Genomic DNA, 60,948 nt, shown 5'->3' on the forward strand with positions numbered 1-60,948 from the left:
AGCAGTAAACACACCCCCATTTTAGTAACCATGGATTTTTTGAATAATGAACAGGGGATCTCAGTCACTGTCACTGCGAATCGTTACGTGGAGATGTTACAATCCTTCGTTACACCTGAATTGAACAATTTTCCACACATTCAAGAAACCTGGTTTCAACAGGATGGAGCAACATCACACACTGCTCGGCAATCACTGGAGGCTGTGCGAGAATTGTTTGGTAACCGTGTGATCTCAAGATTCGGTAACGTTCCCTGGCCCCCTAGATCGCCAGATTTGTCCGTTTGTGATTTTTTCTTGCGGGGCTATCTCAAGAGTAAAGTGTACACGACTCGACCAAGAACTCTGGATGAGTTAAAACAGAGAATTCAGGATGAAATTCACAGTATCCCAGCTGAGATGTTGCAGCGGTCAATGAGGAATCTCAACAGCAGATTTCAAGAATGCATTCGTACAGGAGGACGCCATCTACAGGAAGTAATTTTTAAAAAATGAAAATTCCATCAGTTTCTTAAATGGCATGTTTTAAGGTTTCAATTACTATGAATAAAATATTTTTCTTCCATCACTCTTGGTTTTATTGGATTGTTAAAAAGTTCCCGTTTTTTTGTGTCACCCTGTATATATAATAATGAATATATCTGTAAATCAAAACCATATTTACATTCGTCTCCGGGTTTATGGAGTGACTTCTTGTGTCATGTCGTGATAATAAATAAACAAATCATTGCATTTGTGATTTCATGGAAAAACCGACATTACGCACTTCTGTTTTTTCAACATGTAGTAAATATCGGTAAAGTTTTGTGCAGATGTCCAATGGAAAAGCAAGTAGTGTAATTGTTGCACTTTGCAAATTGATTCCACGGGCCGGATTGAAACCTTTGGTGGGCCGGTTTTGGCCCACGGGCCGCATGTTTGACACCCTGTAGTTGGGTTTTACACTAACAATAAAAATGAATGAAGGCTTACATTGAAAATATTCCACTTCTTTGCATAGAGGGCATCTTAAAACCTTTAATAAACCAAAACTAATACAAATATGGAACAAATTTCCTGTAGTACAAAGATTTTACTAACACACAAGTTACTATGCACACAATGTAGCAGAGAGAACAACAACAAGATTGCAGTTTGATGTCATTGCTACAGATGAAAGCTCTTCATCTTAATCTCAACGTGGGCTTTAGAGGAGTCATCAACAGAGAAATAGATATGTAAATAAATCCAACAGTGTTTGAAATACACACATCACATTGACATATTGTTTATTCTGTTGCAATAACAGTTGAGGCAGTGTGGCGTTTCCTACGAGTGTCGCTGATACAGCATAACTTGAACTGGCTCGAATGTGAAATCGCTCCCCAGTTGGAGTCGAGTTGGTTCTGTCCGATCCATTACGCGGGGTTCAAACTACAGCAAGGAGGAACAAACTGCATGTAACGTTTAGCAGATGGAAATGAAATGCGAAGCCCTTTTGTTATGTTTAGCAGATATGAATCATCCCCAAATCCCACTTCACATCAGGTAACACATTTTACAAGAAAAAAAGAAGAAAAGAAAAGAGAAAAAAAAAAAGCACACCCACACCCATCACCATCCAGTGCTGCCAGGCTGAGCAAAAACCAGCACATAGGTCAAACAAATCAAATACAGCAGCTCATTTATTTGGGGCCGCAGCCATACATGCAAAATATATATAATGTGCAACAATATCAGTTTTTAATAAACTGCAATGAGTTTATATAACAGCAAGAAAGGCAAAAAAAAAAAGACTGAAATGTGGTTAAACGGGCTGAAGTTTGCAGTTTAATATTCTCATTTTGGTCAAATCCAATCAAACCGAGCATGCTTTTAAACCATCTCAACGTACAAAATATGTCTTTAATAAATACAATCTATGTATTATTTAGATATGTTTTCAGCAGCACACACCTCATCACACGTCTTAGTAAAACTACAGTACAGCACACACTGATAAAAAGGCTCATATAGTGATAATAAAATGAGGAATAAGTGAATAAATGAAATGCTGGTCTATTATACATCGACCAGTGTTATATATGTGTTTTTTTTCTACTGAAATATCTCATGCACAGAGACGTTTCAGTACGTGTTGAGAGGTTTATAAGAACGCTGGGTGTGTTTGGACGGGGGAAAATTGGGTGTTAATGCTGATTTTGTTGAGTAATGCCTTGTAACATTCAATAGTTTTATGAGTGGAAACATTCTTAGTCATTTAGATTTCAGCGCATTGAAATGTTTAGTAAAGGGGCTCATAAAGAAGAAGAATTTAAAAAATAATAATAATTTAGATACACTGCACAAAAAAAAAAGAATATTCACATTTGAGAGGAAAGCATTTCCACAGTCAGTGGGCTCATGAAACATTAAAAAAAGAAAAAAGAAAAGGTACAGGCACTTCATTTTCTGTAAAAAGTAGGTCAATTTGAGCTGTAAGGAAATCTAAAAATAGCAAAATATTACAATAACGTCAACCAATTCCTCTTTTAGTACCTCAGCTCTGCTTCTATTCCGAGGCCTTCTCATCGTAGTTTCAGCCTCCGTGTGTCTAAGCAAGACTGAAGGCGACACCCATATGGAAATATAACGTCAGCGTCTTCACAAAGCATCCAGAAACACTCCTGTTTTAAGTGTTTGGTCGTGTTACTGCATCGGGTTTAATAATCCAATCATCAAACACATTCATATACTCTGAAGGGCAGAATGGGTTTTAAAACGTACAGGAAATGTTATTCAATAGCAGGAATCTATGAGAGAATTGGTTAAACCAGGGGTGTCAAACTCATTGTAGTTCAGGGGCCACATTCAGGCTAATTTAACCTCAAGTGGGCCGGACCAAAAACAATAATAGCATAATAACTTATAAATAATGACAACTCCTATTTTTTTCTCTTTGTTTTAGCGCAAAAGAAACAAAACAAAAAAAATCAAAAACATTAAATTTTGAAAATATTTACATTTACAACCTATCCAAACAAAAAAAGATGTGAATTACCTGAAAAAAATGAAATTTCTTAAGAAAATTAAGTGCAATTTTAACAATATTATGTCTCAACTTATACATGTGCATTATGGATCAGTTCTATAAAGGCACAAAACACTTAGTAACAACCAGAATATTGTTAAAATTGCACTTAATTTTCTTGAGACATTTCAGGTTATTCTCATTTTATTGTTAAAGGAAAATTTGTTCATGTAAATATTTTCATAATTGTTTTTTTTATGTTATTTTCTGCAGTATAACAAGGAGAAAATTTTGAAGTTGTCATTATTCATCAGCATAACGTGTTTTTTGATTTCTACATTAAACCAAGAAGAAAATTCGGAGTCATTATTTATAGGTGATCATGTTATTATTTTCCTTGAGATCACAATGATCTGTATGTGGAACCTGAACTAAAACTAGTTTAACACTCTTGGTTGATTATATCTTCAGTGTAATTTTTTTTTACACTATCCCAGTTCATCCCGCGGGCCGGATTGGACCCGCAGGCCGCATGTTTGACACCCCTGGGGTAAACTATAAGCAGATAGTTAAGTCCTGGGGCATAAAAACATTTAGTTCTCGTACATTCAGCTCCAAAGCCACATCCCAGTTTACCAGGGAATTTGCTTAACAGATGTATGACATAAATCAGCCTTTTTTTTTTTTTAATTTGTTTTTATAATCATTATGTCAAATATTTGAGGTTTCCAACCTGTTTTACATCACGTTTGACTGTTTGAGGTTCTGTTTTGTTACCCCCAAAAAATATGTGAAATGTGATTTGTTATTAAATTTCTTTCGAAGCTATACTTCTAATTGTTCTTCAATATCCTCCCGAGACCCAGGAAAAGAAAAGTTTTGGCTTTTTTACATTTAATAATTGTCTTGATTGGAAACAGCATGATGCAACAGTTTTTTCAGATAGATTTTTATTTTTTATTTTTTTATGGAATGTCCTTCGCATTGGACAGCATTTAGTTTTTTTTTGTTTTTTTTTGTTTTTTTAAATAAAGCTGTAAAACTCTTGTACCCTACAGAGGACAAAAATGCATTGCTGGGTCTCAGGAGGATATTCCTCAGAAACGTGGAAATTAAAAGAAAAAAAAAGAAAACTGGCAGTAAATTTCACAAAAACAAAACTTGCCTCATTCCCAAAACCTTTGAGTGTTTGATACTGCACAAGCTGTTTTTAAGTTTAACCAATGAGAGTATTTATTTTTAGATACTAATTTTTACATATTAATTACAAATGACTGTTATTGTCTGCTTTTATACTGCTTATGTCTTATGACTTTTATTCTGATTGTATCTTTTAATGTTTCATACTTGTTCTCTGAGAGACCTCTGCATAATAATTCCATAATGTGTACAAATGTTTAATAAACTATCTTGTGGCATCAAAAAATGCACACCCCCTTGGATAAGTATCTTACTGGATAATAAAACAAAAGCGCAACACTGACAAATGTCAGTCTGAAGAGCAAAACATTATGGCTGGAAAACATTTTTGCACTACAGCTACTAGTGTGCAAATTTTTTTCTTGTTCTACTTAAAGTTTAACCAACAAAACAATTAACTGAGAAAATAATCAATAAAATGTCATAATAAAAAGTATATATGTGTATTTGATCAGAAGGCGACTGTCATGCCACTGCTGTTTTTGTTCTTTTCACTAATGCAGTGACAGAAATTTAAATAAAACCAACAAAAAGTAGATTACTGAGCCTCTTCTTGTTCCTTTGTGAAGACACTGAAGGAAACATATTTTAGATATACCTCCAACGTAGGTACATATATGCAACATTCTTGCACAAGTATATTTAATATTGAATTTTGGCCATTTTAATGTTTGTAAATATACATACAATCAGCTGCTTAAGTGAAACTTTGTAAATGTTTAAATACAGACAGCAAATACTGTAAAATAGCCAAAGTCTAATGTCAAAAAGATATTTTTAGAATGTATCCAAAACTTGTATGCAAATATATGTTTTATTTCTTACAAAATATGTCATATTTCCATTTGGGCAAATCAGCTTGACTGCCACTGCTGTTGAGGTTTAATGAAGTAAACCTCGACAGCTGGGAAACTGCTGCGAGCTACGGTGCATCTTCCACAGATCCAACATGCAAACCAACAGCAAAGAAATGAAACCGAAACACAAACACACACGCACTTAAACGCACACGACAACATTCACAACTGAAATACTGCACTCAGAATTCATGGAATTCAAGCAATGTCCACCACCACGAATGATTACCAATGAACACAGGACTTTAGAGTTGGAGGCATAGATGTTAAGAAACGGTAAACAACTTTGAAATTTCTACTGCACTACAAACTGTGTGCAAAGCTCAGCAATACTCTGAAGGCTACATGGGCATCACACTATTATTGGAACTCCACATTTTTAAATGCTCAAACTGCAATTAAAAAACAAGAAAATAATAAGATCAGGCAGTACACGCAAACGGTGAGCACAGGCGCCTAGACCTGCTTGATCGGTCGCCGTGTTAGTAGCATGTTTATCCTACATAGCTACGGTGTCAGTGGTCTAAGGCTCATTATTTTCAGTTTCCAAAAAGAAAACAACCGATGCTTGAAAAATACAAAAATATATTACAAAACCTGGGTGAAAAAATTGCATAACAAAATAACATTTGCATCGCAAAACACTTCAATCTGACAGATTCTTGTTTTGTTTTTTTAAGCTGCACTAATGAGTATAAGATTAAGTCAAATATGGCACGTAATATGAATATGGGTCAACTGATGTGATGATCCACCCTGACTGCAGATTCCTTTAACTTTTCAGAGAATTTTAGATTTGTTGTAAGGCCACTAAACGTACAGTCGAGCCTCCAGCTTGTTTGTGGCATGAGTTGCTATTTTCAGTAAAAAATAAAGCTGTGATAATTCAGTGTACGCCACCTGCAGACTAATAAACAGCAGGATAATGAATTAGCCACAAGCTGGAAACGTGACAGCTACAAGGTCTAATTCTTGTATAGGGAGGGTGAAAACAGATGCAGGGTTTCAAGAGGTGACTATTTCCTTCTCCACATGAACACTATGGCTTTTCTACTTCACTTTAAAAAGCCAGAATATGTCAAATCTGTATATTTTTTCAAGTTAAAGCATTCTCCAACCTGCAGCAGGAGGTAAACTTTAATTCAAGGGGACATAAAGCCATGTGAAAACCTGCTAAATTTCTTAAAAAAACTAATAAAAACACAATTTATCTGTGCAAAACTGAACATGATGAGCCTCGTCTAAGGTAGAGGGATGATCACTGGAGTTCAGAGACAATGTCATGTTATTTGTCTAAATTTCTACTTGGCTCTTGGAATGATACTGGTGTATATTTTATTAACTCTCCCAGTCACTTTGGTAGGTAATCAATGGTTTTCTTGGATAAAAACTTGATGGTTAATAGTTACAGTGGTACAGTTTGTTTCCTGCTCTGGTCTTCCATGTTGCCACCACCGGTCCATCTGGAAACAAACACAACTAGACCGACCCAAAGAGAAATGCCGTTAACTGGTGATATGGAAATCCTGTTGATTCACACAGGTTGGTAGCAACAAAAGGCAGACTCAGATTTACGCCTGTCATTCACCTAAAGGCCGGTGAGGTCTACGATGGCCTTGATAAAGATGGTGTCGTCGCGGATGTAGGAGTTTTTCGAGTCCAGCTTGGAGAGCGGGCAGAAGAGCGGGCAGCCGCTGGCGATGTTCATGTCGCTGACGGGCCTCTGGAAGGACGAGGAGGAGATGTCGGGCCGGAAGGCATCGATTATGTGCTCCCTGTTGTTCTGGTCAAGCAGCATTAGGGTGACCTGGGTACAGACGTTGGGAGTCTAGCCTTACATCTACTCTGACTGAAAACATGGAGCTAATTCTGAAATACTGAAAGACTAAAGAAAATGTAAAATAAACGAATAATATAAATCAAAAGTGGCTAAAAGAAACCTGGTTTCAGCAACTTAAAAAAAAGAGTTTATTATCCCATACCAGTAGGAAAATTGTGCATGTTATGCCCTTATGGGGAGTGGGATGAGAAGATATCAGGACAGGGCTGAACGCATGCAAATTAGCTTAGCTTTATGAACATAAAGACTAAAGTTAGAGGAAACTACCTTGCCTCTTGCTCTTATTGAGTGAAAAATAAAGCAAGTAGGGCTTCTAACGGGATTTCTGCAGGTTTCAACCAGTTAAATTTTAAATACAGATTAATACTGGGTGATGGCAGATGTTTTTTCTGGCTTCTGATGCAAATCTAATACTTTCATACTCAAAGATCAAAGAAGAGTTTTCTTGCACAAGGCATAACAGGTTTAAACCAAGCGCTGAGCTAAATCTCACTGAACTTGCCCTCAATCTAATATGGGTAAAGTAATATTTACATAAACTATTTTGATGCATTACTTCCAAAAGTAGGTATATTCTAATGAGAGGAGACACTATGGCCCAATCTCAATTCACCCCTTACCCCTACGCCTCCATTTTGCGCATGAAGGGGTAGGGGTGTCACGATTCTCGATGAGTCGGAGGGGCAGGGCTAAGGGGGAGGACTGTTTGACCCTCGACATGGAGATTTTTCAGGACCACACTACAGACGGAGGGCTATGAGAAATCTCCCATAATTCTGTTCGAATCATCGGCAAGATGGAGGTAAACACAGCCAAAAAGTGCAGCAGTGTGATGAAAGAAACACACAAATGTACGCATTTTCTACATAAACAACTTAATCGTTTGATCAACCGTTTGATGCTGTTTCAATGTATTACAGACCACATTTCTGCAGTTTATAGTTGATAGTCGCAAAAAGATGACCAAAACCCATGCAACAGAGACGGTTACAGCTGCTGACGGCATGGGGAATTCTTTCGGAAACAAAGTTGTCGCATTTGTTTACAGCAGCATCAATGACTGCTGATGATGGAACAGGTCTCGAGGGGTTGTCTCATTTCATAGGGGAATGTTTCAACCCTAGTAGTGCCAAGTCCAAAGGCCAAGGGGGAGGGGAAAGGGGGAGGACCAAGGGGTGAATTGGGATTGGTCCTAACATTTTCATACCCAAAGATCCTACAGTTTTCTTGCACAAGGCATAACAGGTTTAAACCAAGCGCTGAGCTAAATCTCACTGAACTTGCCCTTAATCTAATATGGGTAAAGTAATATTTACATAAACTATTTTGATGTATTACTTCCAAAAGTAGGTATATTCTAATGAGAGGAGACACTACATTAGCTACTGTAGGTGTGATCCTCTAAATTTTCATCTTTTGCGTTAGCACCATCCGGTTAGGTGTTGGTTTCTTTTGCAAATACAAAGACGGTACCATTTCTGTTGTTTCTCTTTCCATAGGATTTCTTGACAAAGGTACAGAAGAGGTAGTGTTTGCATCTTATGAACTACAAATATTTAACTAATTTGCTGAAAACATGAATCTTGTCCAGTTCATTGAAACCAAGGACCTATTTTCAGATCAATGTTCAACTCCCACTCTCATGGAAAAATGCAAACAGAAGTGAACTAATCCTTTCACTTACTGAATAATTACAAACTACTGAAGAAATATTACAAGCATTTAACTTGATAATAAAATGAATGAGAAATAGCATATCCAGCATTCATTTTACTGTATGTATGTGTTTGTTTTATACATAATGTGAGCACAGTGGTGTTATGTATCTGTGGTGTACAGTGCTGTGCAAAAGTCTTACGGTACCATTATGATGTTGATGTGTGGTAGTTCTAATGACCACACCTATGCATTTGTCAGTCTGTGTATCAACATACAGTATATACAACTGGAATATAAAGGAAATGTGAGCAGCATTAAAAACAAAACTACATTTCTGAAAAAATATGAGTATTATTATAGAAGATAATTTGGAACAACTGTACAGGGAAAAATGTAAAAGATACTCAAGTGTAAAGAAAAACTCTATTGGGGATATTCTGAAGGAAACTTGGAATTAATATACCACAAGGCTATTTAAGAAAACATCCAGCCAATTGACAGTTGACAACTGAAACTTCAAGAAAATCCAAATCCAATCCAAATCATATTTTGCACATATAGTCACGGAAAAAAATATTAGACTTCCCTTGTTTTCTTCAATTTCTTGTTCATTTTAATGCCTGGTATGACTAAAGGTACATTTGTTTGGACAAAAATAATGATAACAACAAAAATAGCTCATAAGAGTTTCATTTCAGAGCTGATATCTATCCATTTTCCATGTTTTCTTGATAATAACCAAAATCACTTCAGTCCTTACATTAATATCTGTGGCATTGTACTGACAAAAACAGTGCTTTTAGGCATTCCATGTTTCCTTTTCTGTCTGTTTTAGTCATATGATACACACAGGAGTTAGTACTTGATTGCATAACCATTGTTTTGATGACTTTTGATGGTCTAATAGTTTTTTTTTGTGACTGTATGTCATGCATTTTTTTTGTTGTATGTTAACACAGGGACGCATGCTTCTTAAAATCCTGCAGAAACAACCAAGCTAAAGGCAGTGTATGACTTCTGCACAGCACTGTATGTTAGAAAAGGCTTTAAAGGACTGTTACCTTCTGATTAAAAGGCCACTTGAGGAGCGCATCGCTGTGTCCTCTCATTACCACAAAGAACAGCGATAAGTGGGTGCCACGTCCCGTCCCGTCACCATTCAAGTAGATCCGCAAGCACATCTTGTAGCCATATTTACTGGTATAAAAGGCTGAAATCACAGTACACAAACATAATATGTGTTATTCACTGTTAGATGTGTGAATCCTGCAGACAGATGGCTTCTCAATGTGTGGATTTGAACTCAGGTGAAGCCGTTACCAGGTGAGAACATAGCGGGGGCTCGACCAGCCACAGCGTCCTGCCGCTTCTTGGTGAAATCAGAAATCTTCCAGACAAATATGCCGTCGTATGTGGCTGCGGACATTTCTCTCATTTTGCCCTCCATCTCCACGATGGACAGGTCCCTCAGGCTCACCGTCCTCTCCAGCTGACGAACCTGAAGAACGGCATAAAGTGAACGCCAGTAAAACACTGGAAAACATCTGTTCATGCTACCAACAGTGATTCTAAGCAGTTAAAAATAAAATACGCAGGTACCAGACTTACTTTTACTACTGAACCTCATGAATGACTGACACAGACTGATCTTTTACATTTCTGTTTGACAGGCTTTATTGTTATTTCTGTTTTCTGTTCCCATACCAGCAACAGTTTCTGCATCACATGAAGATTTCACTGTTTTCATCTTAAATGCAGTGGATTCTGCATCTTCACCCATAACATAGAACATAAGCCCCTTTTCCACCAACATTCTCAGGAACTTGTATTACCAGGAATTTATTTACTTGGGCAAAAAAAAAAAAATCCTTGTAATCTGCATGGTTGTGCTTCTACCCATCCTCAAAGATCTGGGAAATTTTGTTCATATCATGCTCGTTTGATCAAGTGTCATTGACTGATTTTCTTTTGAGCATATTCAGCAAATACAATCGAATTGGTCAAGGCTCTTTTAAGCATATTCACAAGACAGATGATTGCAATGACCATGTAGGAGTAGCAGTAGGATTACAAGAGCTTATTCGGCAAATGGACCTCGTCGTCCATCCACTTCTCGTAGCTTCTCTTCTTTTGCTTCATTTTCCAAATGACCAAAACACAAATGAAAAGAAGCTAGTAGAAATGGAATAAACAAGTTTGCAGCCGCATATTGGCTAAAACATTGGGGGTAAATGTAAATGTGGAACTCTGCAAGTCTGTTCCACCAATCAGCATTCTTCAGTCCCTCAAGAATTCTGGAGAATCTGAAAAGTCCTATCCCCCTACTAGGAACTTTTTTCAAAGAGTCTGGGGTTGTGGGAAAGTTTTTTACCTGGGTAATTTCGGTAGAAAGATGATAAGGTTGTTCAAAGTTCCAGGTAAAGTTAAAGTTCTTGGGTGGAAAGGGGGCGATGGTCACCTTGATTTACCAGGAAACCAGTTCTACCGACAGTGAACGTGACCTTCAATAACAGATAGGTTAAAGGTTATGCATTACTTTCTCACCTTATTGTTAAGGATCTCAATCTTGTCCTGATCAAGGCGGTGTTGGCGGTTGTAGGCCTCCATGGTGGTGCAGGATCGCTCCATCTCTCGGTTGAGGACGCAGACGATGTTCTCAAACGTGCTGACTTTGAGCTCCAGGTCCTGGCAGCGGCGGCTCAGCTCGGCCACCTTGGTCTTCTCACTCTGCAGCTGCAGCTCCAGGGCAGCACCCATAGCGCTGGGCAGCGGAGTGAAGGAGGTGGCTAGAGTCGGGGCGCATGCACCCTGCACGGGAGCTGCACCACCCCCACCCAACTGACTCATCTTCATCTCCAGATCCCTGAGGGACTGGTGGAGCTCCTGCAGCTTGTGGCTGGCCACCTCCAGGCTCTGAGGCTGCAGACTCTCCAAACTCACTTTGATGCCCATGATGAAATGCAGGAGCAGGTTCAGGTGCTCATAGGAACACTGACGCTCGTGGTCGTGGATCTTCTCCTTCTCCACCTTTTTGTGAGAAACAGAAGACACAAGCAACAAAGTCAATAAGAACACATACAGTACATACAGTATAATATACAATATAGAACATTTATAATATAAAACAAAACAACACAACACAAAACAAAACAATGACGTGTCACATTAGCAAACAGCAAAGTAATAATGAAGCTAATAATAACTTATGTTTATTGTATGGATATGTACACTATATATACAAGTATTCAACCTAGGGACTTCTTTAAATGCAAAAAAAAAAAACTTTCCAAATAAAGTACAGCCATGGACAAATGTTTTGTCTCTTTGCATAAATGTGATTTATTTGCTAATTAAGCCTTGAAACTTCTAAAAAGATTACAATTGTTGTTCAGTGTAACTCAGAACCCATGATAAATGATCTACTTCATTTAAGCAGCAAAGCTTGTGAAAACTAAATCTGTGTGACTGACAAAACTTTTGGTCACGATGGTCCAATATTAAATCTTAAGTATTCATTCAATTTACACAACATAAATCTCTGAATTATAATGAGGATGACCTATATTTACATTTACATTCAAAGTGTGGGATTAATCTTAGTCTCAACACATCAGTAAAACCTCCTCACATTTTGACCTGCAGGTGTCTGGAGCTGTGTGTAATGTAATGTCTTATCTGTAAGGAAATGAAAATATAGAAGGCATCAGAGTACAGGAGGAGACAGAGATGCAGTGATCTGGGATTTTCAAAGGAACGGTTCTAACAATGTGTAGTCTAGACCAGTTAGACAAAGATACATACTGTGAAAAAGACACATGTTCTGCATTTTTAATCCAGACTCTTCACATTTTTCTTCTACACCTTTCTGCTGTTTTAGTTAATTATTGTGTGTTGAAAGTTTCTTCATCTGTACCTTTGTGTCTGACTCTAAACCTGATAGTGCTGCCTTTCCAAAACTGAAGGTCAGAACCCAGCATGTGTTACAGGCCTATTTTACACTCTAAAAGGTAATAGTATTGAAATCATATTAGCATACTTTACTTATTTCTAACCATCTTAATTTAACTCATGTACTTTGAGTATTTACTCATTTTCTCCTAAAGAAGTATAAAACTAAGTTCATCTGGGAAAACTGGACTTGAAACTTTAGGTTCATATATTGAACACCCTCTCGAGTCATACGCCAGTCAAGTTGGTGGCATTAATTTACTTCTTTAAGCACCTTTAAGGAGGTTTGCAAACTGTCAAAAATGTCACAGAAGAAGAAGACACGAGGCGCTTAGAGACTGTCGATGGGCAGGATAGGAGCACTGAAGTTTTCTAAGGCAACGTGGAAGGTAATTTTAGACAGAAAGAAGCATTAGGATTCTCGGAAACCCCAGAAATCAACAAACACATGCTACAGTAGTCGCTTTTCCATTGGACATCTGCGCAAAACTTTACTGATATTTATTAAATGTCAAAAAAACAGAAGTGCGTAATGTCGGTTTTTCCATTAAATCATAAATGCAATGATATGTTTACTTATTATTGCGAGATGACATGAGAAGTCATTCGATAAACATGGAGACGAACGTAAAATTGTGTTGACTTACAAATGTATTCATTATTGTTACATATTACCCCTCTATCTTGTACTAAATAAAAAATTATTCGGTTTCCTGGTGTCTCCACATATACCACAACATGTTTCTTTAAAACTCTTCTTCTTTGCTTGTTGTAGCATCTGTCAACATCCATTTTTTTCCTTTTATGTATATTCACGTGACTGTCGTTGCGGAAAAAGGTCTTTCCATTGCAGTTTTGCCTGACATACCAATTGTGCTACACCCGACAAACCACCTCATGCTAGCACAAAAAATTTTAATTGGAAAATGAGAGTTTTGGCGAAACTGTCCTTTTTCCATTAGGCAAATTTTTATGTGCAAGTTATATTCATGCAATTTGAGCATCAGTGGAAAAGCAACTAGTGTTGTGCTGTGATGTGCACGAACACACTGATTTGAACCACTGCTTACATGTCAAGGTTCCTTACTTTGAGTTTCCCAGAGCAATCATGCTCCACAGGTGTGCTTAAGCTCTTTTACCAATGTGGTTGAAGGTGTAATCAGCCAGAACACCTGTTTCTGGAGCGGCCATTTTGAAACACCATGAGTCATGTGGCCTTACTCATTCTAGTCTGGAAATCCAATTTATTCTCAACCTTTTGGCCTCTCCCTTGGGGAAGGCCTTCCTCTCTCATCTCTCATGATGAGAGCCTTTTGTGAAAAAGAAAAACCCAAAACTAAATAGAGATCCTCTCCAAGTTAGATTAAAATTATTTAAATGTCCGGTTCTCTTCACTTCCTTTTCTACCTCTGTTCTTGCCAAACTGTATAAAATTACTCATGTACTGTTTACATGTATGTGTGTTGCTGTTACAGTATTTTGTTTGAATAAAAAATAACCCTGCAAATGAATTCTTTGTTGTGCTTTCTTCAGTTATTTAAGTTGTGTACACTTAAATAGATCAATTTAATTATACTTGATATTTTTAAGCAAATTAAATAAACTTAACTAGTAGATATGAAGTAAACTGAACTTAAGACTAATGGTCATGTTTACTTGCCTTTTTTGAGTGCATCTGGTTTCCTAAATTTAATGAAGTAAGATCAACTTGTCATATTTTTCAGTGTACTGGGTCTCTAACTGGTAGAGTGAAATGAAAAACAATGCTATGAAACATCTGTTCATTTTGATTGTGATCGATTTCTAGCTGAGGTTACACTGACAAGAATATGTGCAATTCGCTCGCTGTGTGAAACGTTGAAATGAAAACTGGTGAGACTCAGCATCTAAACCACAATTTTGTTACATTACTTGTGAGTTTTAGGGGCGTTTCACATTGATATTTCCTTCTTGATTCATTTCTAATATCAATTAAGTAGCAGAAGGATGTAAAAATGTAGACATTAAGGAAATTCATCATGCATTTTTGTATGTTTGGGTCTCCATCTGAAAAAGTTTGAAACACCTATGATTGTGGAAGACTGATCAATAAAATAGATGGAAAACCCGCATTAAACATTGAACTAAACAACATCTGTAAATGTGTGTAAAATTAATGTGTATGAGACAAAAAAGTTTATATGTTGAAGGTATGTTTGTAGAAAGAGCTTTCTACTTCCAAATGGTAGAGTATGGGAACAGGTGAATCTACACGGTTCTTGACAAAGTTGACAAAGCAATCTGTGATCTGTTATTACCATTTTTGATGTAAATTTCTGTGCAGAACCTCTGCTTAAAATAACATTAATCTGTAGTCAAATTAATTAAGAGTCTAATGAAAGAAACTATGACTTCAGCAATGTCAAACATATGTTACACAGGAAACATGTTTGCAATGTTATGTGTAATGTAATGATAATGTCTTAGAGTGGACTGAATATGTAAAAAGTACTTTCACCAAATCAGCTTTTCTTATTGACAATAACATATAAACGTTGGTGAATACTTGTATAGATACTCTGTACATATAATACATATACAAACATATGGGCGGTAAAGGGGGTCTATGTAGTATTTCTACTTTCAAGGATTAAAAAAAGCCAACAATTAGCAGTAGAGGGTTTAGAATAAGAGCTGTAAAGTTCTGCCAAAAATGCCAACACACTGGATTGTAGAGATATGAACCGATTTAATTTCCAGTGACAAACTAGGGGAATAACGTGACCACTAGAGGGAGTAGTGAGTCCCTTTGCCAGTTTCCCGTGGTGAAGAAAAGTAACACCACAGACTGTAAATGAAAAGACTGGAGTTTGATGCTGAAATGGCAGCGTTTCTTCAACACTGGTGAGTTTAATTATGAGGTTTATGAAGGTATAAAGTTATTATGTGATGTCATTATCATTGCTAAGTTGCCATTTATTGACCCACGATTCAAACTAAACTGTGACAGTTGTGACCTTGTTTGTTTGATTCCAAATGGATCTTTAGTTCAGTTACTGACAACACAAACTGTACAGAAAATAGATGTGATTTGTGGCTTTACTGTGGCAGTTTTCTGTCTAAAAACAGAGCTATAATGTAAACTATTAGCTGATGCAGCACGTGAAGATTTTAAGACACAGTAGTCACTTTTCCATTGACCCTCAAACTGCACGAATATAACTTGCGCATAAAAATTTGCCTAATGGAAAAACGACAATTTCACCAAAACTCTCGCTTTTCGATTAAAAGTTTTTGCGTTGGCAAGAGGTGGTTTTTGGGCATAGCGCAATTGGTATATCACGCAAAACTACAATGGAAAGACCCTTTTCTGCAACTAGAGTCACATGAATAAAAAAAAAAAAATGGAAGTTGACGGATGTTACAACAAGCGAAGAAGAAGAGTTTTAAAAGAAACATGTCGCGGTATGTGTGGACACACCACAAAACCGAATCATTTTTTAATTTAGTACGGGATAGAAAGGTAATATATAATAATAATAATAATGAATATATCTGTAAATCGACATGATATTTACGTTCGTCGCCATGTTTATGAAATTACTTCTTGTGTCATCTCACGATAATAAATAAAGAAATAATCGCATTTGTGATTTAATGGAAAAACTGACATTACGCACTTCTGTGTTTTTTGACATTTAGTAAATATCGGTAAAGTTTTGCGCATATGTCCAATGGAAAAGAGACTAGTGTTATTTTAACCAACTGTCAAAATAAGCATCTATGAGTTTTAATTTGAAGAAGAAAACTTGATGATACCATAATACATAAATGTGTAAACAATGCGCTTTATACTTTATAACTGACACAGTCTGTGGATACAGTGTTGATTTGTTGGTTTAGCTATGAGACTTCCCCCTGCTGTTGACAGTCAATACTACATAGAACCCCTTTAGCAGGAAACACAGGATCTCTAAACAGGCAAGGACTTTGTAATAACTGTTGAACTAAATAATACCTTGGCAAAGTACAGAAACTACCCTTAAAATGGGTTAAACTGTAGTGAAATCCCTCTTTATTTCACCATATATTTTTATACATTAGTGTATTAAACCATTCAGACCTTTTTGTAAACAATCTATAAATCTGTCCATCAGTTTTGCCAAGTTATCCAATTCTCCAATAGTTATTACATTATGTTAATACACATTCAGCAAATTATGACAAAAATGTCTACTTACAGACGTATCGCAGCCAACAACATGAAATCTGCATGGTGCTTTAAATTTACTGCAGAACTTAATATGGTCCACATACTGCAAAAAAAAAAAATGAAAGAAGCTAATGATCTGCAGAATAGTTTGAAGACGTTTGCTAAGAAAATGGTAAATGAGATCTAACAGAATTATGAACAGTCACTTCTGAATTTGATGGCACACCTTTTCTCTGGGAATCTTTTTCTTTGCACAGCCTTCACAAATCATGGGGTACTTTGGGCAGATTTCGTCATGAGCCTAGAAAACAAAAAGTAAAGGGAGTTCAGCTGTCATTTTCATCTAATAATGACATATTTTATTTATGCAACACTTTTCACAGGACTTAAAGACACATTACAGCAAAATGCCAAAAGACGTATTTATCATTGCATTAAATGACTGATATTTTGCTTTTTTAAAATGGAATTATGCATTTTCAAACATTTCCCTGTGCTCTACATAAACTGTAAATGCTCTGCTTGGGTCTGAATTCTTCATTAATTCAATTCCACAGGTCCATCTTCAACCCTATTACTGAGTAATGACACCAGAAAGGTGGTTTTGAGCACTGGCCCTTTAAATGCAAATGAGCCACTTCACGCCCCGCCCCCTCCTGGTTGTTGGCTGTGCTGCTCTGTCCCGTTCAACCAACAACTGAACATTTTAGGTAACTGGCTCAAAGTTTGGACATATTTTCAGTATGGACTACAACCGCTGCTGCTGACAATTATGTTGTACTCAGAGAAATGTTCGTCGGAAGTCTTGACCTTATATGTGCGTATGTCATGATATAACTAGTTATAGACGTAACAAATAAAGAAGGAATTCAAACGGGTTATAGAAATCAACTCCGTTTTTGCTGAAATGAATATAAAGATAGGTTTGCAGCACATGGAGAGTTCAAATTCAAACTTTATGAACTATTAGGGTCCAAATACACAAATAAATGAACCTAAGACTAATAAAAGTGGGTTCAGCAAATTATGACCCCTTTAAATCAAATGACTGTTGGGTGTGTGTGGTGATGATAAGCCAGTCGACTCACCTTGATGTTCTTCAACAAGAAGGGTTCTTTGCAGTATTTGCAGTTGAGCGTCCTCTCGGGACATTCTCTCTCGTTATGGCGTTCCTGTTCGTTGGCCCTCATCAGCTCTTTACATGAAGGACACAAGATGATCATGAAGTCACAGTTCCCCTCATGGCTCGCCTGAAACAGAACAACAAAACTGGTCAGGTTGTCGACCAGGGTTTCCATGAGTTGCAATCAAGACATTTTAAGTCCTTTTTAAGATCGAAATCAATTAAATTTAAGACTTATTTAAAGGTGCCCGGCCACACAAAACTGTTTTTAGTTGTATTTTTTAAAAATATGTTAGGTCCATAGGTGTTTGTGTTATGTTGTGAATTTGTAAATGAACCACTACCTCCTCTGTCTGCTATTGCCACTGAAAAGAAATAAGCGGAAAAAAACAGGTCAATTAGAAAAGCTGGTCAGTGTGACGTGTTAATGCCTGAGCTCATTACTATTCATGAGCTCGCCCGGGTGAGACCACGCCCATAGAAATCGTCTAGCTCAGTGACAGTTTTGGTATACAGCAAACTGGGACACTGTAAAGGGGGGGTAAACGTGACAAATTCATGGGGCCCAGCGTTCCCAGGGGGAACGCCCATAGAGCAGTGGAGGGGGCCCAGTGGACACAGGTTAGAAGTTGTAAGGTCCACCGTACCAGAGAGGCATAGAAGCTGCGAGTCGGATGTTCAAAGCACGTTAAGTTTCATTTTTGGTTTCCACCAGTTCCTCTACTTGTTGCACAGGGTAAAAGTTACTGCAAACCCAGGCTTTCATTGGCTAGCTGTTAGCCAATCAGAGTCAAGTAGATTAGCATGTTGAATATTCATGAGAACTGGCGCAAATTGAGCTGAGTCTTTCAGCAAGCTTTCTATACCACGTTAGAATGGCTTGAAACTGGGTAACCAAAGCATTTTTCCATAAAAAATGTTAGTCTATGGTAGAACTTCAGACATTACCAGAAAAGTAATGAAATATGTGCGGCAGGGCAACTTTAAAGTTCAAGAACCCATGATTTTATGACTCTACCAAAAGCTCATACTGTAATCTGATTTCTGCTTTTCCGCATTTTGCTTTATTTAACACATTTTAAAGCCCTAAATTCAGATGATTGGACTTTACAGTTTTGAAGACCCAGCGCAATTTCTATTTAAATATGGACAGATCATTCAATTTCTTTCATAATACTTGTTGGCTGTTAAAGGGGAAATCAATATTGTACTTTTCAATCTCAACTATTCAGATGAGACGCTCTATTTGCAAAGTAATTAATTAATATATGTATTTAAAATCCAAGGGACAGTGGCGGAAAGTAATTAAGAACATCCCCACATGTAAAGTACTTAAGAAAAAATGTGAAGCACTTGTACTTAACTTTACTTGAAGCTACCAGAGCTATAATGAGGCTGGCCAAGTGCTAACAGATGGACAGCCTTACTATATTTTTGTTTGCCCTTTCACAACTATATATATATATATAATAGAAATATGAATGAGACCTCATTTTGGAGGGAGTAATGAGCACTTTTAGATGAGTGACTGAAAAAAATGTTTTAACCAAAGTTTCTGGCTTAAAAATAGTAAAAACCCCTCGGTAACAGATGAACAGAACATTAACATCTGTTTTTGACCACTTTATAAAACCTGCCTTAAAGTACGGTTCCAATTCTCATAAAACTGCAAAATCTTTACTGTTGGTCCTCTAGGGTGTTTATTCTGCAAAACAGTAAACAGTCTGTATTCTTTCTTTATATAAGGGCATAAAATAGCTAGAATTTTGCTGTTTCAGTAACGGATGGACAAGAGAGAATAATAACAAGTTTCAATTGTTTGTTCATCAAATTTATTAGTATCTACTACATTGCATATATAATATCTACAAAGTCAAATACCTTAATAAACTAATGTAATACATTTTAACATATATCTGTCTCAGTTTATCAGATATTTGTAACCACTGTAAAAAGAGTAGTAAAAAGTATTTAAATTGACCTAAGAACTTATCAAAAGTATAATACAGGTCCCATTGACCTTTTTCACACTTGCCAGAAATACGTAATCGTCGTGGAAAAGGACTTCTTGCCAAGCATCAACACAGTGAGACAAAATGAATAAGAGTGTGTACACAACCTGTCTGACTGATTTGCCAAATATTACATTTGCAGATGTTGCAAAGTTCATGGAAGGAAACTCCGTAACCATAAAGAACAAAATCAATAAAGAATACAAATTTTTCTACAAGGAATTTGTCCATAAATATCAAGGTAAGTAGACAGCGGTCAGGCTGTTACTGAATTGTTGGCTAGAATGACCAGTCATTAGCATGTTTACACAGACATAATTTATGTCTAATGTACAGTTGACCTTACTAAATCATCATAGTCTGCTTTGAATGAAACATTATGGCATCAGTTTGTTCTGTTTAGGGTTGTCCAAGTGGACGTCTTCTATATAGCCACAGTAATGTTAGCCCAATGCTATCATCAGTTAACCTTTTTTCTGGGTAACGGTTGTGTTAATGTAGTTTTCTGAACAGAAATGAAGCTGCTCCATGAGAAAAGACTAGGAACAGCCCCAGGTTTCAGGTGGCGAACAGTGATACCCAGATCGTAATCTTCAGGCGTGAAATGCCTGTTGCAGACATACATACTACCCTTTTTATTCACAGACTTTGGTCCCTCACCCCGCTGGATCAACTGAATCCATTCCCATATTTTTCTAAAAAATTAAATTTGTGCTGGACACTAGAAGTAATGTACGTTCAAAATACATAAGTCTTCAAAAGGTGATTTTAAATGTATTTTTGGATCTAGATGTTAACCTTCCCTCAGCCAGCCCCTAATGTAAACTATCAGCTGATGCAGCATGTGAAGATTAAAAGGCACAAAGTTACTCAGACAGACAATAAGGGGATATAAGTTTTAGTTTGAAGAAGAAAATTATTTGATGATACTATAATATAGATGTGTGTAAATTATGAACTCTATACTTTATTCAGTGAGTGATACAGTCTGTGGAAACTGGACCAAAGTATTTGGACACATTGAATTCAGGTTTTTCTTTTCTAACAGGACTCTGGGCTACAAAACAATAATGACAAATGTCATAATATTGACTGATCTCAAATCATCATCAACAGGACATCTTACGACTGTAACCATGATGTGTCCCAATATTTTTGCCAATATTAGGGCTGTCACAATTAACATATTAACGCAGATTAATCCATCATCAGGATTAATCTGATTAAAAATGTTAACTCCATTAACCCATCTGCAGCTCAGAATGACATCTCTGCCAACACATTTGGGCAGTTTGTTCAAGCAGAGTTAGCGTCGCACATGAACAAATGGTCAGTTGATCCGGTAGTGACAGGCAGCAGAACCAACCCATAAAGGTGGAAGACACTAAACAGCACAGTGGTCCTCTGGATGGAAATATGAGTACAAAAAAAAACAAGACAGAACAGTCGACCAATATAAAGCATTATACACACTCTGCAGGCAGGAGTTTTCTTTTTCCCGAAGCACTTCCAGCTTAAAATACCACAATAATGTGAAGCATACGTTAGTCGAGGATTCTGCTAACACTTCAGCTAACGCGTCGCCCAGTTTACGACAAGCATGTTAAGTGTGTATATATTTCCTTCTTTCTTTAGCGTGTTTGCTCATATGCAAAATGAAACGCGATTCATATAGATTAATAATGAATGGTATTTAATTGCGATTAATCAAAAGTAATTAATATGATTAAAATTTTAATCGTTGGACAGCACTAGTCAATATAGTTTATAAACATCAATATTTCCTAAAAGTTTAATGGGAGATTTTTCTTCCTAAGTAGATGGTTAGTTGTGGCAGAAAATGATCATTTACACTCAGAGCACGAAACATACTTTTAAAATCTAGAGACAGAACATTTAAAATCATAGTCATGGATAAAAAATTTTAAAAATCATTGTTGAGAGAAATTAAGTCAAAACCATTTTGGAAACAAAGATAACAATTTAAATCAAACTAACCAATGCAATGATATTTATCACAATATAAAACTATATTATGACATTTGTTATTATTGCTTTGTATCCCAGACCCCTGTTAGAAAAGAAACACCTGAATTTCACATGTCCATATACTTTTGTCCATATAGTGTAGCACTGATTAGTGTGTGGTTTTGGTCCTAAGTATGTTCTGGTATGGGACTTCTCCCTGCATGGAGCCACTTTAAGTAGCAAAGCAAGTAATCAAGCACAAAGAGCCTGTGGCCATGTTCATTTCCCATCATGCTTTGCGTTAGTGTGCACCTCAAACTCCTTGATGGTTCCTGTCCACGTGCAGCCTTCGTTGGGACAGACAGCCGCCAACGCCTCCACCTCTCGGCGAGCTGCGTTGTCTGGAAAAGCCTGCGTGGAGAAGCAGAGGCTGTCAGTGTCTTCAGTTACAGTCGGGGGGGCTGAGTTACACCGTTTGTGCGTCGGTTTACTGTAGAGCAGGCTACTTGGAGCTCACTCGTCAATCCTGGCTCTGCTCTTTCCTGCACATATGGTCATTCCAGGGACGCAGAGCTATATTTGCTCCATCTGTTGTCTGAGCTGCCAGGAATTATAGCGCAAGAATAAAGTTGTGTTGGCTCGGAGCTCCAGTTTATTGGATGGGAAAAATCAAACAACGGCGATGAGGTCACAGGGCTGACTCTATGGATTATTTTGAGGACTTTTACGTTCATACCAATCTGTGCATCTCCAGGATTTCGTCAGATCAAAGTTGGAAAAATGACTTGGAGCATCTGAATTGTAAACTCCTGTGAGGCTGATAAAAGTTAGGTTCATGATAATTTAAGACCATTATGGACAAGATTCCAGACCTATTTCATATCCTGTCGTGCTGTGGCTGGACGTTGGTCATGTTCATAATGTGAATACAGAGCAACAATGGCCGATAGGAAACATTTACTGGATCCTTTTTACGGTGGTTTTCTATAACATGCAATTGTAAATCCTTTATATCCAAAGTAATAATGTGAATCAAAAAACAAGCACTAAATCATCATCACTAAAATCCATTTTGGCCTGACAAAATCATATTTAGGAGCTTTTAAGACATTTCTGGGCCTAAAATTCTGATTATCTTTCAAAGACCTGCAGAAACCCTGTGAGGCGTTCAAGGACACTGAAATTAGGTCTATTTATAGTCAGCTGCATCGGAGATTTGGGCAAATTAATGAGAACTAACTTTCAAAAACATATCTGAAAGTCACCAGACTGCCTGCTGACTAAATGAAATGAGGCCGTAACACCAGAAATTACAGACTACACCACTTTTACTAAAAGCATCTTGAACCATTCCAGAATACTACATATCTCATACTGTCAGAATTATTAATAGAATCTGTCTGTCTGTCTGTCTGTTCTTATCTTTGTTACAGTCAGTAACATAAACTGACCGATATGGATGAGTGATACCATGTTTATTTAATTCAATATACTGATGCTTTTTGTTCGTGTTGCGCAAATCACCACAAGTGTCAGTCATTAATAAAAATGTCTGTCTGATTAATACAAACACGTTTGCTACTGAAAATTAAAAAAAAATTGTTTAGTATTTGAAAGAAGTACTACCATCAGTGAATTACAAAGCGTGGTTTGAGTTAGAATCAAAATCCAATCCAATCCACTTTATTTACATAGTACATTTAAACAACAAGAATGTTTCCAAAGTGGTGTTCATCATAAAAAAAAAAAAACAATTAAAAGGAATACTAAAAAACAACAAGTAAGTACATAAAACTACGTCAATGCTCTAAATCAGGGGTGCCAAATCCTGGTCCTTGAGAGCTACTATCCTGCATGTTTTAGTTGAATTCCTCTTCCAACACACCTGATTCAAAGGATACGTCTATCATCAAGCTCTGCAGAAGTCTGATAATGACCGTCAAGTGTGCTGGAAGAGGGAAACATCTAAAACATGCAGGATAGTAGCTCTCAACGACCTGGATTGGGCACCCCTGATCTTAATAAACAATAAAATCAAATAGTTAAAAGTAACAAAATCAAGAAAGAAAGAAAGAAATCAAGAAAGAAAGAAAGAAAGAAATCAAAAAATCAAGAAAGAAAGAAATCAAGAAAGATAGACAGACGGACCGACTAGATAGATAGATAGATAGATAGATAGATAGATAGATAGATAGATAGATAGATAGATAGATAGATAGATAGATAGATAGATAGATAGATAGATAGATAGATAGATAGAAGGCACAGAGGACCACACAACTCCCGTGGGGTTAAAAGCAAAAGAATAAAAGTGGGTCTTAAGATGAGACTTAAAACGCTCCACCATGAAGGCTGTTCAGACATGGGGGGTGGGGGTGGGGGGGCAGGGCGTTCCAGAGTCTGGGGCCGACCACAGAGAAAGCCCCGTGTTTCCTGGTTTTAAGTCTCGTCTTTGGCATTACAAGCTGGAGCTGGCCCTCGTATAAATAAAATATATACCATAAATACTGACATTTGAGAAACAACTCAGACTTAAACTGTAAAACTCATGCCCAAAGTCTGGGTCAGGACCCACAGAAGAGTTTATTAAATAAATGAACAAGTTTCCATTTCACGCATTTCAAAAAAACATTAAATGTCGAATGTTTTCAGTAATAATGAATTTTCATACTAATGAAATACTACATGTGGGTTCTCTCCAGGTACTCCGGCTTCCTCCCACCATTCAAACACATGAACTGATAGGTTAATTGGTTAATCTAAACTGCTCATAGGTGTGAATGTGAGTGATTGTTTGTCTCTATATGTCAGCCCTGTGATGAACTGGTGACATGTCCAGGGTGTACCCCGCCTTCACTCATAATTAGCTGGGATAGGCTCCAGTGACCCCCGTGACCCCAGTGAGGATAAAGCGGGTTCAGATAATGAATAAATGAATGAAATACTTCACATACTTTGTGTTGGTTCACTGAGAGAAAGAGGAAAAAACATCTCATGCATAAAGGATTAAAAAATTTTCAAACTGATTTTCTGATTAGAGGAAATCAAATCAATAAGATATACCCTGCCTAAATACAGCTACCAATGACTTTCAGTTTGGACTTATGTGTAGATTTTATTTCCTGTCAATCGAGTAATCATTGTAACTCCATGTGTGGCTGTGTGTGGATTCGAATTAAAGCTAAACATGATAGACCTGCAGCACCAAGGCCAACATTTTCCATTTCATTTATCAATTATCAATTTTACTATTAATATGTTTTAAAGAAATAACCCCCAATAACTACTAAATAATTAATAGGTTTGACCATTAAAGTATTGAGGTTCCCATTCCTGCCAACCAATGGCTGATTGATGTCTTTATTTCGAATATGAACAAGGACAACCAACCTTTATTCTCTTATTTCCTGTTATCTAGATAGATAGATATAACTATTTTTTTCATTACTTTCCTATTTCCTGCCTCGTATTCTTTTATGTCTTGTGTTGTTAGTTTCTAATCATGCTGCTACTGTAATATAACAATTTCTCTAATGGGATAAGTTAAGTATATCTATCTATAGGACTGCATTCACAGATTTATACATTCCAAGAATTTAAGCACAAAAAACATAGAATAGAATAGAATAGAATAGAATAGAATAGAATAGAATAGAATAGAATAGAATAGAATAGGTCTTTATCATCACTGTTACAGGGACAATGTAATTTTGTTTAGCACCTCTGTTCTGTTTAGCAGGAAACACTTAAAGGGCAAAAAGACTATATAAAAATAACACACAAAATACTGAAAAATATAGGCAACTTACAAAAAGTACTAGATAAAATATTAAACATATACATATATACACTACTAAAATACTACTAAATACTACTAAAATATATAAAAAAGCAAACTCGACACTACAGATAGAAGAACTATATAAAACAAGTAAGGAAAATAAGGATATATATATATATATATATATATATATATATATATATATATATATATATACATACACACACACACACACACACACACACACACACACATTTATACAAACAGGCAGTACAGGATATGTACAAGGTAAAATTAAAAAAACAAGGTGCATGGGTGTGATTATTGCACTGAGGTAGGGTGATATAATACACTATGGAATATATAATTTATATATAGATTATATGGTGCAATGTGTATTAAAAAGGCACTGACTACAGAAGGAGCTTCAGTCTCTCGTGGATAAATAGTGCAGGAAATGAGCTGTTCAGAATATTCCTAAAATAAGGTGATTATAGTCTGAGCTGTTATTATTTCTTTCAAATATTTGGTTAATGGTAGAAAAATGACTTAGACAATCAATAACATGCCAGAATTTAGATAAAATCTTCATGTCTAAGCTAAGTTTAGGATCACTGTTATATTTTACGGTCCTGAAACCGAGGCACTACTTTGTATAAAACTGACAATAGTTTGTCTAGTTCCCTCAGTATCAACGTCAACACCAAGTCATTGTTTCATGAGAGTCCAGTTTGAGAACGGAGCCAAAACAATGACACATCGCTGTTCTGATCCAACCTGACTACAATGAAATTCATCGGAATCAAACAGAGAAAACCCTGAGTTTTGGCTCATTTCAGCTGAAACCTAAAAATACCAACATTGGACTGAAGTCACAGAGACAGAAGGTGGAAGGCGATCTTAAACCGATGCTGCATTTACTGTAATGGTGATAAAAGGTGAAAGGTTCATGTTAAAAATGTACTTACACCACCCTGTTTGAGAATGGATGTGGGTTCTTCAAACAGGTCTTCTTTGATGCAAGCGCTGCAGTTTTGAGGTCCGGAGCTTAAACACAGAAAAAACAAGACCTCACCATTAATATCTTCTTCATGATAAATACATTTATTGAAATATAGATTTGTCTTTTGGGTTTACTTTGGCTAGATCACGATGGGCTCAAAGAGTTAGAAATATCTCAACATCATTCATTTAACTTCATTTTGCTTTTAATAACGTTCTGGTTTTTGGTGCTCATTATGTTCAAGAGTTTAAAACCTCAGATAAACACCAACTACATGGTTTTTGTCTTGTCAAATAACTAAGATTGTGCACATTTTTTTTATTTTAACATTAAAATCAAGAAAAGAAAATTAACAAAAATTGAGTATTTACGACACAGATAACATATAACAAATGTGTTATTGTCTTGATACGTATTGTTTCATGTTTTACATCATTTTCGTCTTATTACATCTTTTACAAATAGTGTAAAAGCACAAATAAGTGTCTGGTTTCTTAAATTACAGCCAAACACCAGTCTTTAACCTGCGACAAAATTATGATTTGACATTTATTGTGATAACGATCTCCTATGTTTTAACTGTTATGAACGTTTGTTTTTTAATCATGATTCAAATTTGAAAAAATAAATTATAATACTATCCTCAGAATGAGCTGACTAGAAGGAAAAGTTCGAGTGATCTATCAGTGTTAATGTACTAAAATATTCCTACATTGAAAAAATAAGTCTTACTAAAAGTTCTTTGTGACTGTTTGTGATAGTTTGACTGAACACAAGATGCCCACACAAGCACTTATTACTGATATTACACATATTTTATAATAAGACCCATTGTTGTGAAGTAAAAGAACTATGTCTCTGTCTTTCACTATATCAAAAATTATTAATAGATCCTACAGTTCTACCCATAGTACATTTGAAGTGCTGATGAAGAGCTGAAGCCCCACCCCTTCCTGTTGTGTCCCATGGGACAATTTTCATTCAACAAGTCACATGTGAATAATTCATCATTTACACATCTGATGTTTGTCAGTTTTACAAGTGAAGAAAGTGTCAGTTTGTGGTAAAACTGCTGAAGTATCAGACTGTGAAAATATGTAAAAATTCAATTCAGTTTTATTTATAGAGCCAAGTGTCACGACAAAATCACCTCACAGGGCTTTACAGGAATTGTTGAATTGATAGAAAAAAAAATGACAATGAAAAAACAGTCAAGTAAAAATAAAGACTACACCTAAAACTCTGTGAGGTGACGTCATTGTAACTGTCTGTCCAACATCTGTTCAGAGTCACTAAAGAAGTCTCTGCAGCTTCAGTGTGACCAGACTTTTTTTTTGCCTCTTTTCACAGTCTTTCTCACCTAGATCTCAAAGATTGAAATTAAATGTGCCATGGAACTGGGTGTTTTGGAATTTGTGTATCATGTGTGATGAAATGCAGTCTATTCAGCTGTTTAACATAAAACTAGATGTTTCTTTACCACCTACAGTATACAAACCATGACTTTTTGGTCTTGTTAAATTATCTTTTAACCCATAAAGACCCAGTGTTACATTTCTGGCAATTCCCAAATGAAATTTTCTCTGTATTTAACCTTTCTCAAGCAATTTATCACCATTTATTAAAATATTATCCTCTGTATTTTGTGTTTCTTCAATAAAAATCTGGTATTTTCCCATATTTAATTCACTGATCATGTAGATGTTCATAAAAGCTCAGATTAAAGTTAATTGTCATAATATCAGAAAAATGAGAAAACTGAGGAAAATGTGACTTTTTCAATAAAATACATTATTAACTGAACATAAACCCAGTGTGTCCAACATAAACCCAGTGTGTCCATCCACTGTCACTGATCCGACTCCATGGGTTTTACTGATGAATCAATGTTGTAGAAGATGACGGTGTTTCTACAGTAACTACAGAGCCTCTAAACGTCCAAACGGGTCATATCTGATGACCATGAAAAGATGAATAGCTGTATTTTACACCAATTATTCACATGTATTGATAGGATTAATTGATCAGAAGTTATTGCATATTTTATATTGGTAGATGATTTTGGTCACCAGTGGTTGTTTGGGTCTTTATGGGTTAAACTGACAAAACATATGTGAACATGGTGACACAGTTCTCTCACCATTGACCATAATTCATATTTTTTCAGAAATGAGGCTCCATGGGACCCAGCTGAAGGGGTGGGACTTCACTTCTATGTAAAATAAATAGTTTCTATGATGATAGCCAATAATATTTATTGCATAAAAAATATTAACACTGCTGGAGGTTAACTCTTTTGTATTGTGTGTTAGAATCTAGATCACCGCTGAACTACCTGAGTCAAAGTAATAAATACTTACATTTTACTGAACAGTAAACTCGAAGCTTTGTTTTAGCTATTATATTCCTATTATTTTTAAGTATGATCTAGTACCTAGTATGATCTTTTGGCCACTATCAACACCAAATTCTGCAGAAACCACTACTTATTAATGCCAATTTCTCAGCCAGACTGACATATACATGCAGTACATATTGTGTATACTATAATTATGTAAGTAAGTGCTTTGTTAACAACATTTGTCAAGTCCCTGGAGGGTTTTAAACAATTCACCTTCACATTACCTCCTAAATTATGCACTGTTATTAAAGAAGTGACCTGAAATCAGTGAGACGTATACAGGTGACAGGTAAAATCTGTCATGGCTGTAGTCATCAGGTAGTTGCATCCAATGTTATTAAATCAAAGTAAATAAGAATAACACGATACATTCTGGGGGGAAATGACACACAAAGCTCTATAGAAAAAAAATTAATCAGTGTCACTTCCAAGCCTGTGTTTAAATACACTCAGTATTATTAACATCATTCTTGTCTTTCATGGTTATTGTTTCAGAAATATATATATATATATATATATATATATATATATATATATATATATATACACATTATGTCATATTCAGGTTCACATTGCTGTCATTTTATTGTATTGCAACTATTCAATAGTTAATTGCTGGCGCATGAATGCATCACGTCACGTTATGTACAATGTACATAAAGGTCACCCACAACTCCGCGCAAAAACTGCTCTATTTAAGAATGACTCTCTAGCAACAAAGACAAATGTGAATTGAATAAATGCCTGAAGGTTTCAGAGTTTACATCCATGTGTGCTAGTAATTTCGGCATATGTCTCGACCTGAAATGTTTTTGGTAAAAGGCACTATGATGCTGAAGTTGTGCGGATGGAGGGCGCTTGCTCCAGGCCAGTCTCAGCAGAGGTTAGGGGTGCCAGACCGTAAGGACACCTGAAAGCATCACACAACTGACGGGATAACGTCCCCGTAGGTGAACCAACCTCCAGCCGAATTTTACATCCCTTCTTTACAACACATACGGTAACTTATTTGCGTTCGAGTGCGGCTTAACCAGTGTCAAACCAGAGAACGGCACTGATTTAGAGATTTTTGAAGGGACGTTGGAGCCCACAGCTCGTTAGCTAGCGTTAGCCCGTTAGCATCCGCGCCTGTACTCACCTCACAATTTTGTTGAAACAGAACGAACAAAAACGGTGACCGCATTGGGCTTGCAGGGGCCTTCTCAGGATTTTCTGGCACGAATTACACAAGTGCTTGTCTTCGTGGCTGTTGGCCAAAATTTTCTTTGGGAAGCCCGGTTTGTTGCCTTCCAGGGAAGATGGTGGAGACGGCTCCTGTGCAGCCATTATTCCCCTTGAACAATATCGGGGTACTCAGCGGGGTGTGTTCAAGACAGCAAACACAGCTGAACGGGGTTTTAGCAACAACTGAACACTGGTACAACTCATCGCTCCTGCTACAATCTGAACTCCTGACTATGTTTACATCGTATTGGGATATTATTTTTTACACGCTTAGAGAAATAGGACAGAGCATCCGTTTTCATGTGATAAAACTGACAGCTGAGGATGCTGCGTTCAGGTGCACGGTACTACGTCTACCACTAGGCGCCGCACACCCCAGAGGAGAGAATCCCGTTAGTGTCATCAGGAGGCTGGGTGTGCTGGATTGGACAATATGGATTGAACCACAGCTGCAGCAAGTGAGCTGCACTTTGACAGCAGCATATTTAGGAAGTGTTGTCAATTTGCCTTCAGAATAAAGTCATTACCAGATTGTGTACACAAGTTCCTGTGTGTAAATTTACTGCACAAAAAGCACAAAAAGGGTTAAAATGAGATGTATTTCTGTTGATGGGGTTAAATAATATCCTTTACCACTTGTACTTAAATGTATTTGTTCCCACATGATTAGCGTCCCATGATGAACTGAGTACATGTCTTTTGTACTTTTGCCCAGATAGATAGATAGATAGACAGATCAATCGATCGATTGATCGATCGATCAGGGGTGCCAAACTCATTTTAGTTCAGGGGCCACATTCAGCCCAAATTGATCTCAAGTGGGCCGGATCAGTAAAACAATAGCATAATAACCTGTAAATAATGACGACTCCAAATTTTTCTCTTTGTTTTAGTGCAATCAAAATTAAATTATAAAAATATGTACATTTGCAAACTATCCAAACAAAAATGATGTGAACAACCTGAAAAAAAAAAACAGAAATTTCTTGAGAAAAATAAGTGTAATTTTAACAATAGTACACCTCAACTTACCATTTGGACATGCATGCTACAGATTGGATCTACAAAGGCACAAAATATTTAATAACAATGTAATATTATGTTTTTCATATTAAACTAAGAAAATTTGGAGTCATTATTTATAGGTTATTATGCTATTATTTTAGTTGAGATCACATTGGTCTGTATGTGGAACCTGAACAAAAACAACTACAACATCCTTGATTGTTAATATCTTAAGTGTAATTTTTGTTGATTCATCTCGCAGGCCAGATTGGACCCTTTGGCGGGCCACATTTGGCCCCCAAGCCGCATGTTTGACACCCCTGAGGTAGATAGATAGATAGATAGATAGATAGATAGATAGATAGATAGATAGATAGACATTCATTCGTTCATTTTCTGAACCCGCTGTATCCTCACTAGGGTCACGGGGGTCACTTGGAGCCTATCCCAGCTACATAGGGGCGAAGGCGGGGTACACCCTGGACAAGTCACCAGTTCATCGCAGGGCTGACATATAGAGACAAACAATCACTCTCACACCTATGGGCAATTTAGATTAACCAATTAACCTATTAGTGCATGTCTTTGGATGGTGGGAGGAAGCCGGAGTACCTTGAGAGAACCCACGCAGACACAGGGAGAACATGCAAATTCCACACAGAAAGGTCCCACGCCCCGTCGACTGGTGTTGGAATCGAACCCAGGACCTTCTTGCTGTGAGGCACGAGTGCTAACCACTGCACCACCGTGTCGCCCTGCATATAAGGGTCCCATGGGACCCTTATGCATATAAGGGTCCCATGTGGGTTTGTCCACAGTTTCCATGGTGGCCCCACATGTGTTTGCCCATATCAGAATCAGAGATCTGAATATCTTATATTATTTATTCTTCACACTGTTTATCCCGTGATATTTATCTTTCATGTCATTTGCACTACTTCTCATGTTATTTGCACTACTTAAATTCTATGTTTTACAAATGTCTTAGTTTGCAATACTTTTTATTTTTTAATTTAAATAACTGTGCCTTTTACTGATATGTGTTGTTGTTGTTTTACTGATATTTGTTGTCTGTCTGTAAATTTTTGACACTGAACCTGAGAGCTTTACCTCAGTTTCGTTGTACTTGGTATAGTGACAATAAAGAGATTCTGATTCTGATTCTTATTTTGATATGGGCAAACACATGTGGGGGCACCATGAAAACTGCGAACAAACCCACATGGGACCCTTATATGCAGCCCAATTGTAACCCTTCTGGGGCCCACATGGACATGCTGGCTGGAGACAAATGTCTTGTGCAATGAAATTCTTGCTTTGCTGTCCACAGAAATCTCTATATGTAAAACATGTAGTAGCAGCTTTTATGTAGTAGTAATTTATTCAGTCGTTAATTATTTTAAACAACAAACAAAAACAGCATATCCATTTTTCCATATATAATGCAACCGAAAGGGTTTAGGCTGAAGTTAAGACTTATTTTGCCTAACCTTATTTACAATTAATACAATGTTTCCACATGAAAACAAACAAAAACATTTTCAATGTAATCATTGCTAAATATACAACAGAGGAGAATACATATTTAATTTAATTCAGGTAAATCATGTCCTTATTTCAACTACGAATATTGATTCTAGTCTTTCACAAGTATAAATAGATTGAAAGATAAAAAAAAAGGAAAGAAAGATAAAATAACAGATAAATTGTGCCAAAATACATAGTGCAAATGTAAATGGTGCATTTCTATCTGTGCAAGTTTACATGTAAATATACACAGACTCATCAGTAATCAACCTTTGACCACCTGCAATGATTACATACTTAGTCCCAGTTACACTTAATCTATCAAGAATAAATCACATTGTCACAATCATTTCATATTAATAGGTAAACATATTTTATTCCAGCTCTATGGGAAACAGTGTGTTATGCCCTGATGAAGATTTTGTGTAGTCGATGGTGTCATATTGATAATAAAACACTTTCACTTTGGTATCATACATGTTTCAGGTATCTTATTTCTTTAATATTGGTTCATGATTTTTTTTTTTACATTTATTTATCGTGTATGCCATGTATGTGAGTATGTGTTCCCATATAATCTCAGAGGGTTTATTTGCAATCTAATACTGCATTAATTCTACCATTTAACCCCCCTTTTTATTGATCATCTTAATTCTTTTACGATTTTGTTTTATTAATGAAGATTTTTAAGGTGTAGATAAAATAAAATGAAATTTCCTGGTTTTATTTTGAAAGTGTGGGCGGAAGTTGTGTATTTTAGTGTGTGGTTTGACGTTTGGTCGCTGTGTAGCTGTCTGCTTTCTTTGCAAAGGAATGTCGCTGCTATATCTCTGTCGAGATGGAGGGTTGACAGATGTTTCTTTGAGACAAAGATGCCGGTCCTGCTGTACATTATGTCAGTAAATCACCGTGAGTATTTAGAGCTGATAGGTCTGAGAGGCAGACATCAGAGCTAGCTGCTGTCTAATGTCATTGAACGTAGAATGGGAAAAGCTAGGCTAATATTGTCTTGCTAGCTAGCCAGAGGATAACGTTACCTTTTAGTCAGGGTAGGTAACAAACTGAGCTGCCGCATCACTGTTTAAAGCCCGTGGTGACCTTGATAGACCCATAACAACATTTCGCTTTACATTTTAACACACAATGAATTAAAAACACACTGTCAAAGCCCTGTTTTATCCGAGCCACAAGCCTGGTCAGCTAAAGCTAGCAGGGTAACGTTAAAGAGAGAATTCACTACTATTAGAGCACTTATCATGTTATTACTATAATATTTGATAAGTAATCTTTGAGTACGAGCTTTTTTCAGCTCTGGGTGAACATCAACACAGATTTTCCTGTTCAGAGTGAAAAATGGTTAAGCTTGATTCGATAGTGTAACTGATGCAACTTGTGGGACTCTGACACCTACCATTGCTGTTTTAAGTGGGGTTATGCACTAAGCTGCAAGTCCCACATTCATGTGTTATCATGTGGCTCTAGTATTTCACTATCAGTAGAGCAGCCACAGTGTAATTTGCAGTGTTGGGAAAACACATTTTGAAAGCATAGATTTGTAAACCACTCAAAACTGGAGGTAAATGAAGTGCAGCAAAGCTATATTTAACTAAAAAGAGGTAGAGGAAGTAGTTAAAACATAATAATTGGTCAAACTATCAAAATGTACACTGTTTAAAATATCTATATATATAACAAGAAATAATACAATAAAGGAACATGGCAGCTAAAAGACACTAGAACAACAATTTATGTTGCAGAAGTTTGTTAGTCAAGGAGACATCTCCTCAGCATCAGTGAACACAGCACTCAAAAAGTTCTTTTACTCATTTAAATTAATTTAATTGTACTATATTGTCAAATGGAGGTACAAAGTATTGCATATTGCAAAGCATTGCATCATTCATGTCAAGGTTTTTGTATCAATATTGAATATTTTAAACAATACCCGGGCATAGTTGCTAACTATGGAATAAAGTATTTACCTAGTAGCAGAACTACCAGCTGGTGATGTAATTCACTGTTCTGCAGAACTGCTTGTAGCCGCTTTGCAGAAAGTGTCACCCAATTACACTACTACATGTAGTTTTAGCATTGTGATTTACGTGTTGTTATTGTGGGAAATAATCAGCCTTTGACTGTTATGTCTCTCTTTCGCCAGATGATGCACAAGACAGCATGGTAGTTACCTCCACTCCTGACTGGCGAGCAAGAACATCTGGTTAGATTTGAGTGCTGCTCAATAACAGGTCAATATTTTTAGGAATTTTTCATCATTGCTGCTCGACAGCATGGACTGTTAACTTCATCAGGACACAGGACTACACTTTCCTTCAGTTGCTGGGTGATATATTGTCAGTGGATTTCCACTGTACTACCGGGTACTACTGTACAAGTTGGTGAAGCCGCGTCAAGATGTTTTCAGCATTAAAGAAGCTGGTGGGGTCAGAGCCAGGGCAGCTCAGGGAGAAGAATATTCCTGCTGGCCTGCAGTCCATGAACCAAAGTTTGCAGAGACGCTTCGCCAAAGGAGTCCAGTATAACAGTAAGTAGTACAGGCATCTGCACTTGGTTTGGTCACTTTATGATGAAAATCTAAGGCAGTTTTGGGGGTTTTCTTTATCTGGAATCTCATAATACAGCTGGAGTCATTCTTAGATGGGTAGCTCTGCAGAGTGATCCATCTTTTTAGTCTTTACAGGGTAATTATCGAATGTGGAGTGCTTTATTTGCAGAAGAAAAATCTATTAAGTGCAAACAAAAGAAGGGAATTTTGGGGGGTATCCACTTTCCATTTCTTCCAAGTTTCCTCCGATTTAATTTCCCAAACCCTCATAGAGAAGAGGGTTTGTATATGTATATCTAGATGTTGAATTTTGAAGCCCAAAAAATAGTTTGTCCTAATCAAAGGAATTTTTGTCCAGATGTAGTCACCAATTTTGGATGAATCGTATGTTGATGCATTTATTAAGATTCTTCTTTTCGCATGAAGTTGACCTTGATATCCTCCAGTGAAATTCACAATATTTTAATCAGATTTCCTTTGGAATGCAATTACTGAATCTGCCCTACAAGGTTTGAATACATGTATGTTTATTCATGGTGAGCCTAATGTAATATATGTATTTTTTTCTACTCAGTGAAAATAGTTATCCGGGGAGATAGAAATACTGGAAAAAGTACTTTATGGTATCGACTGCAGGGCAAGAAATTTGTGGAGGAGTACATACCTACTCAGGAGATCCAAGCCACTAGTATCCATTGGAATTATAAAAGTAAGTCACTTCAACTCTGCACATCAAAGCTAATTTCATGTCATCATTGATGCTTTGGTTTCTATTTTGGTAAACATTTGACTTGTGCTGTTTATTCCAGTGGCTCCATATCAAGGTAAAACTGACGCTGTGTAGTAAATCTAGCACCCGCTAACCTATTTTAGAATAGGTGTGTCGTAATCCCATTCAAAGCAAACCTTCGTGTCATAGTTTTAAAAGACACAGTCATTTAGTTACTGCTTGAATGTCGCATAATGTGATTGTAAGCGTTATTATGTTCTGTTGCTCAATATAATAGACTTCTTCTGTTTCTCTCAGCTACTGATGATGTGGTCAAAGTGGAGGTGTGGGATGTGGTAGACAAAGGTAGGTGGACACAAATGCCCGTCAAAGAGAAAGACATGTATCGTGGTTGATCTATTTAAGATTATATCCCTTTTTCTGCCACTCTATTTGTCAGCCTGCTGCAGTAATTTTTGACAACAAACGGACACACAGTTGCTTGTTTCTGTCCTCAGCGTCTTTTTTTGTACCTCTCTTGCACTCATCTCAGGCCAAAAATATCCTCTTCCTGAAGGTGTAGGTGAGCGTCACCATAGTGTGTAGACATTAACCGCCTTGTGTGCTGTGGGTTTGCCCCGCCTTATCTTATTCACACTTATCTGAATGTAAATATTCTCAAGGTTTGGCTATTCCCAGGTTTGCTGCGTGGCAACATTACAAGTTTGGCTGATTTTCCTGCTGTGTGTAGATAAATCCTGAGTGCCTGCATTCTGTGAGCCCTTAGTTAATGGCAGCAGCATTTAGAGAATGATGTGTGTTAAAGCTGCTGCAAGATGCTTTTCTGTGGGAAAAGCGGCTGCGCTGCTCTGCTTGCTACTCACTTGAATTAATGTAAAGCAACAACCTTGACTTTAGATTGGAATTTGTTTCCTTTTCAGCTAAACTTGTCACTTGTTCTTTCAGGCAAAGGCAAAAAGCGGGGAGACAATTTGAAGCTGGAGAATGAGCCACAAGAGGTGATTATCACATGACTGTCATGTGTTTAGAAAAGGCTGACTTACACAATGTGGGGCAGTGATAACGTCAGCCGCAGAGGTCTTATAGTTTTGAAATAATAAGAAAATAAGTTAAATAAAGTGTGTATTTTCATCAGTTTAATAAGGGTACACTGTATTGTTATATATGTGTGTTTTAGTCCGACGAGGTGGCCCTGGATGCGGAGTTCCTAGACGTGTACAAGAACTGTAACGGCGTTATCATGATGTTTGACATTACCAAGCAGTGGTAAGAGTTCTCAGTCTGTGTTGTCTCCTCAGTGAATGCTACAATATGCATGGAGTGATTAGGTTTCAGTCAGTCTGCATGTGCATGTGAAGCCGAGAGCTTCCAGTGTACGGGAGTTTATTTCAGCTCAAAGGAAAGATACGTCGTTGTTGTTATAAATATCTTGCCTTAGGAAATAAGTGGAATGTTAGACATTCCAGCCCATGTAAATATATGTAAATGTCATCTGTTAGTGGATGAACTACAGTAACCTGTTGCTTTCCTTGTAGTAACAGTGTTGGTGTCGGGTTCATTATGCACTCTGACCAATTTCCCAGGCATATATTAGACATTCCTCTAGTCATGCACATACAGAAAAAAATAATAGACCACAAGTTTTATTCTCAGAACTATTGACAATATTTTTCCATAATGCCCAGTAAATTCAGCATATACTTAACCAAACAGGGTTTCAGGTCTTTAATAATTTACATTTATTTTTATCTAATATAATTCCCACATTTGAACCAATAGAAAATCTGAAGTAAATATTTGTTGGTATGACATGGGGAGGCAGGTCTGGAAATTTGAAGTGGTTTCTTTTCTTTTTTTTTTTTTTACTTATATACTGGTTTTACTGTAACATAACACATAAACATGCGCATAGATTTTGCAGCCATTTCTAAAATCCCAACATTCTCCAGCAGTAGCAACACAATTTTCTCATTATAACCTGCTAAAATGATGGCATATCCTCACTTAATATCATTTACATTCTGGGAACTAGTTTCACGTGTGCAGATGTAAACAAACATCCATCAGATATTCAGATTTGATGCTGGAGTAATTATTTAGGTCACAAAATAAAGGTTTTTTTAGTAACTGTCGTCTGCTCTGCTTCAGAGTGTCTAATGAATGTTTAACTCATAATGACCCAGTGCTATTTTTGTGTCAGTTCCTAAATGATTTTTTTGTTCTATTTAACCTTTCTTACGTGATTCATCTCCGTTTATTATAATATTTTCCTCTATATATTGTGTTTTTTCAGTGAAAATCAGGTATTTTCCCATATTTAATTCACTGATCATGCAGATGTTCATTAAAGCTCTAATTAGTTTTAAGGGTTATATCAGAAATGAAGAAAACTGAAGAAAAAGTGACTTTTTCAGCAAAATGTATCATTAACTGAACATAAACCCAGTGTGTTCATCCACTGTCATTGATCCAAGTCCGTGGGTTTTACTGGTGAATCAATGTTGTAGAAGATGACAGTGTTTCCATGGTAACTACAGAGCCTCTGAACATCTAAGTGGGTCATATCTGATGACCATGAAAAGATGACAAACTGCATTTAACACCAATTATTTACGTATATTGATAGGATTAGTGGATCAGCATGTATTAAACAGTTTAGATCTGTCGATGGTTTGTGTCACTGGTGGCTGTTTGGGTCTTTATGGGTTAATGTCTTTGATCCAAACAAGTCTCTTAATCATCTTGAATTTAACTCCCACCGTGAGATCTCTGACTGAACTCTGTTATTTTTGCCTCGTTTTTCTTCATTCATTACACCCTGATGTTCTGTTATGATTTCAACACTTGCAGGACATTTAACTACATACTGAGGGAGCTGCCGAAAGTACCCACTCATGTACCAGTGTGTGTTCTGGGAAACCACAGGGACATGGGCGAACATCGTGTCATCCTCCCTGATGATATAAGAGACCTGATTGCTGGATTAAACAGGTAGAGATCAGATAAAGTGTCAAGAGCGTTTAGCCCTGTTAGTGCTCTGTATTTGTGTTGGGTCATTGTGTTATGCACAGTGGAGCCTGAAATAATGATAAACATCACAGCAACCCCTCAATTATCCATAATAAAAATGGTCTAAACGAAAATCACAATCTCATTTAAGCTTAACGTCCCTCTTAGCTGAATCAGCACATAACAAGACTCCGTGGAAGATAAAGAGTCATTGTTCAGTGAAACTATATGTAGTGGAGGAACAACAAAATGAAAACAAAAGTAGTCAGACTTGGAGAACAGGAAATGCATTTTTAAAAAAAACAAAACAAAAAGAGACGCAAGAGTCATTTAATCAAACGAACAGTTTTATTGAAGCATCTCTGTTGATACAATCCTGACTACAAAATTAACTACTTCTGTGTCCCTCAAATAATTAGTGACCTCAAATTAGAACCATTTAAAACCCCCGTTGAACTCATTTAAGTCATTTAATCCCTGCTCTTCACTCTCATACATGTCCCCTGGGGCCATGTAGTCACAGTGACACATTAAACACCTTGGCTTCCTCAACGTGACAGTTTTCCAAATGAAATTGAATAAGCTGAAAAGATGTGGTTACAAAATGGATTTGGTCTGAATCCCATCTGATTGGATCACAACAAATAAATTAAACTTGTCTTGTTAAATCCCAAAGAAGAGGCTACAAACAGATGAGTAAAAGAGCACAAACATGCTTTTCGTTCTAATAACTTGTGAACTTGAGTTAATTGTTAATATATTTGTGTGTTACAGACCAATGGGATCCTCTTACATCCACTATGCCGAGTCCTCTATGAAGAATGGCTTTGGCCTCAAATATCTGCACCGGTTTTTCAACATCCCCTTCCTGCAGCTCCAGGTTCTTTTCTGTCCTCATTTTCACGCCTTTATAAGGATTTAAGTACATGTCTGTAATTATGGAGAGTAACTCCCTCAGCTCTGGTCCAGTCAGTTATGCCTGATGTGCTGTTTGTGCAGCGGGAGACCCTCCTGAGGCAGCTGGAGACCAACCAACTGGACATGGACGCCACCCTGGAGGAGCTCTGTGTCCAGCAGGAGACGGAAGACCAGAATTATGAGATGTACGGTCTTTTTTTTTTCACTTCTGTTTTATGATTTTGAACATTGATTGGTACATTCCAGTAGCATGGACATCAAAATGACTAATATTTTATTTTAGTTATTTATTTATTTTACACCCCCCACCCCCTTTCAGAGGACAACTTTATTTTTAATTATAGCTTGCGTTTAAGTAACAATCTCAAGCTTTATATTCACATGTTCATCCATTCCTTGCTTGTATACATATACAGGGGGAGGGCTCATATAGACAAAAGTGTACAGGGACAGGACAAGACAAGACAGTGGGACAAAACAGACATGAGACAAGACAGTGGGACAAGCCAGCTATGTGGTTGCTGCTGAAAACATAACAAAACGTGAAAGACATGACAACAAGTAAGACAAGACAAAAACAGATACTAATTACATGTTCTTTATTATATATTGGGGTGTGTGTGTGTGTGTGCGTGTGTGCGTGTGTGCGTGTGTGTGTGTGTGTGTGTGTGGGAGAGGAGAGGAGAGGAGAGGAGAGGAGAGGAGAGGAGAGGGAACCCAACAGAGAGGGGCTCCACTGCTGGGTGTTGTGTGATGGTGGTTGAAAATAACAAAAAAATTATAGTTAATACATGACATATGTGATGCACTGAATACTAACAAAATGTGCTATTTTATGAGCTGGAGTCCACATTAAGCTCCAAATATACACAACCTGCCCAAAAACAAAAGTCCCTTTTGCTTTGATTACAGTGCCCATTCACTGTGACAGTGTTTAAATAAGCTTATGCAATGTAACAACATTTTGTGTTGTTTTTTTTAGTTTTTGTTTTTTTTTGGACACAGTAACGTTGCTGAACCTGGATCTGACCAAGTGAAGCAACCCCAGATCATAACACAACCCCCACACACTTATACTGCAGGCACTAGGCATGATGGGTAATTACTTCATCCAGCTCTATTCTCACCCTGATGCTCTGGAACAGGGTCAGTCTGGACTCATCAGACCACATGACTTTTTTTCCATTGAAACACAGTCTAATCTTTATGCTCCCTATCAAACTAATGGTTGTTTAAGACATAAGAAGCTCCTCACTGCATCATTTAAAGGGTTAAAGAACTGAAACATATTAATCACTGCAGTAATTATCCAATGGAAGGATCTGACCAGTTTGCTGAGTTAAATCTGTATATCAGCACATTACAGCAGCCATTTCTGATTATTACAGCTGAGTTAAAAAAACAAAAGGAGTTATTTTTGATTCAGATTATTAGCGTAAATGATCGGTCCTCATAAAAATCAATTGGACATTTGGGTGACGGCAGCGTAATCCTGCACCAAAGAAAATACTTTTTGGCTGTGTTGAGTAAGAAGGTCATTAATCTAATTTCTTTAACTATTACAATAGTTATTTCTGATAGTCTTTATCATTCAGGCAGAATTTAATGATGTAGCTGAAATATTTCTAAGTGAATCAAATCTAACTGACATGGGACTGTGTGAATCAGATTTGATTCCACTGATACCCAGCCCTTCTGGATTCCTACACTACACATCCTATAATCTCTCTTACGGACAGTTCATTGACATCCTGCTTTGGTTTGTGCAGTTTCCTGGAGAACCTGGAGTCTCGCAGTAAGGGCTATGGCTCTCCTGGGCCAGCCAATGGTCAGAGTCCATCCTCGGGCTCCCAGTCCCCTATCGTCCCTCCCAGCGGGGCCTCCACAGGTAGCTCCAGCCCCAGCACCCCTCAGCCCCCCATGCCCTCCCAGGCCCTCCCACAGTCGCCGTCTGTGTCCGCCTCCTCCCCTGCGCCTCCTTCAGCTGCTGCCAGCGGGGCGGCGTCTCCCACAGTGGACGCCAAGCTGCCTGCGCAGTCCCCTGAACACCTGCAGTCCGCCGCTGCATCTGGAGCAGCAGCCACCCAGAAACGAAGCTTCATCTCTCGCTGGTTTGGTTCATCTCCTGCCCCTGAGGCTTCAAACACTGCTCCAGGTAAGAACATTTAGACCGGGAGACACTTCCAAGCTCTGCTCAAGATCATCTTTACAAGCGTTTGTAGATTATCCACACTCACAGTAGATTGAGCTTTAAAAAGATAATAGTCCACAAAGCTTTAGGCCCTGTCCATACAAAGACAGTTTGTCGTATCTGCAAAAGTTTTATATATCAAATATGCCTTTCATCCACATGAAACCAGCGTTTTCAGTCACTAAAACTGCAACTTTTTCAAACTGGGTCCCAGTGTGGATAAATTTGAAAACGCTGGTTTCGCATCTTCATCTGTATGACCAAACCGCAACTTTTCTAAAGCAATGATGTCATAGCCCCACTTCCCTAACCTTTCACCATGGAAGCAAGACACTGCTTCACAACAACAACAACAATGGTAGACTACAGAGTAGTTCTCATGCTACAACAGCTATTGAGCTTATTGGAAATATTGAAACCAAATTTTCGGCTGCTCTTTCATTACAATGAGCAACAAACAACCATAGATAATATCCACTACATGCTCTTGGATCTATCTCAGAGAGTTGTTGTTCTTCTTTAGTCTATGGTTTGTATACAGTGCGCAAGCTTTATACATATGCTCCATGTCTTCTGCATTTTTTTGCGAGAGCATTACAACGCCACATACAGGCCTGGCATTTGTATTACATTGTTTTCAGTCATTTTTAATAGTTTCGTGTGGACGCAGATATTTCCTGAAACGACTACATGTTTACATAACATTTTCTTAAAAACAACAAAGAAAAAGATCTGATAGGAAAAGATGCGGTTTTGTGTGGACATGGCCTCGATGTATAATACCCCTTCTCCCCTCCCACAATCATGGCAATAACATCAATATCAGACAATATCACAACAAAAAATATGCACACCTACAGCAAACAAAACGGCAATAATCAATACATACATACATAATTTATGCTCATGAGGATCAACAAGAATGAGTTGGACTTGAGGAGTTAGGGCTCACTTACAAAAAGAAACTTGAACTAGAGCGTTAACCTATGGGGAACCACGGGTTCTAGATCCCCTGATCCAGTTCATTCCTTTACTTTCTTTACTTTCTTGGTAAATTCCACTGGCATTTTCAGTTGAATAACCTCTCAGCTGGCATGTCTGTTTCTGCACATGAAATTTGACACCATGGCAACGTGGCCCTATTGATTATGTGTTGCTAGGTAACCCACTTCAATGATGACTCTATGATTCTGGGCATAGCAACATGATTGTAAGGCTATTGTATTACAAAATTACTCATATGTTCCAAAATATTGGGCCTATCAACTTGCCATTTTCACTAATCTCTTCCTTGACCAAAAATACATACGTGTGACAAACTGCAGCAGTCAGCTCTGTACGGGTTTTGTGTGATGCCCGAGACACACACACACTTCCCTTTTATAACATAGATAGCTACATGAACTGTTGGTTTATTTTATTTCAGAGATTTTACACAGTATGGAATGTTATTTTCTGGTAGTTTCCAGGTCTGGATAAGTATGAAGAGTATTGGAACATTACTTGTTCTGTACTGTTGCCCCTCTCCTGTTAAAGATATGACAGATTTTCTGTAAATAAATCAACCATTTAAACATTTTTCATGGTGTTTAGAGCAGGCATGGACCAGAGACTATTTGATGTCCTGAAAAGCAAGGCAAGAAATATGGCAAGCATCTAAACACACACTCATACACAAAGCTGCCTCTACATCTGGATTATTATCCCAGGTTTGGTGTTAAATGTTTCGTATGAACTATGATACCACAACTACAATCTGGCAGTTTTTCAGCAGAATGAAACCTTAGATTGTCAAGAAACATACTACATGTTAACAGTTGGATTTGAATACCACTTACTTGCATAATAAACATCTAGCTGTTTGTAATATGATGTTAAATGGGGACTGAAAAATGTACAAAGAGCTCTGGGAATCTGGGAGATATATCAGAACCCTATTATTTGGTGCCTTGCCTTTCGAGAGCCTGCACTTTAAAATGTCCTACCTTTAAAAGCAGATGAAAATGAATAAAAATGAGGCTTCTTCATTCAGCATGACCTCCAGATGTACAACTATTGGTCACACATAACAGCAGCCAATAATTTGCAACGGCTTGTATGTAATCTGCACGACTGTGTGCACAGTGTCTGGACTGTGCAGAGGCTTTCACAGAGTTTATCTAGAGTAAATTTGTGGTTAAGTGGGTTTTTTTTTACATCCCACTATTTCACTGTCTGTCAAATCAAATGCATACATTTTCCCATTCACTAAATGTTATCTCAATATTTAAACGCATTTCATGTTTGATGAATCGTTTAATACTGTAACTAAATCTGTCTTATGTCAGATCAGTCTATAACAGCTATTTTACCAGTGACAGAGGGAACACAACCATACTTCTTGCTCTCCTATCTAAGTTGGTAGTACGTAAATCCTTTCTGACGTTCTGTGAGAAGATCCAGTCGACATCTGCTTCTGCTATTTGTGTTTCTGGTTCAATGCCGCTGACATGGGAGATTTGGAGGACTTGGACAACTCCTCATTAGAATGTGCTCAGTCATCTTTTCCATATTGTTTTCTCTGTGACTCAGCCAGTTACAAAGTTGGCTCTGTGTTGATTTTTGGGCCATTAAAGCAGCTACTGGTGATTGATCCTGGCAGATGTACTTTGTTGTAATTGGGAGATCGTAATCATTGTGAATAGAGTACGACACAACTTAAGTAAAACAACATGCCAAAAGTTAGAGTTTAGGGTTTGACCTTGAACTAAAAAGTTGAATTGGATGTTCTTTTTTGTTATTTGACTGGCTGACCGTTTTCAGCCTCAGTTTCCAGTGAATCGTTCATGTGTGAAAAATCCATAGTAAGCGGTCACATGTTTCTGGAGTTAGCAGTTGAGAAATGCAGAGCTTTTAGAAGATCTGAGGACTGGCTGCTGGTGGAATGTCATGTGATTGCACAGTTTCTCTGGAGACATTTTTGCGATTAATAAGGCAACACATGACATTGCTGCAAAGTTAGATTTGAGCAAAGGTTGATTTATTAGATTTTTGCTCAGAAACATTCAGTGCGTGGCTCTATGATTTCCTCAGATGAGCCTCCGGCACCGGTGTGTCCCACCAAGGTGCAGAGTGTGGATGATTTCGTACCAGATGAGAGACTGGACAGGAGTTTCCTGGAGGACAGCCTGCCCTCGAAGACGAAGGTGGCTCAGCCTGCACCAGCAGTGGACAGCGACAGGTCAGATTATTTGATCATCCATCACAAGGGCATAGATACCTCATCAACACCATCATTACATCCAATTTGAAGGGTTCTTTGTTTTTGACCAGCATTAATGTGGTTCTCCTGCAACTTTGATGTTTGTTTGTTTTTTTTTTTGCTTTGTATAATAGTTATATGAATGCAAAAAGATATTCCAATGTTTGTATGAAGAGTTTGCAGCAGCTAAGGAATAGTTTTTGTTTAACCAAGGTTATGTGGTTTTAATGACAAAAAAATATTTTAAATAATGGTAATATTTGTTTTAATTCTTATTTTTATTATTTTAATATTGCTTAAAACACTTAATTTCTCTCTGTGTTGTGTTTATCTGCATTATTGCTTTAACTATTATTGAGTTTAACTGTCACTTCAATGAAATGCGAAAAGAATTTAATGAAATATTATACAAGCATATTTGATGACACGACAAGATTTTACAGCACAATCTATTATGAGAGCTCGCACTTTAGTATTTTACTTGATGCATTGACAGCAATTACTTAAATAATTACGACTGAAAAACAAGCTAAAAATCCATTTGAGATGTGTACAACTGAAACATTAAATGGCTTTTTTAAAGTCAAATGTTCAGATAACTGATTCAAACTAAATATTCTTGGCTTAAATGCCTGTTAATGAACTGTAAACATGTAAACTCTTAGATAAATGGATAAAATGAATATAACCCAAACACAGATAAAGGCTCCAGGTTCAACCACTTCAGCTGTTTTTCTTTCCATAAATAATTGCTCTGTTCTCTCTCTTTTGCCCAGTGATGGCGAAGACAGAGGGAATCCCATGGTCTCGGGTTTCCAGGACGAGCTTGATCCCGATGACACTGAACCCAGCCTCCCCCAGCCCAAGACCCTGCCCCCCAGTAAAGACATCACCCTGACCAGTGACGAGGAGGATGCACCAGCAGTACCCACTGTTACCCAGGACAAAGACCTGGACAGCGAACCCGAGCTGAAGGCGTAAGTCTGTTCTCTTTCACCCAGATGTACATAGAGGTGGAACTAAATTAGTGTTTACTTCTTCTCCTTTTCGGAAGTGTATAACACTAAAATACAGTGAGTATTTTTTTCATATAATTGTATAAATATCTCTTTCTTTTTTTTGTTTCATGTTGTTAATTTGGTTTGGGCATTTGCTTTAGTTGATGGTTGTATTATGTTTTTATATATCCAAAATAAAACATTAATTCGTACACAATGTGTACAATATGTTGCCATGAACTCAGTGTAACATGAAAAAGAGTAGGTTTCTGCTTGTTTTTAACGTCATGGATTAAACAAACTAGTTTTTTTACTCCTCAGCCGAGGCGCATTGTAATCGTTTTGTCATCTGTCCATTCAATGACATAATTATCTGAAGAATGCATTGACATATCTGCACCAAATTTCTATTGTGGATGCATCTCGGCATGGAGCGGAAGACTATTGAAAATAGGTGACCTTGACCTGCTTTTTCAAAATCAAATGGCCTTGTGCAGTTCTAATATCTGAGTACATATTTCAAATAGAAATATGTATGTAATAAGTTTTACACAAAGACAATCTGATGTAGATTATAGGGTAGTAACTTTCAACAAAATCTTACACTATATTTGGCAGAGGGGGATTAAAAGTTGTGCAGCACATTATGTTTTACTTCTGATGTCCATTTCCATAAGACACATTTACATCATATATCAATTACATATATGGGTCAGAATGGCAGAGATTAAGATGCAGTAAATGAGATAAAATGTATTAAACCAGTAGTTCTTATGCTATATAAATGCTGCTATGTCTCCAAGTATTGCTTTATTTATTACAAAAGTAATGGCCTTAATATTACAGTTTTACAGTTTTGCTGTCATTATTTCTCTCTCCTAAAAACAGTACCTTTTTAGCATTTGAGAACTTCACCCCTTCATCAGAACAGTACTGAACCTTAGAGTATGATTACACTACTGAGAACATTCATTACCGGCAGTAGAAGCCCCCCTTTCCGTGCTGCTACTTTTTGTTTTTGTTTTTTTCTTTGTTTTTAAAATTCTTCGTCAGGTTTCACATTGCTGTTGTGCTGCCATATCCGATGTTTCAATAGAACCAATGTTGTATCTTCATTTTTCTGAACAGATCACAAAACGAGCAGATTATTGAAGTAATACACTTAAATAAGTTATGTTATTTATGTTAATTCCGCTCATATCAGGCAGACAGTCCACACCCAGGAACATTGTCGTATTCTGCTTCTTTGTACACAATAACTGAACTCCTTTAGCAATGATTTAGGTTAATTTATAGGAGCATGGTTTGCCAATCTGAGGATTAGATGTACTGCATGAAATGGGAGAGTGTCATTCTTACAGCACATGGTTAGCGTGCAGCCAGCATTCTACATTTTAGCACTAAATCTTTATTATCTGAGAATCTGTATTTCCTTAGTTCTTTCAAACTAGGCAACACAGCTCTGTAGTCACAGCTTCCTCATAGAGTCTGAGTCTGTTTTGTCAATATGTGACTCCATTAATGGACATTTTCCTGTAATGTGATGTTATAAGATGATTTTCGTCATGTAGTATTATGTCCTGTTTCATCCTTTGCATCTGTAAGTATGAAAGTTGCAGAGTTCTCGTTTCTGTGGTTTTGAGACTAGACAAAACGGTTTCCACTGCTGCAGCAGCAAAATAAACACGATAACAGAGAACGAGTGAAAGACTAGAATGTGCTTGTAATCTGATGAGGATCACTGGGGAAATGTAACTTTTTAAGCACTGCACTTAAGTACTAATATGTGATACCTGTACTTGAGTATTTCCACTTTCTGCAGCGTTGGATTCCTACTCCATTACATCACAGAAGCAATCCTGTACTTTACTACATTACATTTGTCAGATGGCCATGAATCTCTGGACATGACGACTGTTTTTTAAGTTCAAGAAATGTTGACTTTTTAGAGAAATGTTGTTTTCACAGAACAGGAACACTACAAACATGATGGTTTTGAAACATGCATTGCTGTAGATCAAACTACCAGTAGTTTATTTTAAGTAGCTCAAATGAGATCCTTAAATATCAGCAAAATCTAATATATATTTACTAGCGCGTTGACTTGTGGGGAACCGGGGATCAAATTGATTTCGATATGTAGGGATTGAAGTTAGTAACTGCATCGTTCCTGTTTTTAACTTCATTTTCCATGATGCAGCGTGTGCTGCTGTGCTTCCGGTCAACCAAGCAACGTGATTGTAAGGCTATTGTATTCCAGACTGACTAATATAGTGTTTTTCAGCCTTGGGCTTGGGACCCCATGTAGGGTAACCTGCAATTCAAATGGGGTCACCTGAAATTTCTAGTAATTGATAAAAAATAAAAATAAACAAAAATTACTAATTAAAAGTATATGGTGAGTTGAGAAAGACAATCACAATCCATAACAGACATGACAAACTCTGAAGCTGAAACTGAAGCACTGTGGTTCTGTATATCTTTCAAATGTTCATTGTGGTTGCTTTCAGATGCTGCAGCTCTTTCATAATTTATAGTTTGAGTTATTGTTTGTTCAGTATTAATTGTCAGCCTTGTAAATCCAAGCTGGACTGACTGTACATATCCTGACCAAGGAAAATAAAATTCTGACTTTGTGCAGTAATCTACACCTGGATTTACTGCCTCCATCCATAATAATGTACATTATATAGACTAAATGTCGTCTAAAATTAACTTTTTTTTTGCAACATAGTATTAAAAGTAGTAAAAAAAAAAAAAAAAGTCTCCGTTTTGAATGCCTGGGGTTACCATAAATTTGTAGTTAAAATGGGGTCACCAGTCATAAAAGGTTGGGAACCACTGGACTAATGTCTCCCAAAATATTGGTCCTGTCAACTTGCCGAGATTTTTAATGTGGAGATGGACTATTCCTCAACTGGAGGTACCAAATAGGACAGTTAAAAATGTCTCAATTTCTCAGAACTGTGCATGCACGCACACACACACACACACACACACACACACACTCTGAGCCCATCCAGTATTTCTTACATACTTTAAGTTTTTTAAATGCAGACCCATTACCTGTAGTGGTGTATTTTCAGTGTAAAGTGTTAGTTCTTTAACTGAAGGATGTAAACTTAAAGTCTTCATGTCACCTTGTTTCAGGCCTGTGATCCACATCACAAAACCAAAGGTGTCGTCTAAAGCCTCAGAGCCTAAAGGCCAGACCACAGCACCCATCTCCCTCACTCTAACTCCAACAGCAGAGCAGCCAGCGCGACACCAAGGCAAAAAGAAGGGCAGCTCGCCAAAAGCAGAGGACTCCGACACCGACCCCGAGGCCCCCGTAGCCCAGCAGCTGCTCTCTTTTGTCATGGACGACCCTGACTTTGAGTCTGAAGCATCGGATACTCCAAAAGTAGCAAAGGTAAAGAGCAACAGACACTTCAGTTGCAGTTTATTTGACTCAGCAGTAGTAGATTTACACTTGTGTATCTTTTCCAAATATTCATATGGGGCTCCTCCATGAGCTGTTGTGAAGGCGCAGTGTTCAGCATCATCCACTTCATCGGTGTCTTCGTTAGCAATTTCTTTAAACGTCTTCTCTGATGAAACTACTGATTGGATTCATTTCAAATTTTGTATGTAGCATCCTTGAGACAATGTCTACAACGTTTGTTCACAGTATTGAGGTATTTTTATTTTTGAATTTTTGAGATATTATAAATGTGCCTTTACTTACAATGGTCCATATTTAATGGCTTATACCATGTAAATCTGGGGTCTCAAACATGTGGCCCATGGGCCAAAACCAGCCCGCCAAAGGGTCCAATGCAGCCCTCGGGATGAATTTGTGAAATGCAAAAATTATTAACTCGTTTTAGTTCAGTAGCCAGATACAGACCTAGGTGATCTCAAGTAAAATCATAACATAATAATCTATAAATAATGACAAGTACAAATTTTCTTGTCGGTTTAATGTGAAAAAAATTACATTACACTATGAAAATATTTACATTTACAAACTATCCTTTAAAAATAAAATGTAAATAACCTGAAATGTCTAAATAGAATGATGTGCAATTTTAACAATATTCTGCCTGTTACTAAATGTATTTGTAGATCCACTGTGATCTGCAAGTTTTGTTAATAACAAGCTGAGATGTAATATTGTAGAAACATACTCTAAAAGTTACTAAATTTTAACAATATTCTTCCTTTTATCATATGTTTGTGTAACATTGTGTGTAATATAAATATATGAATGATAAGTTGAAGCATAATATTGTTAAAATTGCATTTATTTTTCTTACAAAATTTCATTTTTTTTTTTCAGGTTAATCACATCTTTTTTGTGATAGGATAGTTTGTAAATATTAATATTTTTATTGCACTAAAACAAAAAGAAAAAGTCATCATTTACAGGGTATTAGGCTAATAATATTATGCTATTTATCAAATTGGGCTGAATGTGGCCCCAGAACTAAGATGAGTTTGACATCCCTGATGTAAATGGTTTCAGATATCAATATAGTTACTATTGATCACTGATGGGAAGTCATGTATGGACTTGGATTTAATTAGCTGAGTTCTCCTCCAGTGAAAGTACCACCCACTTCTATTGGGAGACTGATCTCCTGCATCAAGACCACAGGACTCTAACATAGGCTACGTTCAGACTGCAGCCAAATGTGGCCCAAATATGATTTTTTTGCCGCTATTTTACCTGTATCTGACCTGTGAAAGACAGTCTGAACGGCACAAATCCGATTTTCTCAAATCTGACCCAGGACACTTTCATATGTGGTCCTAAATCCGATACATATCGGATATTTTGCAATGCGACGTCAGTCTGAACGGCCAGGTCACATTTATCCGACCTTTACGTCATTGAAATGCCAGTACAGCCCGACTGTAGCACCCTTGCAAACAGATATAGGTCGCTGGAGATGAGTGTCTTGTCGAGAGAGTGTTTCAGAGAGGTGGTCACAGATATATTTCAGCGTTTTTCTTGTCATTCCAAAAGTATGAATGAAGTCTGTGTGAGTGAAGCTGCTAACATCACTATCCCACCACTCCTGACTCCGACTCCGCATTCAAATACTCCGTTGTACAGATGTAGCAGCCATTGCACCACAAAAGGCCAGAGCAAAAAACCTGGCTCTCCTCTTTTTTAATCTTCTACTTCAAATTTTTTGACTGTAATGGTGCTGACTTAAGTTGTAGAGAAACATTATCATTGCCACACACACGCCGATATGAGATGCCTCCATATTTACTTCTGTTGACACAGTGCATGCTGCTTGGTCATGTATTACGTCAGGACCTCTTTTGCGCATGCGGGTCACTTCAGGGTCGCATTCAGTTCATACTGAGAACTGAGAGAAGTCGCATTTAATTTGTAATTTGAACAAGCACACAAAAAATCGTATTTCACAAAAAAATCCAAATTGTGCATTAAGACCTGCTGTCTGAACGTAGCCTTAGACACAGAACCTGACAACCTCACAAATTCAACCTGTTATTGACTCTTGATAGAACATGTTGGTGACATACAGGGCCATTGGTCCTACTTTCTGTATTTCTTAGGATGCGTTTCCAGTCAGGGATGAGCTTCTGTCAGATCTCTCTGACGACGACATGCAGTTAGTCAAAGTGGCCGAGCCTATGAAGCCCACTGTGATCTCCTTCAAACACAAGGATGACACCGACCTGTTCGGCCTCGGCTTCCAGGAAGAGGCTCCTGTAGTCAAGGAAAGCAGCGAGGAGCAGGAAGGCAAGTCCAGAGGCGACACTTGCACGGCCTGTTTTCGTATTTATCTTGTTTAATAACCAACAAATTACGTATCTGCTTATTTTTCAGAGAAGGAAAGCAAACAGTCCTCCAAAGAAAAGAAGAAAAAGAAGAAGAAAGTCAAAGAGGTAAGTTTAACACTGACATGACTGTTGGCAAAAAAAAATCATGGAAATGATTAAAGAAAATATGGATACACTTGAGTCACAAAACTGAAAACACATTACATACAAAGATTTATGTCAGATTGAGTCCTATCATAATACCAGTATCCTTTATATACGTTTTGCTTCATTACATTCTTTATTTATTCCGCATTGAGATTAAAATCTCTTTTAATGTATGTATCATTAACCTCATAGCATATTGCCTAAGTCATATTTTTGGCCAAATTGTAATATCTGTGTAATTTTACTCTCTTAACACTGCTGCCTCATTTTTCATCACTGGTTGTGACCTGAAAAAAATATGACTTAGGTAATTATATTATGAAGCTAACAATATAACACTATAGTTATAATGACCAATAGAGCTGTTTAGGTGTAATTACAAATATAAATAAAAATACAACAATCAAGGAACTTTCATAGTCACAACTGAATAAACACAATATAATAAAAACTACATGATTGATTCAAGACAAGTTAAAAATAAACATGCTCATTTTTTTTTCTGTTTTGCTTTGTTTTTTGTTTAGTTTAGTTCAGTGTTTTTTCTTCCCCTCTTTAACTTGTGCAATTAATTTTCTTCCTTTTCTACTTGGAAATTACCTGGTACAGTAACTAACATTGTTAAATGAGCTTTGTTGTCAAGGAGTGTTCATGATTCTATGTGATCAATGTTTGACCTTGATGATCAATAAAATGAGTTAAGAAGAAATAAATAAATAAACATGCACATTTGGAAGCTAAAGAGCATTTTCTCAATGATTTAAAATAGACTTAATAGACAATTTCAAGTGTTTCTGTAAATTATTCCATGAAAGAGTTGAAGCAAATGAAAAAGCTTTCACTCCAAAATCCATCATTTATACAAAGTTTTTTGAGAACACACACTATGTTTGTTGGTTTTCACACATATACTGTATTTACAAGATAAAATGGAAGCAACCCAGGGAGATATTTACAAGTAAATGCCAAGTAGTGTGTGAGAGTCTGCGACACTGAGGAGTAGAACTAGCACGTTCTCAGATTCTCTCCCGTACTCAGCCCTAATGTTCCATCCCTTATTCTCCAGGAGGATGAGAAGAGCAAGAAGAAACACAAACACAAGAAAAAGGAGAAAGAAGAGACGGCAGCAGGGGACGACAAAGAAAAGAAGAAGAAGAAATCCCGGACCAAGAAAACCGAAGTGGACGAGCTGGAGGACTTTCTGGGTGGCGGCGCAGGAGCCGTCAAAAGAGACGACGGCGACTACGAGGAGCTATAAACGCTGATCTCTTTGGGATTGGAGTCGCGGGAACAGCGGCCAGGCCTCGTGGTTCCTTGACTTGTATGTGCATAAAGCAGCATCTCCAAGCCATACGCAATACGCAAGGCCACCGACACCCAGGTAAAATAACCAAGGACTCTGTACCTGTATGTTCTTCTGATTGATTTCCCCATCTGCACTACTGCTCTCACTTCCATTCCAACCAATAGGAAACGGCGAGGAGGCCGGCGTGTACTGTAGTGAGTCGTGATATAAAGTCTGCTGACTGGTGATTTGATACACTCTTAAGCTGATCCACTCCCAGTGAGATGCTGTAAATATGGTTACCATTTAGTCTGAATGTTGTGTGGTTGTTGTACTAATCGAGTGCATGCTCAAAGTGACGACTGACTTCCTAGAGACTCCACGGTGTTCTTTCTTTTCTTTCTTTAAACGGTTAATGGCAGATGTTTGTCCAGATTTAGTTGTGTCTATGAACACTGAATTCAGAGCGAGGTTAATCGAGAACTTTGCCCATCATCCTATCAAGAGTTAAGACCTCTTTTTCAATCTTGAGTCCTCATCCACACTAAGCAGGCTGAATCAGTAAACGTCATGTCATCGTTTTATGCGTCCTTGTCACTTACAACGCTTCATAAACTGAATTAATGTCATCAGACTTTTAAGAATGCATTCGTGCTGTTTGACAAAGTGAACCACATGCGATCATTTAACTCTTTTCTGCATGAATCATTATAAAACGAGTGGGAAACTAATAATGCATCCAATTGGATTATTTTGAGTGAGATACGTACATTACAGTCGACAGCTTTAATGATAAATGTATTTTTAACATAGTGTCCAAAAGCCTCTTCATAAAGATAACATGCAGTTTATTTAGGAAAACTTAATCCAAAATGTAACTAGTGGTTAGTGGTGATACCAACTATCAGATAATGTAGGAAAAAAAATAATAATAACCAAACAATCCTTGCGGTAATTTTGGTTTTGCAGCTACTTTGGAGTAATTATTGTGAATATTATAGTTTTAACTGATGCTTAAATAACACCAGCCAACACCATGCAGTCAGACACTACTGTGGTAATAAGCAGGACTGATTTGTTAGTGCAGCGGGTCATTTATACGCCACAACCTGACTTCAGCAAAATCACAAATGATACATTCGACATGGCTTCTAAAAGCCTGTGCACAGAGGATGAAGTTACTCAGCAGAAGGGTAGATTTAATCACGCTCACAGTTACAGGAAAATGTGTCCTCACCCTGACGCTGATAAGAAGTGTGTTTACATACATTTAATCATGATACAACTTTGTTGACGTGTGCGAAGTGGTTCTGCCTGTTGTGAAGCATTTTCGTCCATTCCTACAAGGATTAGAACAGAAGAAGGAACGTTTTGTTTTCCTATCTTTCTGGCTACATTCGACTTTTTGGACCAAGTGGTTTGGAGCCTCTCAGCGATCAGTGTTGAACTATCTTTAAATCTTCTAAGGTATCAGCCACATATGAGTTTTCAGCCACATATGAGTTTTCATCCCACCTAGAAACTTGTGCTACCCCCACGTAGGACACTGACACAGAAAGGATATATCTGGGAAACAGTTGAGTTGTTTTTGTTGGTGACATACACATATTCAACACTGTATTTAAAAGGCTTGTTCATACTAATTAGCTCATAATATGCAACAGTGAATCACTTTTTCATTAACAAATTACTAATCAATCTTCAGGAAAAAAATCTACATAGATGCACTGTCTGTTAGATTATTTCACAGGTCTGTTGTGTTTAAACACAGAACAAATACGTCAAACCGGTCGCCCACTATGCAGCATTAGCAGCAATTAAATAAAAACTTTGAGATAACCAGTGGAAACTCACTGACGCAGCGTCTGTGACTCATCGCAGCTTCCGTACATGTGGCATAATTTCACATGTAAATCGAATTGACACAGAGAACAGGATGTTCCACAGCTGAGAACACGGGGAACAGAACATGTGACCAGAACAGGACCAGACCAGATCCGTCGCGGGTCATTCACATAACGGCACCTGAATCACAACTAAAGTCACTAAACCCTTCAGAAAAAGAGTGTCAACAAATACAGTATATTGTATAAACTTCTGTCTCATATGTTTCACACAAACTCAAGTCTCAGTCTTTTATTATTTCAGTGTGTCTAATAGGGTTGTTACAAATGCTGCTACAGTTTAAGACATGTAGTGTTGTAGTTTTTTCGAAGTTATGCCTTTGTGTGGCCCTCGCTGGCGTGTTAACACAGTTTTTATTGTGTTAACTTGACAAAATGTGACACCTTAAGGCACAGGTGTCATTAGACATGTGGCCCGGGAGCCAAAACCAGCCCACCAAAGGGTCCAGCCTGGCCTGAGGGATGAATTTGTGAATTTGTGAAATGCAAAAATTACTCTGAAGATTTTAAGTCAAGGATGTTAAAATCATTTTAGGTCAGTTCAACCTAAAGAGGATCAGACCAGTAAAATATTATCATAATAACCTATACATGAGGAAAACTACAAATTTTCCTCTTTGTTTTCGAGTTTAAAATAAAAGTAGAATTACACAAAAATGTGAATAACCTGAAATGTCTTAAGAGAAGTATGTGGAGTTTTAACAATATTCTGCTTGTTACTAAATGTTTTGTGTATTTGTAGATCCAGTGTGATCTGTAAGATGTAATACACATGTATAAACGATAAACTTAGGCGTAATATTGTTAAAATTGCGCTTATTTTTCGTAAGAATTTTCAGGTTCATGTTTGTTCATGTTATATTCAAGTACAGTTCGTAGATGTAAACATTTTCATTACGGAATTTGACTTTTTTCACTCAAAAACATAGAGAAAACTTTGGGGTTAACATTGTTTATAAGTTCTTATCGTATTATTTAGATTATTTTGCTGGTCCGGCCCATTTTATTTCATATTAGGCTGTATTTGGCCCCTGAACTAAAATGACTTTGACACCCGTGCATTAAAAATACCTGTCAACACAGATTTATTTGTAAAGTCTAACTCCATATTCTGACTCAATCTGAATACAGGATGTCACTAAAGTCTGGACACATAGACAAGAATGCATATTTTCATTAAATACAATTTTCAACAACATTTTATTCAGTTGGAGTATTAATGACCATCCCTCACATCCACTGAGGAGTACCAGTACCATATTCAGTCTGTGGAGGTAAAAAACAAATACAATTAATGAGACTTCCTGTGTGTCCAGTAACTCACTCAAAATACCCTAATTCTTACTCTTAATTCCCTATTTTCTGGTTGATAGACTTTACGAAACAAGATTATCAAATTGATTAGTTTTGTAAGATGTGACCTGCTTAGTTTGGATGTAGTCTTGCTTCACGTTGTAGGCTACGTACAGACTCTCTTCCTGTTTTCTGCAAATGCCTTAAAGGAGGTTATTTACAAGGGACTGATGTGCCGCTATCCTCATGAACCATTATAAGTGTTCTTACTGTAAACTGTTACCTAGCTCGGTTTGGGTTTTTACCTGTGAAGCAGATCCTCCGTCATCCTCACAGCCCGCTCTAAGATTGCAGTGAATCCATTTAGTTTTTTTTTTTTTGTTTGTTTGTTTGTTTGTTTGATTCGCACGGACAGCTCGACATTATTACGGATTATTCTGGAATCGTGTAAGTGCAGCATCTCTCTCATCGTTTTACCCTGGTGTTATTTATTGCTTCTGTTTAGTTTTGTTGTAAATTGTTGGGATTTTGTTGGTGTGATTTGTGCTCAAATGGTCTTCACATCCTGCCGCTTTCTACACTTTCAGTTCACAGTTCTGTACTTCCAACTGTAGTACCTCCTCTAAATGGAAGCGTACACGCTAATGTGAAGTGCTCACAGTTTTCATGTCTTATTTCTTTTGTCCAACGCCTCAAAGTTGCCTGCACATGATAGACGGAGAGGACGCGCAGATATCTCCCATGAATTGCATCACCAAAACGTTTCACATTAGTGAAGCTTTCTTGCATCGAAGAGAAATGATGTGTATTTTTAGACATGTTTTGAGAAAACGGATATTTCATACAATGCCCATTCCCATACACACACATTTACACACTAATGGTTTACAAAGAAGGTATGTTTAATATTCCAAAGTTGAAACTATGCAGCATTGATCCTGAATACTGTATTTTTTGTGTGTCTTTGTCATGTGATTGAGGATAAATGCTGAAAGCACAGTTTCAAGCAAAGCATGAGACTTAAATGTACAGCAAGAAAAGAATGTATAAAGTATATAAATAAATATATATATTTGAAGAGTTTTGTTCCATAATGATGACATGCCATGTGGGGAAAAATGTCACAGAATTTCAGTAAAGCAAAAATTAAATAACGGTAGAAAAAGTGATGAGATTTCTGCAAACTTTGAGATGTGTTTTTTTGTTTTTTTTTCCTCAAATGGATGCACATTTTGGAATGAAACCCTTCATTTATTTTTCACCCCATGACATGTTCCATCTTTACACTATGTGTGAGTTTGCCTATGTTTGGTTTGTCCAATAAATGCAAACTTATTTCTTCATAGCTGCCATTTCCTGTGTCTTTTATTGATTCTCAACAAAAAAAAAAGAGAGATAAATGTTACTCTTCACTGTAAGGTTTCTATCATTCTGTCCATGTCAACACCACCAGGGAGAAAACCTGTCCAGTAAAGTCTGCCTGATGCCTTCTATTATTTATCCTCCAGTCTGTTTGTGGTGTTGAAATGAAGCCAGAGAAAAGTGGACTTTTCATCGTAATTCCAGCTCACAGAAAGGTGCCATGTTTTCCCAGTGCGGATCAGCCAGAGCTCTTCTCTCAGCAGGTTCACGCTGAAACTCTGCCCTCTGAACAAAGAACAGAAACGATGAATATCATACAAAGATTTAAGACATTAACATTTAGAGTCATACATTCTTCATATCCTATATTTTTCATGTCATATATATTAAGGTGTGTCTTAAAAATCAAGTTTGGATTTTTTTTTTTTATGGGCCACCCCCCAAAAATGTTCCAACTAATTATAGCAGTACTGTTTGTTCAAGTAGGGCCACACAGCAAGCAAAGTGTATTGACCTTATAACGTTTTACACTGTAATACTTTGATATGTACAAATATTTTATGCTAAAATTTACTTAAGGGGTCAAATGAGTGGACATTTTTGTCAAAAAAAAAAGTCATAAGAAATGCATAGAACTGTGTTGAAATAATGCTAATCCATTTGTGCACAGACTACTGATATTATTTGACAGTGGAAGCTATATTTTCAGAAATATTGAATTTTGAATAGCACATGTATGTGAAAACTTTTGCTGTGACAGTGGACGGACGTGACATTACCCATGATGCTCTGGTCAGTACCAGTACTTTATTAGTAATAAACTTATAGACTTACTATTGCTAATTCTCCTCTTATTCATAAATGTTAGTATTGTGGATCTAAAACAATAACAGCTGACACAAAAACACAAAATGTGGCAGTGGACGGATGTGACATGGTTGTTACAGATCCCATCATACTGATGCTCGGCAGCCATGTCACCGTTTCCACAAATGATCCCTGTGCAAAAACTAGGATCAGAATTATTTATTGTATAGTTTATCATCATACTAAAGAGGAAATAACAATATAGAATTGTTATTTCTTTGTAAAAATGCTTATTATTAGAAAACTGTTGATTTAAAAAGTGACGTGTGACATTCTTAATGTATGTATTGGTGTAACATAAGCAGGATGGATCAGCACCATACTCCATACTGCAACCTGTAAAAATAAAACGTGATATGTAGGATAGAATCTGGTAAGAAAAATTGGGGAATCTAAAAGAATAGAATATTGGTTTTTCAGGTAAATTCAGTTCAAATATAACTTGGCCATTTGTGACATGAAAATATAGCATTAATTGTGATGAAATTGGACATTTTTGAGCTGAAAACATAGTTCATATGACCATCAACATGTTGCAACAGAACTGAAATCCTGTAAATTTGTATAACTTGCATTTACCAACACAAAGTTCCTTTGGGGATTCACTTTTATTGATTTCTTATGCACAAAGACAGAAATAAGACCTCTAAGGAAATTTTAGCTGTTCAATGAAATAGCTTTGTTAAATTGGAAATTATTTTGTACAACATAATTAGTGCCATTGAAACAGTTTTTTGGTTTTTTTTTTCAAAATGTTTCTACTTGGAAATTTGCAATTGTTCTTATTTTTAGGTGGGCTTCTCTTTTGCCTTGCTGGGATACTGGTGCCTGTGGGGCTTCAAGCACTTGTGGTGGCTGTGGCTCAGGAGGGAGAGCAGGTTGTCCAGTAACTGTTGGTGAAGGGTTGGTGGTTCGAATCCCACTCTGTCCTAATTACGTGCTGTTGTGTTCTTGGGGAAGACCCCTCACCCACCCTGCCTCCAGTGAATGTTTGGTGGAAGCATAACCAAAACTAGAAAAGCACGTGGGGAGCGCAGACCTCCGCCAAGGCAGATCAGTCCCCCCGATCATCACCAAAATTTAATCATTTGTTTCTTGTGCCAGTATCAACATTTCCTGAAAATTTCACCCAAATCCTTCGATAACTTTTTGAGTTATCTTGCTAACAGACAGACAAACGTTCTTTGGCGGAGGTAATGACATGTGACACCATTAAATACAGTGGAAATGGGGTAAAATTTTATGTAGCAGGTTTTTAGTCAAAAGGAACATAATTACATATTATTTAAAATAATAATTTAAATGTTTTTTGGTACTTTTAAGACACACCCTTATATATATGCTCAAATGTTTTTCTAGAATTACTACTTCTGATATAACTACTACCTACTATGACAATAAATATTAACATAACTACATTACTGTAAGTACTAAACACTACATACGAGGGGCGACTGAAACGTTTTGAGCCTAACATGGAAAAGATTAAGATATGAAGACCAAATCTGGTCCATGAAATCTTTCACATATCTTAATCCTGTCCACTAAATTTCTTGGTCATAGCAATCTTTTCCCCTGTTTTACAGGTCCCGGAACTTTCTGTATCAAGAGTTTCCTGAAAAATGAACAAACTTGAGTATGGAGCTGTCATCAAGTACACATACCACCTTTTCCTTCTCTGGGGTTGGTGACATGGGATGTTCACATTGTTTTGACTGCTCCGTGGTCTCAGGCTGATAGTGATGGACCCAAGTCTCATCCATAGTCACAAATCAGCCTGATATTCAAGTTTGTCCATTTTTCAGGAAACACTTGACACAGAAAGTTCAGGGACCTGTAAAACAGGGAAAAAGATTGCTATGATCAAGAAATTTAGTGGATAGGATTAAGATATGTGAAAGATTTCATG

The 60,948-nt window shown here is 37.2% G+C and overlaps 2 protein-coding genes across 5 annotated transcripts; one reads left to right on the forward strand and one right to left on the reverse strand.

The window, feature by feature from the left end:
- Positions 1-6,144: 6,144 nt before the first annotated feature.
- On the reverse strand, positions 6,145-30,593 carry traf2a (Tnf receptor-associated factor 2a). Its single transcript, XM_030144354.1, has 10 exons — positions 30,112-30,593; positions 26,538-26,616; positions 22,101-22,199; positions 17,774-17,935; positions 16,912-16,986; positions 16,714-16,788; positions 11,090-11,572; positions 9,866-10,043; positions 9,607-9,755; positions 6,145-6,853 (listed from the first exon to the last, which is right to left on the reverse strand). The coding sequence occupies exons 1-10, from the start codon at positions 30,297-30,299 to the stop codon at positions 6,635-6,637; spliced, it is 1,707 nt and encodes a 568-aa protein (XP_030000214.1). The 5' UTR covers positions 30,300-30,593; the 3' UTR covers positions 6,145-6,634.
- A 2,893-nt stretch (positions 30,594-33,486) lies between these two features.
- On the forward strand, positions 33,487-54,530 carry rabl6b (RAB, member RAS oncogene family-like 6b). Of its 4 annotated transcripts, XM_030143797.1 has the most exons (18): positions 33,487-33,638; positions 34,888-35,271; positions 35,867-36,001; positions 36,102-36,116; positions 36,320-36,367; positions 36,555-36,584; positions 36,968-37,020; positions 37,200-37,288; positions 38,873-39,013; positions 39,806-39,911; positions 40,031-40,134; positions 41,719-42,104; positions 45,213-45,360; positions 46,158-46,358; positions 49,530-49,791; positions 51,954-52,140; positions 52,228-52,286; positions 53,395-54,530. In XM_030143797.1, exons 2-18 carry the CDS (start codon positions 35,142-35,144, stop codon positions 53,584-53,586), a joined length of 2,286 nt encoding a protein of 761 aa, XP_029999657.1. In that variant the 5' UTR covers positions 33,487-33,638; positions 34,888-35,141; the 3' UTR covers positions 53,587-54,530. The 4 variants fall into 4 exon arrangements, with proteins under 4 accessions (XP_029999657.1, XP_029999659.1, XP_029999658.1 ...); XM_030143799.1 differs by lacking the exon at positions 36,555-36,584; XM_030143798.1 differs by lacking the exon at positions 36,102-36,116.
- The last annotated feature ends 6,418 nt before the right edge of the window (positions 54,531-60,948 follow it).

This window comes from Sphaeramia orbicularis, chromosome 9 (assembly GCF_902148855.1).
Source record: "Sphaeramia orbicularis chromosome 9, fSphaOr1.1, whole genome shotgun sequence".
Lineage (NCBI taxonomy): Eukaryota > Metazoa > Chordata > Actinopteri > Kurtiformes > Apogonidae > Sphaeramia > Sphaeramia orbicularis.

Coding starts and splice junctions, on each gene's coding strand:
- traf2a (XM_030144354.1), bottom strand. CDS start 30,299: ATGGCTGCACAGGAGCCGTCTCCACCATCTTCCCTGGAAGGCAACAAA. Junction 26,617..30,111: donor TGTTTCAACAAAATTGTGAG/GTGAGTACAGGC, acceptor TCTGTGTTTAAG/CTCCGGACCTCAAAACTGCA. Junction 16,789..16,911: donor AAAAGATTCCCAGAGAAAAG/GTGTGCCATCAA, acceptor TTTTTTTTGCAG/TATGTGGACCATATTAAGTT.
- rabl6b (XM_030143797.1), top strand. CDS start 35,142: ATGTTTTCAGCATTAAAGAAGCTGGTGGGGTCAGAGCCAGGGCAGCTC. Junction 37,289..38,872: donor TTTGACATTACCAAGCAGTG/GTAAGAGTTCTC, acceptor CAACACTTGCAG/GACATTTAACTACATACTGA. Junction 52,287..53,394: donor AGAAGAAGAAAGTCAAAGAG/GTAAGTTTAACA, acceptor CTTATTCTCCAG/GAGGATGAGAAGAGCAAGAA.